The sequence below is a fragment of the Amblyomma maculatum genome, chromosome 1, assembly GCF_055883805.1.
Source record: "Amblyomma maculatum isolate TAMU_Amacu chromosome 1, ASM5588380v1, whole genome shotgun sequence".
Taxonomy (NCBI): Eukaryota; Metazoa; Arthropoda; class Arachnida; order Ixodida; family Ixodidae; genus Amblyomma; species Amblyomma maculatum.
This window is the reverse complement of record NC_139344.1, coordinates 227,045,845-227,117,933: the sequence shown is the minus strand read 5'-3', so window position 1 is coordinate 227,117,933 and position 72,089 is coordinate 227,045,845. Positions and strand designations below refer to the sequence as shown.

General features: G+C 44.1%; 5 long non-coding RNA genes across 5 annotated transcripts in view; 3 read left to right on the top strand and 2 right to left on the bottom strand.

Moving 5' to 3' along the window:
* LOC146205785 (uncharacterized) overlaps nt 1-4,204 on the top strand; it is a 9,943-nt gene extending 5,739 nt beyond the window's left edge. Inside the window, exon 3 of the long non-coding RNA XR_014704259.1 lies at nt 2,327-4,204. This is a non-coding gene — a long non-coding RNA (uncharacterized LOC146205785). The remainder of the gene's footprint in view (nt 1-2,326) is intronic.
* Nucleotides 4,205-26,532: 22,328 nt separating this feature from the next.
* LOC146205784 (uncharacterized) lies at nt 26,533-27,051 on the bottom strand. The gene is made up of 3 exons (XR_014704256.1): nt 26,911-27,051; nt 26,721-26,794; nt 26,533-26,612 (listed from the first exon to the last, which is right to left on the bottom strand). It is a non-coding gene; the product is annotated as an uncharacterized LOC146205784 (long non-coding RNA).
* A 5,977-nt stretch (nt 27,052-33,028) lies between these two features.
* LOC146205783 (uncharacterized) lies at nt 33,029-38,919 on the top strand. The gene is made up of 3 exons (XR_014704260.1): nt 33,029-33,270; nt 33,701-33,765; nt 34,663-38,919. It is a non-coding gene; the product is annotated as an uncharacterized LOC146205783 (long non-coding RNA).
* Nucleotides 38,920-61,069: 22,150 nt separating this feature from the next.
* LOC146205782 (uncharacterized) lies at nt 61,070-63,693 on the bottom strand. Its single transcript, XR_014704255.1, has 2 exons — nt 63,471-63,693; nt 61,070-61,758 (listed from the first exon to the last, which is right to left on the bottom strand). It is a non-coding gene; the product is annotated as an uncharacterized LOC146205782 (long non-coding RNA).
* Nucleotides 63,694-63,865: 172 nt separating this feature from the next.
* On the top strand, nt 63,866-67,028 carry LOC146205781 (uncharacterized). The gene is made up of 3 exons (XR_014704254.1): nt 63,866-64,009; nt 64,922-65,025; nt 65,565-67,028. It is a non-coding gene; the product is annotated as an uncharacterized LOC146205781 (long non-coding RNA).
* Nucleotides 67,029-72,089: the final 5,061 nt, after the last annotated feature.

Below are 72,089 nucleotides of genomic sequence, written 5' to 3'. Positions count from 1 at the left end.
GCTGAACCCTGCGCACCCCTATGGCTGCATACAATTGGCGGCATGAATTTAGATATATCATTACTTAAGTTATGCAAAAGCCTAAAAATGTTTTTACAACCAAAGCACGGCGTCAGGTTTTGTGCCCTTTTACTGGATAGAGGAAGCGTATTTGAAGCAACACCGTCTCCAGCTTGATTTGCAGCTTTGGCATGAAAAATTTTGCTAACTCTTATCTACTGTTATCTAACTTACCACAGCAGTGAAACGCATACCAGTACACTCATTTTGGCCATTACAGCACTCCTGTGTGTTTGGAGGCAAACCTTGCTGCATACTATATTTGCAGTGTGAAAAAGCATGTCGGTGTAACTATAACCTGCCTTGTTTCTTTATGTACTTGTACTCATTTGCTTGCAATTGTACTCATTTGCTTAAATTGAGCTCGAACTGAATACGGGATGGGTTCAAGAAATTAAGTTGAAATTTTTTATTATTTTGTATGAATGAAGGTCACTAATGAAGCATAAACCAACTAGACGAACAATATACTGCATAAAGGATTCTATAAGTGCTATGAAAAAGGTCAGGTTATGGCATTTAGCAGTAATCACTTTTTTTTAATGTTTCTTTTTGTGATTTGTCAGTGCATGTGAAGCGTTAACATTGAGTGTTGCCCTATTTCCCACTCCTTTTCCCTTTAGCAGAGACTTTCGTCTCTGCTAAAGGGAAAAGGGCTGGTGTGCTTGTGTCTTAATTTGTCTTTTACCCCTGCCGTCTCAATAGCTGTAGTTGGAATAATCAGGCAATATATACGCGCTGCTTGTTCACTGCCAGAATCACACACATAGTGTTGAGTATCCTAGTGTAGGCTATTTCTTGGTCTTTTCTATTAATTATTACGAGTATCACATCATAACACCAGTGTTAACAATCTAGTTGCTGACAATTATATGAAACACAAAAAATGAGCATGCCAAAATGCACAAAAACTCAATGTGCGCACATGACATTTTGCGTCATGAACTGAGTTAATGTTGTCAGTGAACTGTTTAGGGATATGCAGCATGTGACTGTAGCATAGATGCGCACTCACCTGCATAGTTCAGCATCAAAGAGTGTCTTTGCCAGCTGTGACACACTCTTCAGCGTGAATGCTAGTGCAATCACAGACATGCGCCTGCCGTCTTGAGCTACCGGTGTTCCATCTGGTAGCCGAAGGTCCATTAGTTGCTTCCCTGCAACCTCCATCACCTCTCCTTGATACTGGAGTGTTGACGGCCGCAGTGGTGCCTTGAACCCTTTGGCTGTTGGGTTGCAGGAGTTTAAGTGGTCAAATGTCCTGAAAGATAATGCTAAATGGTTAGCTTTCTGCATATTCTTGTACACCAGTGCAAGCTGAATGAATTATTCATGTTCGTAAAGCATAATATGATATATGAATTTTTATTTTCATATGCTATGATAGGCATCTCATTTTCTAAGAATTTATGTATAAGCAAGACCTAAGTTCTGCTTAAATATTTGCACATTACTGCCATTAACCTTATACAGGCATATTCTCAATGTCTCAGTGACACAAGGTTTGTGGAGTGCTGTCACCAAAGGTGCATCACCCAGAAACTGGTGCCTTTGTAGATGACGGCACCTGCGGCATCATGTCATAGGCATTCAGTCCTTGTGCAGGCGGCCCAAAAGAGGGTTTTCTGAAGTGAGCATAGTTGAGATATGTCTAGTTTCAGGCACATATCCTTTAATGATACCTGTGCAAATGTAAACTGTGCACATGCATGTATTTTATACATTGTTATATTACAAATATTACCCTTTACAGGCTTATACTATAGGCCCGAGCTCAATAGGATATTGCTTGTACATGTAAATAGGTCATTAAGAGATACCCCAAAGCTAGCCATAGGGGTTTTGAACAACAGAAAGCTATTTACAGGGTATCTGCCAGTCGCCTGGCTGTGTAAGCATTTTCGTCTGAACGTTTCGTCTGCACAATTTGTTAGCCAAAAAACGAGCGCTTACTATAAATAGACAAGGTGGGCTAAAGGCAAGGTGTTCACTATGTTGAGACATCGGAGCTGTAATAGCGCACTGTCATGCCAATAGTGCCTTGCCCACTTTGTGTGATATAACACAAATACAAATGAAGGCCTTGTGCAGAGAACAGGCTTCATCTCTGACTGTAACTGGAGTTAGTTGCTGCTTACTACTTCTTAAGGTTGCCATTTAGTGTGAAATCATTACACCATAAAATTTTGTTGGTCGTTTTCTTATTTTACTGTGCCTTGTTTTCCCTTGAATTGCTATTTTTAGATCCTGATTATTTTCATTTCAGCCGCTTCCTTAATCATCACAATCTGTGGATACAGGCAGAGAAATTTAAACATGTTCAGCATTGCTAGACCTGTCCGAGTTGTGACCCTTGTAGCATTAAGAATTAGCCTTAAGGTAAATAAAACATTGTCTTATTGATTTATGTCTCCTTGTTTAAAGTGGGACAGTTAGAGGTTTTGCATACCTTATGTCCTGAAAATTGTTTTTGCGTTAACCTAACCATATGCCATTGTTTACAGTACCTTACAAAATACATGCAAAGCAACCTATCGTAGGTCTTACCGATCAACCATGGCAATAAACTTGGCTGTTCCACTGCAGTCTTCAAAGTCTGGGAGTTGCAGCCGTGAGGCAAACTCTAGGGCCTTGCTGACAGAGCTGCTGAATACCTGTGCGGCTAGCTTAACTTTCATCACCTATTAAAGGAAGAAAAAAGCAGGATATTAAACTTCTGCTGGCGACCTTACAGAGGTTACCTCACCTGTCGATAGTACTCAATGTGGGCTCTTGAAAGTTTGTTGGCTGCACGTAGCCCTTCCTTATCCTGCAGCTCATGGAGGCGCACAATGTGTTCCCACTGGATAGTCTGTGAAGTAAAGGGCCACAGGATTTTGGGTTAATTGCAAAGCCATCTTAACTGCCTTGGCATTTACAGTTTCTTGAACACTAAACAGCTTGTTTGCCTTTCTTTAGTTTCTGCAGTGTTAAAATGACATCCATGTCGTTTTACTTCTGCAGTATCCTAAGGTAATATTCACCGCAAAGCACAGTTGAAATCTTGACTAATCTTCTACCACCGTATAATTTTTCATTACTGAGTTAAGCATATCATGCTGCAGTGGCTCGGGGGTTTCAGTGCTTAATCACTGAGTTGGGCGGCCAGTGACTGACCCCAGTTATTGTGGTCATGTTTTGGTGGAGGTGAAATGCAAGACAGCCTTGTGCTGTGCATTGTTGGTGCATAATAAATAAATCTATCTGGTCGAAATTATCTGGAACTCTGCTACAGTGGCTTCACTTTGGGACATTAAGCACCATAAAGCATGAGTTAAGCGGCAGAGTGAAGGATATCCTTAAACAGGGAGAGTTGAGTAGAAAAACATTGCATGAATGATTTCGTTAAAGGAGCACAGCAGTATAATTGCACTTGCCTTATGCTATTGCTTTCCGCATAGTTATGTTGAGGAGGTTACTTTCACTGCAGACCAGGTTATAAGCTAGATGGGAGCAAATTTTCAAATGCTAGTACATTTGCTGAAGGCCATCTTTTTTTCTGTAAACGTCTTGTCGTGGTAGCTCAGTGGTTAGGGTGCACGACTACCCAATGATGTGAGATTGACTCCTGGTGGTGGTGGCAGCTTTTCGATGGGGGCGAAAAGAAAGGCGCCGGTGTGCGATTACAGTCTGTGCATGTTAAAGAACCCAAATGGTCAATATTTCTGGAGCCCCCTTATTTCATCTTTCATAGCTTCATTTGCTTTGGGATGTTAAACCCTATAAACCAACAAATCATTTTTAAACAAGATGCAATACTACGATTAACTACAACTTTTGGATCCAAATATAATTTTGTTACAGATGAATGCCTGTCGGCAAAACAGTTGTACCTATCTTCCCTTAGGCCGTTCATTATTATGAAAAGTGATTGCAGTGAGCACAGCCTCTTTAATGGTTTGTTTTATATTATTTTCCATAATGTCACTCAAGATTTAAATTCAAGCAAAAGGAAATTTTTGCTTGACATAAAAGCAAAATGTTCGTCAGCTACATACTTTTATTTTAAACGCAGCCACTGTATTTATGCTATTTGCTTCGGTAGCCTAGTCATGCTATATGAACAAAGCTTTGGCACTGGCAAGGGCATTGTCTTTCAGACATACAAGCCTGATGTGAATGTTATTCCTTATAGCTTAGTCATTTACAGTCATTTAAACTTCTTTTCACTTCCCTTAGTCTTCACATTTGTAAGTGCAGCTGTGTTAGTGGCTTTAGCTTGTGTGGGAAACTATGAACAGCAGGCTATTTAATATATTTTATAGAGGCAGTGCATAAGCTGTTTTAACACAACACCATTAAAGGTCCCATTCTGCAGCAAATATTTCTAGCATTGCTGCTGCCAGCATTGCGAGCTGAAAAGTCATGGCCACAACTATGCGAGTTCGTAGGTGAAACAATGGGCCACCGATAGGGTTATGTGACATCACAAGACCTTATGTTGGGAGGAGATGAAAATCTAACCCACCGCCCTTGGATTCCCAATCAAATGTGCTGTCCTTAGGCCACACAGGCACATCATATGGCTTTGTTGAATTGGTGCTTTATATTTTTGTCCCTTGGTCACCCGTACAGTATGGTAACTTACAACTATATGCTAATGAGTGTATGTGATATTATAGAGGCATAAATTACAGAATTAGTGATTGAGCGAGTAACAAAATGTGTGCATCCACAAGAGCAGCTGCAGACAAGAGTCATTAATGCTGTCGCAGCATACTCTTAAAGACGTAGCTTAAGTGCCCTTCAAATTTCTCTTTTTGTTGACAGCTGAATACACTTATCAGTTCTCATTGCTAAAATATAGCATTTCTTACCCCATAGAAGCTGCTGACTAGGACACCTTTGTCGCCAAGGAGATTCCTGAGCAGCTTTATGCCATGGCAGGCATCAAATAGCATGAAGGTTTTTTGATGCTGATTTTCTGGGTGGGGAAAGAAGGTCTTCAGGTCTTTGTATGAATGCTCGTGAACCTGGCATCCAAGCAGCTTTGCCATTGACACATTCGCGCTGAGGCAGTCACATACGACAGCCACTACTGTCAGTCCACACTCAGTTATGCAGTGGATGCCATCAAGGAGCAAGTTCTTGAGCACTTCCCCGGAGAGGCCAGCATTGAGAAAATAACCAAATGGCATCTTCCACGGTGCTGCTATGCCAACGACCATGAACACTAGTGCCTCTGTTGCTAGTGGTGCATCATTGAAATCTTCATTTTCTGGCGAGTGCCCCAGGTCTACATAACCGATGAGACGGCCACTGGAAGCATCAAGCTCACATGCCTTCCTTATGCTCATCCCGTCAAGTAGTATAGAGCACAGTTGCTCCCGTGGTGAATCTTGCCCATGTTTGACCTTTAGATCATTGAGTGCTTCAGCAGTGAAGCCTGGCCAGCCACTTACAACTTGTAGCCATTTCCTGATCGCCTGTGCACTAGGCATAGGAAACAGCCTGCCCAAGTATTCATAAGCCCGTGGCGAATAGTAGTAAAGTGTGGAAGAAAATTTTTTCATCTCGTCATTATACCTCCTGCGACAGGAATGCTCAGCAGCTGCATTTTCTCCCCATCCTTTTAGAATTTCTTGTGGGAGGTTCTGAAACTCTTCAAACTTTTTTTCAGCTTCTTGGGAAATCAAATTTTTCACCTTCATCTCCTCAATGACATTCAGTAATGTTCCACTTTTTTTCTCATATCTTGTTGTTTTTTCGTGCAGCACTTTCAATTTCTTTCGGGCAGACGTAAGACCTTCTTCCAGCAGCTTCACCCTGTCCTCGGTTATTTCGCGGCTGTATGTGTGGTCATGTTTTACTGCTGAGTTTTGGTGACTGGTTGATGGCTGTTGAACTGTTAGCAGGGAGATTGCAGCACATGGTATGTCTCCTGAGCCTGGTGGTGGTGTTGGTTGTTCCTGTGAAGCCGTGTCAGCACATCCACTGTGCTGTGGTACTTCCTGGGAGCAAAAGGCGTCCATGTTAAACTTACTTGTCTGCAATTGCCATACGTCTTTAAAATCTGTGGTGTAAGACCATTGCCACTTGTAATAAATCAGGCCAAGAGGTTGTCTCAAGTTGTAGTGTCACATTATCCCACACAACTTTATAGGTACCTGCTGAATGTGCTCAATGTTTTTAAATATTAATGGTAATATTAATGGTACCATCCTTCATGGCAACTACAGTAAGTTGCATCACTTCCTGATTAGTGCTGTGCCTGCACTGCATCATCTAGGCAAAGAAGATAAATTTCATTTTTTCTGTGCCGAGCCAAGAAACTGTATATTGACATTTGGCCTCTACAAGCTATTCTTTTTTAAGATATGTGCTTGTTAATTGTTGAAACCCCCCAAAAGTACATGCATGTGTGCATAACTACCTGTGTGCATCCAGTGTTGTGTTGAAACTGCGATGGCACTGCTCCTTCATGAAGCACACATTGTTGACGCCCTGCTTTAAAATCGCTTGCTAAGAAATGAGCCGAGCAAAGTGTTTGGTATCTGCTGGGCCTGAAGTCTGGTTGCCCCATCGCTTGCAGCCATTTCGAAAGTAAGTCGGAGTTGTCCAGTGGGAACCTGTGCATTGAACACATTTGCTACAGGTGAGAAACCGAAAAAAAAAGCTTTTTTTTTTTTTTTTTTTGTATTTTAGAGTTAACTTGCTAGCTGCAATGAACAGGTGAGAAAATGAAAGAACGCTTTTTTGTTGTGAATTTTAAACTTCAGAACCTGCTACTGTCAAACTCTGCACATTTCTCGTGCCGACACTTGCCTTTTAGAAGCGCCAATTACTTCGACAAGCTACAGTTACCTTACCCGCAGTTGAAATTTTCCCACCCATTTCGAAGCCGGGCAGTCACCGCGCGCATTGCAGACGCGACTTCACGAATTCACGGAAATACCAACGTGATAAGCAGTGGTAAATATATACGCCAGGTACTTACTTGTGATAGGACAGGCTTCCGCTTCGTACTTTGTGGTTCTCTTTGCAGAGTCCGTACGCACAACGCCAAGACGTGGTGAGAGCCGTCAAATAGCGCGCGCCGCGAGCAGACGAGCAGTAGCAGACTACAAACGTAGTGCGCAAAAGCCACAGTAGTGCAAACGCAACAGAAGACTGCGCCAATAAACAGTTTCGGTTTTCTAAAATGCCATCAAAATCTTCTTGAAGTAAATAAGCAACCGTATATATTTTCAAAAACTTTTTTCTTTTTATGGTATGCTCAACAGGTGCGAAATTTTGGTTTCCGCGCAGCTTAATACTCAGCCAATAGGAGAGCGAGCGATCGCTTATATTGGATAAATTTCGCACTGACATGCTGTTTCTCTCTCTTTTTGCAATTTATAGTCACAAAATTGAATGTTAGAACATTATTTACTGTAGAACAACTTTTATCTTTGCATTAGTTTTGGCCAAAAGTTGTAGTTCTGCACTCGGTAGCTCTCCGGCCCATGATGCTTTGAGCGCCCATGGTGGCTGAACCGGTCGTCTGGATACTCCATGTAAACTCCCATAGATGGCAGCCCAGCTTTCCCTCTAGGTAAGAGTAGGAAACTCTATGTTGCAGAGAGCCGGCTCCGTGAACTGCGCATGCGCGCCCAGGACCAAAGTGGAAAGGAGGATATGTTGCTGCCCTGGACGGGAGCGGCTAAAACCCGCCATGAATAATGCCAGTGTTGCCTGGATTTTTGCTGGACAGCCGCCCTGAATCCCTAGCAATCCCTAGGTCGGATTGTCCCTAGTTGGGGGCACGGCGTGCCGGCGGGCCACCGCTCATCGCCCGCCAACCGCCCTGCCTGAGGTTGCCGCCGGTGCCGCGGCGGCGGTTTGGTGCCGTGGCTTTTGTTGTAGTAAACGAGGCACGGACGGGTGCGATCGAACTGACTGGTGTGCGCGCCATGAACAACCCTGGCACATCTGCTGCGGCTTCGGTACAGAAAGGTTAGTGCCCGGTCTGTGAAAAGATTTGTTTAGTTGTAGACAAAGCATGCCAATGAAGGTGCCGCCATGTTCAAATTTTAGCTGCCCCATTTGCGTACAATGTTCGTGATTATATGCTGTCCGCTTACCGCTCTTATTTGTCACATACTGCAGGGATTTGTGCCAAGGTATGCACTTACAGCACGCGCCAATTTAGCACGGTTGAAGGCGAGCACTGCACTGTCTTATGATGCTGCTAACTGGCGCTTGATGCTTTGTCTTCTATCAACCAGATACTCACGGCACTTGTCAGTGATTAGCTGCTTAGGGCGACGAAGCTAATTTTATGCTTTTTTCGTTCTTGGCCCAGCTTCTCCATACGCTGTTCGTTTTGATCACATCCGGGTGAAATACTTGCCTATGATATCGCTCGAGCATCACTAGCTTGAAACTAGTGATACATATTGAGCACCAAAAGCTCGAAACTAGCACTGAACCTTTTACAGCCAAAAGCGGCAGCTATATGTATGATGTTCTGCGTACCCTTGATGAAATTTTACCTAGTTTGCGTCGGGTACGACAAAAGGATAAGCTCTGTTGAGACAACAGAAATGATAACGTAAATACCGTTTAGACAACTCCATTGTAGCACGGAGACCACGTAGCGGTGCTGCAAAGTAATGAACTCGCTACTGAACTCCCCTTATGTGTGTGTGATTTTTTTTTTTCCTGTACCTTTAGTTTCTTACACTCCTTACTAGAGCCCTGCACGGGTTGGATTTTCCAGCCCCTTCCCTGGCCCACGTTTGAAGACCATCCCGGGCCCATGGTTCCAAGCCCATCGGCAATGATTACATGTCCCGGACCCGGCCTGCGCTTCCACGACGGCCCGTGCCAAAACTGCAAAGTAAGTCTGAGCAGATGCCTTAAAAATTGCTTAACTAGCACATAACAATAAATCAAGATGAGAGACAAACCTTGCAAAATATTCTTGGTAGAGAAGGGCACAGTTAAAGCACCGACAGAAGCAAAGGCTTGGTGAAGAATATTTTGATAAGACATTTGATGTAAAGCTATCTAGCACAATGTACATTTAAAAGGTATGGACTACGGGCATTTTAACTATGACTCCTTATAAGCAATTGGCTCTTGGTGCAAGTTCTGTGCTTAATCGCCTACAAAAGGCTGCCCCTGGCAACTTTGCCCCAGGAACATGTGTGGGCAAGGGCAGAAAAAAAACGAAATTTACATATTCATTGAAGAAATCACTGCCACATTACCACATCTCTGTGGAGACGAAAAGCGGTAGTGTCTGTTCATTGTGCATGTATATGTTATTGGATACGTAAAGATTCCTAACGCAATGAGCTCTTATCCTACAGCATTTACTGTAGCGTAGAGACATTCTTTTGGGGGGGAAGGGGGGGGGGGCAAAGCAGACAGTCAGAATTTTTATGAACAGATGGCTGCCTGCCGAGCAGTCAATTGAAGGTCCTTGTCCAGGGGCTGTTATGAGGCTTCAAATGTCCAGCCGTTAGCGGTAACACAAAGGTTAGAAGCTACCCTCTTGCTCACTGATTGCTGAGAAATCCTAAGTTGATGGTGTTGAGTACTTCAGTAGGCACGTGCTCAGGGGTGTGAAACTCCCTATACCTCCCAGCGGCCACGAATTACAGACGCTAGCGCCAAACTCCCCATTATAGGATTATAGCGGGAGGGGGCGCGTAAAAAATGGACTTGACGGGGGAGGCCGTATAGCGGACTGGTCCAAAAAAACGGTGCGCTGAAGGGGGTGTGGATAGGTTGCTTCAAGCAGCGCGGGTCACGTGCGCCCGGGAAAACGCTCTGCCCGTGGATTTTCTACCGCATCATCGTTCTGCCACGGCGCGACCGGCTCGCGGCAGGAACAGTGTGATGGAAAGAAAAACCACAAGCATAGCGCTCTCGAGGGCGCAGGCGCTCGCGAGCAAGCGTACCCGACCGCAGCAAGAAATAGCACAGAGAACAGCAGGTATCGTTTCTCTTTTTTATTAACTGCACGTGAAACAGAAAATTAAAAGATGCGACAAGGTATCCCTCAGACACACGCACTTTACATAGCTAACAGTTTACAGTAGTGTTCTGTGTTCTACGCTAACATTGTAATCTTGCAAGCTTGCTTTATCACTACAAAAGAACCCAGTTTGCCGGCACTGCTTCTGTCAGCATGTGTACAGTTGATATGAAATTAAATAAATGATGCACATATTCATTCTACGCATTCCATACCATCAAAGCAATGTAGAAACATGAGCAAATACCTGCGTTCTAGTTACCTAGTTTGGTATTTGATGCAAGTAATCACATGTCACTGTGCTATACATAACCAAAATGCATGATTAAAAATTTACACTACCCTTCCTGGAAGAACAGTCTTCTTCGAAACGCACGTCTCTCCACAGTACATGAAGGTAACAAGTTCAACACGAAACACAGCGGATATCGCCGACTGTAATGGCCAGCACAATCAGCAGACGAGATGGGTCCACGGAACTGGAGGTGCACGCAGACAAGTCTCTCGTCTCACGAAGGGGCGAAGAGCCAGCAGGAATGAGATGCACAGAGTAAAAGAACCGCGACGAAAAATCGCAACTCGCTCGCATTCAAAACGAGCGGAGTCGTAACGGCTGCAGCGGTTCACGCGAGGACGAAGCAAGCCACGCAGCGCAGTCGGCGGCTGCAGTGCGAGGGGAAAATTTAGGCGCGAGGGAGAAGTCCTCCTCCCAGCTTTTTCTTTCCTCCTTTCGCCCCCGCTTGCGAGAATTAGACGGGACGGAAGTGCCGCTGACTTTCCGCGGCCTGACGTGCTTATGCAAACGGGCTGTGTCATGCATGACAGGTCACAGCACTTCATAACACCTCCATTGTAGTACAGTTCGCTATCGAGTTTTGAGCCTTTTCTTTTTAACTTTTTTCACTTGTGTCATTGAATGCAGCTCGGCATGTTCGTACTAAATTACTTGGACAAAACACAGATGGGCACTGATTAAACTCTGTTTACAAATTAGCTTTCTCTCATTCTCTGTCAACATATGTACTAGTAGTGGTTTATTCATAAACCACTGGAATGATTTTAGTGCTGGAATTCCATCATCTCCAAAAGAAGCCATACACAGCTTTACCCAGCCTGGCCTGGTTCCGCCACTGCAAGCTGCAAGCCCAGGCCTGCATGTCAAGCCCGAGCCAGGTCCAGGCCCATAAAAACGGCAATTTTCCAGCCCGGCCCAGGTTTTCGGGCTGCCTGAATTCATGCTGTGCTCCATATACTGTTGAAATTATTTGCCGAGAATAAGTTCTCAGCAGGCAGTACTTTGGTAATCTTTGTTAGGAAGAAATTACATGCCATAATTTTTTTGCCCTGGAAACTTGCTTACACGACTACCTCAAAAATATCACCCAGACGTGTCCCTTGCCTGCAGTTGCTTGCTGTACAAACAGCATTGCAATTTATTTGCTGACACTATGGCGCATGTAGTGCGAAACAAAAGGAGGTCATTATTTGCTAAAAGATGATTGTGAAAGTATGAAAAATTTCAGTCACTGCTATTTTCATGGGAAAATGTCGCATGGCCTTGTATAGCCAATTAGGGCCAATTGATGAGAAATTTTTGCTCAAGATTTCTGCCAGCAGAGTAGGCACTGCTGTCATTTCTAATAGCTATTTCGTTGTTCATTCATTTGCAGCGGCACCAACATGTTCTGTTGTCTGTGTTTTGTGCACCCATATTCTGTTCGTTGCTTTAAAACATTTCTGGGTAAGTGCAGTCGAGACCGCGAGCATAGTGTTGGGCAAATTCACCAGGCGGCATGACAAAAGGAGGCAGTGTGGTGTAGAGGAATCCACTTGTGCTTGTGACAGAGACTGCAACCATGCCAGACAGGTTGCCAAGACATCGAACGAGAAGCCAGACTAGCCTATTGCTGAGCTTACCAAATGCGGAATCAAGCCAAGACTGAAGCGGCAGCTACAAATGCGGCACCGGCCGATGGCTAATGCTCTTGACTTGGTTCAAAGAGAGCTGAACCTCCACAATTTTTAATATTTCATAACAAAGGCTTTCAAGGATTTGCCTCAAGTGATTCCAGGTAGCCCTGCATGCACAAACCTTTGTCACGGATACACCTGCAAGAGACAAATAGTGGTGCGTAATTGCTCCAAGCGATGTTCTCTTTGTTTTCCTTTTTAACTTGATACCATGAAAAGCACCCTGTGTAGCAGCACCTGCTGACTTGGTCATATCATGTGGCCTTGTGTTGTCACACAACCTGACGGACAGTCATTGCAGTGCTGCGTCACCTTCCTGCCACTTGCCAGATACATGCCCATAATTTTTCATGGATGCCAGATTTTCTGCAGTATGGGACCCATCAGAATATTTTTTTGTTGCCAGAATCCAATAGTGCAGTGTTTCATGACTTTTTTGTCACTTGTCCGGCAGCAAGAAACATTTATTGCCCAGATATTTCGATTTGAAGTTGAAGAGGTCTTTTTTCCTTCCAAGGGATTTAGACTTGGGAAAAATACCTTATGTGGTGTACTCTAGTGTCGCTGCCCTGCAGATGGCAAACTGATGTGCCAGTAAGGTCTGTGCATGCACGCTGGGACAGCAGAAAATAGAGAAATAGAAATATTACGAGATAGTTTGGCAGACTCCTATGCTTATCATAGATATGAGACATCGGTGACACTATCAACAGCCAGCAAAAGCATTCAGCACACTTGGGATGCAATTGTTTAGCGGTGAGTGAAAAATATGTGTAAAAAATGCAATTGCACTACACAAGTAATGTAATGCGAGAGGTCTCAGCTGTTCGTGTGGTGCAATGGCTAAGACATTCAGTTAACAAGGTGCGAACAGAACTGATGTGCTGTGACGGTGACGTGGCATCTGTGGCGAAAAGGAAAAAGCACACTCAGCGGTCAGACGTCGTCAGAACACCTGATTTTCTTCAGAGGCTGCAAGTCATCGTGAGTGACAACCCAGAGAAGTCAATGCGGGCCATTGCAAAGGAGCTCGATGTCGCAGAGTCAGCTGTCAGGCTTGCTGTGCACAAGGACGTGAGGTACCATTTCTGTTTCATGAGGAGGGCGCAATTCTTTTCTGGTAAAGCTCGGAAGAATAGTCTGCTCTGGTCCAAGCGCTTGCTAGGCAAGCTGAAGAGCCTGGAATGCTTTTTTTTCTTTCAGATAAAAAGAACTTCGATCAAGACCAAAAAGCTAATTGCCATAATGAAAGATGGCTTTACTGAAGCGCTAATGAGGTGCTGACAGCATTGCACACAAAAATTCTGTCTGTGATGGTGTCAGCAGCCGTCAGCAACAAGGGTGATGTCATGCTGCCGCAGGACTCCGCGTTAATGCTGCCGAGTACGCAGAGGTGCTTGCCACCGTTGTGAAGGCCTGGACTGATACTGTTTCGAAAGGAAAATGTGTCTTTCAGCAACATTCGGCTCTCGCCCACACCGCCTGCGTCACCCACGAGTGGCTGGCCAACAACTTCCAATAACCACATCACTTCCAACTTGTGGCCTCCTAGTTGTCCAGATTTGAATCCACTCGGCATCGTTGAGAGAGAAGCGGACAAAAGGCCACATAATACAAAAATCTCTGAAGGTCGCCACTGCGAACTCAATGGGCAGTACCTCTAAGAACCACCTGATCCGTGCATGCAGCCATTTCCGAAGCTGAATTGAATTGGTTATTGCTGCAAGTGGCACATTCATTGAGTAATGTGAAAATAAACAGTTTGGTGAAAATATATATATATCTGCTGGAGATATTCTCTGCCTGAAGCCAACATTGCATCCTCAAATGCCTCGCGCACCCGGTATATTGCAAGATATGTGGCTCGAAAGTTCTGGCACAAATCAAAATGCAGTACTTATTCTGTATCTAATTTTGAGCAAATTATGTGTGTGAAAAAAAAAGAAAACGAATTCATCTCAAATTTTGACCACCGAGGTCTTCTTTATACGTCTGCAGAGCTTGCAAAGCTCGTAAACACGCTGGAAAATTCGATTTTTTAAAATTATTTCATTTCAATAATTGAGATTAAGACAAGCAGCATTCATAATTTTGCTATGTTTTTGAAAAGCCCAGAGGTTCCCGAGCCTGGACATTCTGCCCATGACAAAAAAATTACTCTTCGCATAGAGAAGTTCTACGTCCAGATGAGGCTCTGTTTTTATGTGACGTCACTAAACTAAGAGCAGAGCTCTAAACCAGAGCAGATAATGCACCTGAAGGTGAGGAGATGGAAAAAATTATGTTCTAAAGACAGCCAAAGATGGTATGAAAATCTAATAAACTACATTTGATGACACTCGCCGCATATCCGGCAGCAAAAAATCAAATAATTGCTGAGATATTGCAATAAGAAGTTGAGGTTTTTTCTTGTTCCCGCCGGTGGAATTCAAACTGTGGCCTCCAACTACGTAGTTGGAGTTGAGTGACGCACGCTATGACGTAAGCGGAGACTCCGTGATAGCTAGCGAGCCGGCGCGGCCCGCGGCGTCGCATCCCTCAAGGGCCAACTTGGCAACAGCGTACTCGCAATGACGACCTCAGCCGAAATAAATAAAACGATAAAGAGAGTAATTTACCGAGCGATGGGCTCATAAAGGAAGAAAAAAAAAACATAGAGCGCTTGTAATGCACAATACTTTACATGTTTCTCAAGCTTTTGCGCTCCTTCTTGCACTGTGTATAAACAAACCGAGCCCTCGGTCATCGCAACGCTTCCTGACATGTTTACATACAAATAAGATTTAGTTACCAGCAAAATAGTGTCCTCGCTGCTGCGCTTGTCAGTTTTGAAGCTTCGTCGCACTTTTTTCCTTCAAGGTTTGTGCTACAGCTCCGTGTTCAGCGAAAATTACGTCCACGGTAGCAGAACATGACCGAAGTGCCGGCGCCACTACATTTGCCAGCGCTGTGAAATTCCACATGTTAAAATGGATCCAGTGCACAATATAGTGCGCATAGGCATCCAGAACATTAGTTGCAAGACGTGAGAGCAGGCAGCATGCGCCGATGATCAAGAAGTTGTAATTTTTAGACCGGCAGCAGAAACACTTTATTGTAAATGGGGCCATGACATAAAAACTAGAAATATTTCGAAGGTTCTTGTGGCGCGGCGTAGCCGAGCGGTTAGCGCCGAATGTTACGGAGCAAGCAGTGCCGAGTTCGAGTCTTACCGCTTCTGCCGGTTTTTTTTTTTTTAACCTTTTGTAATGTATTTCTGGTGCTTCGTTATTTTTAGTTTTTACATTTTACCCGAGGCCCTTTTTTTCGCCGGGCGATGAGCGCATTATATCGACGCTCTCCTTGGTATGAGCAGCAAGTATGCCCCTTTTGTTTATGACGCCTGCAAATAGCACGTTGAAGGTCTTGTTGACGCAGTATATGTTGGTCAGATGTGCCATGATTTAGTGAACAATTGAATGATAATGCGTTTTTCCTTCGGTACTTAGCATATGTATGCTTTTCGTGGCGTACGTAGCTGCAGTCAAGCGGTCAGGTCGCAGTCGAAGCGGCAACGGCGGCGATTTGTTGGCGCAGAAGTGTGAACGAAGGAGTGTGTCGGCGGTAGCGGATTTCGCTCGCTCGTGCCTCCGAATGCTCAAATGGGAACCATCAAGGCGCATCTGCTGCTCCAAGCTCGTAATTGAGGCGCTGCAGGTTCAAACAAACTATCCGAGTGCGCACGAAATGCCTGAGCCGAAACATAACCAAAACTGAAGTGGGCGCCTGTGGCGCCTCCAAGTATATTTTTGTATTTGCCTTGCAACGTTTACGTTGTCTTTTCGCCGTCGCTTACGTATGATAAAAGCGTGTTATCATGTTTGAGAAAAAACGTACTACCGCATTCAAACATGCAACGTAATTCGCATTTGTCAGCCTCCGGGATCCCTAGCGCGTCACGTGATTTGTTGTTGCGAGCCTCGGCCGTTTGGCTGTGGTGGCGATACCTGTATTTCTGTTATTCTTCTTTACTACCTTATAACAGCTCTGTTTTCAGTAAGAGTGGTCTTTTTGTAATCAGGAACTGGCATTCTATCGATGCAAACCCACTTCCTTTCTCTCTTTAGTGTCCCTTCAATGACTCTGCCCGCATCTTGTGTATTTTCAAATTTGGCAGCTTAATTCATTCACGTGCTCGTAGTTAATTGTATTTCAGTGACATTTTCATATAATTCTGTAGTGTTTCTTATGTTGGTACCATATGCTTGAACTATATTCACTTAAAGGGCATGACAGCTAAAATTTGAGCATAAACTGATTATTGCATTTCACTCCGTTCACGTTAATTATAAATCCTCGAAATTTGAGATTTCAGTGCAGTAGATAGTTTAAAATGAATTTTTATTATTAATAGCGAAAGCAGCTTTATGGTTTGGCAACCTTGGGCGCTGACGTCACACGATATCATCCCCATGTTTTCTGCTATTCATAGTGACTGCGGCACTCTTGCATGCATGCCGTGGATTGTGGTCACTGAGAGCCTTTTTCTTTCTTCAGCAAAAATATTTCATTCGCATATTATTTTTACTTTGGCAAGCCTTCACTATAGTGTGCAACCTTAGCGATCCTTGGACTTGTTTTGGGCTTCGTCTAGAGCATCCGCCTCGCATTCGGGAGGTACGGGGTTCGATCCCCAGTACCGCCGGGTACCCACCGGTTTCCAATGGGTACAAGATTTCCTCCGGCCTGGTGCTCGGCTCTTCTGGGGTGAAATGCTTGGGAAAAGGGGCCATGAACCAAACATGTTGGTTCAAGAAAAAAAAAAAAAAAGGGCCACATAATGGGCTGTTGCCGCGCAAGGCGGACTTATTGTTGTCCGATGGCGGAACGAATCACTGCCACATCGGCGCAACTATTTTTGTTTTTTTAATTTGCTGTATTGTTAATCAGGACATTTCCCTTTGTATGCGTCGTAACGTGTTGCCTGTTGCGAGCTGCACATGGGAGACGAGGCCTTGTCAGGTTACACACCTTTTGCCTCGTCTTCCACTTTCACTTGAAAGGAAATAAAGTGAACTGAACTGAACTGAAGATTGTCGAGAAAGCCAAAATAGATGTGCTCATGCTGTATTATTTAAGCATACAATCTGAAGCACATTATTTTTACGTTTTGAGAGTTAGTTTGTTAGCAACAAGCGCTCCCATATATAAAAAGGCACATGTCCAACGTTTCCTTCCTGGTCTTAAATCGGCAACCAATCAGCAACACAGTTGATATGAATCGAAGTTCGGTTTACATCCGGCTTCTGTTTTGGTGAGCAGTCAAGGTCGACAAGTCTCGTTCTGAACGAGGCCAATTTGGGAAAGCGACCCACGGGTTGCCTTTGCAAGTGTGAACATCGGTCAATCTGAGCGGTTCCTTAATCGCACACCCTTTGCAATCCTTAATCGTGAATGGGCCTTTAAACTGCACGCTGGTGACATGTTGTTTACAGTCAGTCCGCAGTAAAACATCTTCAGAACGCAGCGGGCCTGTTTGTAAGCAGCACAATTTCTGCTGCCAAGAAGGGTAGAAAGGCCTTTATGACTTATTGGAGATTTAATTCACCACATGCTCTGAAGTTTCTTCAAAAAGTCGATATTTCTGCTATAAAACATTAACATTTCTGCTCCATAGCTGTTTCAGAACGTCTGTCCTGCTTTGTGCTCCATTTAGCTGCTCCAAAAAGCATATTTGCTTGCTCCAAGAGCTGCTCTAAACATCTATTTTGGCCACGCACACATGGTACTGCTTTTCACGAGCCCCTGTCCAAAAGTGCTGGAAGAAGACAATAATGATGCTATTTTGGGGCCTACTTCATGCAACTTCAGCACTCAGACTTCGACTACTTTGAAGGAAAGTCATCCTTGCCGCTTAGAGTGTTCAAACGTGGACTAGCCTCCCTTGCGCTTTATAATGGCGTTCGCACCCTGACCGCCTACTTACTTGTCCCTGTGGGCCTTCTCGATGAAATCCTACAGGCCCCTCACGATGAGCCCACAGCTGGGCGTCTAAACTTTATTTTACTCTGAGTCGCATTCAGGTTAAATAACATGGGCCCATATTGGTCTCGTCTATCTGCTAATGTCACGCACTATGTCAGGAGTTGCTGCGACTGCTAACGACACCGAACACTGCTAACAAGACTAGGATATACAACCAAACCAATCACTTGCGAGGCCATTCCAACAGATCGGCATGGACTTACTAGGTCATTTCCCGACATTGAAATCTAGCAACAAGTGGATAATAGTAGCAACTGACTACCTGACTCGCACCGCCGAAGCAAAGGGCCAAAGGCTTCTCCAGACTAATTATCGTTGTAGAAAGCGAGAAGCACATCATAATATCCGTCGTGTAAAAAACCCACTTCTCGTTGTCCGTGGCATTGTCCTCCTTGCATGCATTAGCAGTCAGTCGGCCTGAAAGTTAAGCCGATGTAACTAGTTTCTCGCTTTAATGTCAGCACAGTAGCCCGCCGCGCTGTTGCTGCCGCCTAGAAGCGGAGAAGCAGGTCAACTCCATTCCACCTTGTGTATGGCAGGGAGCCCGAAAATTCCGAGAGCACTGTGGAATCTACACTGCAGAAGTGCGAAAGGCTGAGCGTTGCTGGTGCACACGGTGCATCACGTTTGCTCTCATTATCATTATCAACTAAATGCACCGTTATCATTGCTAATGCCGTCATTGTCATTATCACTACTTGCAGCGTCATTCTCAGCGCTACTATCGTCGCATGTGAGACAACCTCTGTAGTGATGTCGGCACCTTGGCAATGGGAGATTCTCCTCCACCGGGCGGGCCCCTATGCGCCCACTTGAAGCCCATATACAACAGCAGTGTTTCTCCGGAGACAGAGCACCGGGACGGTAGGAATGCATCGCTCGCCGGTTTCGCATGTGTCTGCAAAGAGCGGAACTTCTCGGAAGAAACCGCCAGACTAAACATTGTTAACGGCGGGCAATGCCCCCGCGGGGAGAGGCGATGATCTCGGCTGTCTGCCGCGTGAAAGTAAAGCGTACGCGAGTGACACTGCTCGTAAAACAGAGAGAGGGAGCGCTGCACGTCGGGGGGCTACGCTCTGGCGGGGAGGCAACTCGAGTTAGAACGGAGCCGCGTCTGTGAGCAGTCGCGTGGTTTGAAGCTCCCGCGGTCGCCCGAGGGCTCCGCATATTTTACGGACAGTCGTGCGCGCCTGGCCCGATCTTTAACGGCTTGCGAGCCGTGAGTGTACCGTGCGCGGTACTACTCGTACGTTGCGGCGTACTGCGTAACAGTTAGTCTTTTGTGTGTGTGTTGTATTATGTCCAAGGCAACCAAATACATGCCTGTTGTGCTATCTTGAACGGCACCGTCTGCTGAGTACCTTCTTGGAAGCCGCTCTCATCCACGAGCGGACACCCAAGCACAGAAGAGAACATTACTACCGCCAAGCTTGCCTTGCAGTGCCGGCTGAGCACTTTGCCATAGATGGTCCAGCGAGGCATACAAGTACATCGTACTCAAGTGCTCCAACACCAGATGGATGCTTTGAACGCGAAGGTTGGCAGAGAAATACGGAATTCCACAAGCCGGCCTGTTGGAGATATTCCAGCTTGCGTGGAGAGAGCAGATCCATAACCAGGTTTGAGAAGCAGGAATGAAGAGATGGCACAGCGAAGCACGGGCAATGTCATCCCTGTCGGTGGACTCCAGCACAAAACACACGATCGATAATGAGAACATCTATGACAACACACGAGACAGCGGACGGCAGCGGGTTACTCTGCGAGGCACGGAGTGGTTTTCTGCGCACAAGTGCTCCAAGTGCGACGCAGCCGATAAAACCATACAGCATGTTGTGATCGAGTGCCCGAAACTGTGGCCCTCCCCCCCTACAACTGCGACATCAGCACTGATGGAGACTCCTTCGACAGCACTTGGTCTGCAGTCGATGTCACCACCCAAAGCACACCCTGGGTAGGGCAGTAGAGGTGACAAAGCACCGCCTTGACTGGTGGCGTAAACAAGAAGATTGTTGAAGGACTCCCCCCTTTTCCTTCCTCATTTCTTTCTTCTGGACTTTTGGCCAATGCACAGCAGTTGGTATAGTTTTTGTTCTTTCTCTACTCCTTTATTTATTGGCCTAATGAAGAACTCTGTGATCCCTCACTACAAAGGGGAGTGGCCGCATCAGCATCATGCAGACAAGGAGAATTATGATGTGTGTTTTAACTCATCCTCACGATAGACAAGGGCCCGCCGGGGTGGCGCAGTGGTTACGGCGCTCGACTACTGTTCCCAAGAATGCGGGATCGTAACCGGGCTTCGGCGGCCGCTTTTCGATGGAGACGAAAGCAAGGCGCCTGTGTTCTATGCGATGTCAGTGCACGTTAAAGACCCCCGGTGGTCGAAATTTCCAGAGTCCTCCACTATGGCACCTATCATAGCCTGAGTCGGTTTGGGATGTTAAACCCCGCAAACCAAACCAAACCAAATCACTGTAGACAAGATTTATGTGCAGTTCACGATCCCGGGCGTGGCACAGTTGGTTAAAGCTTAGGCTGGCGATGCGAGGGATGCAGGTTCGATTCCCGGTGGATGCAGGATTTTTATCTTTCCGATGACATTAGTTTCGGTTTCAGGTGATGTCATTTGATTGAAAGCTATATTGTGACCGAACGAACGCAGACAGTATGAGCCATTAAAGTGCAGCTGCATCACTTTTTGAGAATTCTGCGACATTAAAGAATTTGACTCTCCATAAGCTGTCGGTAATGCTTGCAAAGTGTTTGTGTGCTATCTTTAAAACTGATGAAGTAATCAACAATTACAATTCGAGCTTCTCCTCACAGCACTGAAGGACTGCGTAGAAGCTTGATGATATCACGGACGGTAATATTTTTTCTTTTCGTTACCTTCGCCCACATCGTGCGGTGCCTTTTTTAATGCCATCAAACAATGTTTCTGGGCCTTCAATTTTGGTAGCCTTGTTTTTACTTCTTCCAACCAAGCCATTCTATGCGGGAAACATACCGGTGCCGTCAATGTCATCATGTGCACCCCACGCGTCGCTGTGTGGTGAGGAGAAGCTTGATAGCTGAAGCGGTTTAAATTGCTATTTGCGCAATTGTTTGAAATGCTAGCACGAAGATATCTTGCATGCTTAACCTGGAACCTGTAATCATTTGATTGCTTGAAACTCATCAAAATCTACAACTACAAAATCTAGCAGCTTCCCTTTAAAGGCTTTCTTAATACAGCGCTCGATGTCATGCTGATGCCACATGTAACGGAAAAGGACAGCCTCAGTGTCACTGCCTACCTTCAGCGTGCAGAAGCAGCCTGACGACTTGCCCAGCTGCGCATAAAAAGCCAGCAAGGCACCAATGCCTAACGTAACCTACAATGACAATGAAAATTACAAGCCAGCAGACCGACTCTAGGTTTGGATGCTGAATCACCATCGTGGATTTAATGAAAACCATAAATTTTATGCTGCTGTTTCCGCAAATCAAGTTCACTCATCTAGATGAAATGGGCTATGGAATTGTCCCCAGATGCTGCTGACAGCACCCCAGGGGTGATACATGTCCAGAAATTGTATGTTGTGTGCCTAAAGCCCTATTATAACTGATGGGCACTGTGTTTATATTTTGCTTATTTTTGCCTACCTTTCTATTCAATGTAGAGCATTGGGCCGATGCTTCTTTGAGGGGGAAGTCATACCGCAAAGCTTTGTTTTTTGTTTTTCACGCTTTATGCCACCTGGACGCAGCTTTTACTCTTTTTTGTTGTACAATGATGATGCACAGAGATTTACCTCGAATAATTGCCACAACACAACACTGCTTCTACATTGTTCTTGATCATTGTACTCGGCAGGTTTACCTCTGTTTCCTTGTTGCCTTTAAACTCAGCACTGGGCATTCTGTTGTTCGATGACCGGTGCCTTTGTCGTGATTGGCACATTGTTGCAACAAAATAAACTCTGAAAGTGAATCCAGTGTGCAGATAATGCTGTCAAGTACTGAGTTCTTTTTGGCTGATAGTAAATGATGGAATAAGAACACATGGTTGCAAAGAGCATATGTAGGCTCTTGAAGAAGTTACCTGTGCTCCTTCTGCCATTAGCTTGTTAATCGGTGTGATGAACCACTAGTTTAAGAAACACTATCACCAACCAAATTATTTATTAAAACCCAACGTTTCGCGACCAACTCGGTCCCTTCCTCAGGGGCGACTAAAGTTTGAGGCCTGCAGTAGTAGGCAGCGGCCTATGCATAGCCGATCTGAAGAAGAATGGCTATACACGCGCCTTTATTCCAATGTGCTTCCCGCCGTCGAGCTAGCAGGACAAGAGGGTCGGTCAGCACGGAAACGACGAAGCGCCCTCGCATTGTGCTCCCATACGTGGCGGGCACCAGTGAGGCGCTTACACGCATCCTGCGCAAACACGTCTGTGTGTCGCACAAACCTACCTCAACAGTCTGCCGTTTTCTGCCGCAACCAAAAGACCATATTCCCAGAGAAAAATAACCAGGCGTTACTTATAAAATCTCGTGCTCTGCCTCGTATATCGGCGAAACAAAAAATCTCTGTCAGCGCATATTGCAGCACAAAAACGACGCCCAGCAATTGAACTCGAAAAGCAACCCCCCTCGCCGAGCACTGCGAATGCGCCAACCACAAAATCGCCTTTGACAAGGTGAACATACTTGATGTGGAGACCAACCCTTTCAAAAGACGTCACGTCTTTTTTCGGTTCATCCGGCTGACAGCTGCAGCAGTGAACAAGAATCCGGGGACGCTACCCTGGCTCTGCTACACAATTGGACATCGCCACGTGTGCCTGCTACTGCGGGCCTCGAACTTTAGTCGCCCCTGAGGAAGGGACTGAGTTGGACCCGAAACGTCGGGTTCTAATAAAAAATTTGGTTGGTGATGGTGTTTCTTAAACTTTTGTTTCAAGTACCCAACCAGGCGGAGTTACACCAAAGATGTTCTCGTTCAAGTCAATGAACCAATAGGAAAAGCTTTAGGCCTTTCCAGTGACAGGCATTGTAAAGAACCAATGAGTGCGTAGGACAAGTCTATTTGCCATGTTTGAGCCCTGTCAGAGCCTCTATGAAGGCACACAAAGGACCACTTGATAAGAAGTTATCTAGCTCATTTTGGATATGTTGACATTCATCCAGCAGTAGTTATGGCTGATGGCTGACAGGGCCATGTTTGAGCCCTGTCAGAGCCTCTATGAAGGCACACAAAGGACCACTTGATAAGAAGTTATCTAGCTCATTTTGGATATGTTGACATTCATCCAGCAGTAGTTATGGCTGATGGCTGAAATCTGCTTCCAAAAATTGATGTCAACATGCGCAGTTTACTTGTGCAATCCGCTGGTGTTGGCAATACCTGTATTTCTTTTTGTATTTTGTATTTTCCAGTCTACAAGAGTTCTGTTTCTTGCTGTCTTTTTTTGAGACTCACTTTTGACAACTTGGAAAATCTTTCTTTTTGCAGAGTTCAAAGCCTGGAAGGACCATATGGAAATCTGTGAAGTGGCTCATTTTGTTAGTGGCAGGAATGGCTCATCTGCATACCATGCAGGGTTTTGCAAATGCACATCTGTTTGTTAGCAGACTTTGAAAAATATGAGGGCTAAGGAACCTGTTCCACATCATGTTCAAAATAGGCTGTGCTTATATGCCTAAGCTGCTTCTGACATTGCCATGGTGCTTTTGATTTTGTATACAAATGCTATCTGAATAAAAGGTGCCTACGTATTTTGTATGTTTAATGACATTGTTAATGATAGTCCCCAAGATACACAGCATTTAATTGATGCTAATTATATGAAGTTAGCTGCACGTTAACCCTGTAACCACCAAATTAACTCTCGAAAAACATACTAACATCGCCAGGTTTAGTTGTAATGTTTTTCATACCATTCTAATTCTAAAAAGTTTCCTTCATTAGTAAAGCATGCTGTCACTTCGCCATCTTTTCTTTTTTTTTCTTTTTTTTACCACTTTATGCACATCGCAAACGGGGTCAGAGTAACTGTCAGGTACAAATTCTAGATTGTCAGCGAAGCTGCTGCCTGAACTACTTTACGAAAGAGCTCTTTTTTTGTTGAGGCATCACCGCCACCGGCACTCTTTGTGTGTGGCACTATCATGAAATGACTTTTGTCATGCCAAAAATGTGTGCTAAAGACTGAAATGCGCATTTTTTTTCCATGGATAACTATGGCTCTGTAGAGTTGAAAATGCAATCAATGTATTTACCAAATCTATTCCTTTTTCACTGGCAGTGCAAGCAATGTAAGAGCAGGTTGGACAAGTGCCACTTGTCACTGGCAATACTGCCACAATTGCCTATGACAAATGAAGCTCTGAGATAAAGGACTAAGCCAGCATATGGTTTTGTGGATGCGGAAAGTTATGTGTAGTTAGTCAAGTTTGTACACAGTCGTCTGAAAGATTCTCAACATTTTTACAATGATTATTGCAGACCTGCAATGAGACACTAGAATATTCACTTTTACATAGAAAAGTGATGCTGCTTCAATAGAGGCAATATGCGAAAATGCCCGTATGATATGCAGCAGTATTAGTAGTGCACAATAAAGGTTCTCAAGAGGCTAAAATTGTGGCCCTCCTACAGCCTGGAAATAAAACCCCATATACTTTGCTGATATGCACAGAAATACTGCCTGTTGATAACTAGACATACGCTGCACCTACCTCCACCATCTGTGCTTGCCTTGGATTGCAATGCCTTATGTAACGTGCACAAAGGGATTGTACTTTATTTTGCAATTAATTTCGCATGTACATTTCAGTGAACTGTCTGCAGCCACAGGGCCTGCTTTTGAGCTGCATAGATTGTTTTCTCCTCATGGAAGTTTACAGTTGACAAGTGTTCTGTTCGGTTTATGGGGTTTAATGTCTATTGGCTATGAGGGATGCTGTAGTGGACAGCTCCAGAAAATTCTGACCACCTGGGGCTTTTATGTGCACTGACATCGCAAAGTACAAAGCCGCCTTGCATTTCGCCTCCATCAGCTGCCACCGCAGCTGAGAGTAAACCTGTATCCTTGGGATCAGCAATCAAGCTCTCTTATCACCGCAGCAGGGTACAAGTGAACATGGCTGAAAACAGATCCACGGCATGAAAAGTTTTCCCAGCTGGTGTACCTGTAGGCTTAAGTTCAGGTGTAGAAACATTTTCTACAAGATTTTGCCTTGCAAACAAGCAACATTTGTGCACAACCTGCGCTGTGTGCAAGGAGGCTGCAGTGACAAAGCCGGCACCCGTTTCCAAAGCTAAGGTTAAGCTTGCCAACAAAGCTGCACATGCAAAAAATGAAATGATGCATTTTGAAAACCCCAATGCTCAGCTTCATTCAAAGATGTGTACAAAGCCAAAATTCCTTTCGCCAAACATGAAATCCATGTTTCCTGCATAGCTGTTGTGCATAAGATGCCCATCTGAAAACCGATAATCAAAAGTTTCGCACCTTGCTTAACTGTGAAGAATCCATTTTTATTGCATGCTTCAAGCTTACTCAAGCTGTTGGGCTGTTCCTAATTCGTTAGCATTGTGCAAATTATTGCAGTGCAAGTTTGCCAGCTGGCTAATGTGCATCATTTAAAATGATGCACTCTAGCCCACAGCCAAGCTTGAACAAAACTAGCCAGGGTTCTTCAATAAATTTGCATTTCGGAAACACCCTGGAGCCTGAAAGTTGCAAGGAATGGCGATTGTTAAATGGCTTTTTTCAGCTGCACAGTGCCTTCAATAAGCTCAAGCTTATGACACTATTTGGCAGTAAAGTCTTCTACTGGCCTGATTGGTGCACTATCCACAAAAAAGCATTGGCACTCGTGCTGAGCAGGTCTAGAATACGAGATGTTAAATGGTTCACAGGGCAAAGCACAAGCTGCTTTATTCTAGGTGTAGGAAATTACCAACATTACAAAATAGTGAGAGGGTACGTACACAGGACAGGAAAGGAAATGGCCGACTAAATATTCTCAGCCTGTGGAGTCATCTGCCTGACTGTTGGGTCAAACGCTATGCAACCACTAGATAATTCCATTCTTAAAAGCTTGGGCTCGCCTCATGACAAAGGCATTAATATTTCTCTATTTTGCTGCATTAAATAGCCGTATTGCTGACACAAACTGCAAGTCTGCGAAGTGTTCACTAGATAAAACTGCTTTCAAGCAATGTAAACCGTGAACGCCACACTACTTCTACCGTTCCATTAGCACAAGCAGCAAGCATCGGTGCCGGAGAGCTTCTAGCAAAGAACACTCAGAAGCAAACATTCAGAAGCCGCACAAAAAAAGTGCCTCGGTAGTAGTTAAACCGCTTGCGTTTTTCATTCCATAAGGTAAATGAAAATGCGGTGCCGTTTCGAATGTTATCAACAAAGCGAGGGGTGAAGACAAGAGCAGTAGCCAAAGGAGAAATCTTCCCTACCATGGTGGCATTCTATGCCATCAAGAGCAGTTCCCTCGAATACCGTGCGATGGGCCCTACGTAGCCGCCGTGCTCATCAATGTGCTGGGCGAGGAAAAAAGGTTAATAAAGTATATTAAAAGCGACGGAATTCGGGCAAAAACAGCGGTAAGCAGATCAGAATAGAGTTTGGACAGCCAGAGAAAAGCCTACATTTTTTGTCCTGATTCAACCTCCTTAATCCCGGCGTCACCCATTCCTTGGCACTTAGGTGCACACTTCTGAACCTAAGCACAAAGATATAATTTTCATAAAGCACAAACAACCGGCGCAACAAAACGCAACATAACAATCGCGCCGTCGCGAGGACGTGCGGCGGCCCTTTGACGTCTTATGTCCTTACCTGCAAGAAAAAGCAGCACCTTGGATGCGGGACGTGTTATTTATTAGCGAGGACCGTGAAACTTTGTTATGGGTAAACATTCAGGACAAGAAATCTTCAAAAAAGACTGTCACTTATGCGTCTCAGCGCAAAACATGAAGGCAGCCATCTTGAATGTTTTTTTTTTCTTTTTTTTTTTGGTGTACATACACAACAGATGGCGCGAGACGCTACAAAAACGATAATGATGATAATGGCCGCGAATTTTGAAAATTTAATTTGGGCAGAAGGGTGGCGCTTTTCGCTTAAATTAGGCGCAAATCGACGAGTTTATAGGCAGACGCCAGGCATGAAAGGGAGATTCAATTTGTCTACGAAAAAAAATTTACGCCATGCATAGCATAAAAACAAATCCCACTAATAGTCCTTTTCGACTTCAATTACACTCGGAGACAACTTATGGCAGTGTGGCCAAGGCTAGGCAGAAAAGGTAAGATAGGCTACTGTTCCCTAGCCTTGGAAAAGGAGCCAACTCACCCCTAGTGACCTTACACTTTCTCTTCAATTTATCCCTTTCACCCGTCCCCTCGCCTTCCACAAGGCAAGAGGACCATGGCTGTCCTCTTTCCTTTCCTGTCTGGCCTTGGCCACAGTGAGAAAAAAAAAAAGGGTATCCCTTAGTATATACATAAAATATACTGACAATGAAACATGAACTGATCGCACAGCGCCTAGCTTGTCCGTGCGACCCTCCATAGCAGTTGCAGATCCTGTATGGCCAGAGAACTTGTGTTCCGTCCAAAAAGCAAGGTAAGGCACAAGCTTTCTAAACTGGTTTATTTTATTTCATACATACTGCTAGCCTCCTTTTGGAGGCTGTTGCAGGTTTGGGGCATAATATAGAAACAGCAAATGACAGGAATACTGACAATCCACAGTTGTCTAATTTTTATATAATTCTATATGGCAGTGTGGAACAAGAAATGGAAAAGAAGGATATGATACAATATAATCACACTGAAGACACATGTTTCACTATATTTGTACAGAGGTCAGGCTACACATATATAGGGTACTCAAGGAACAATTGCCAGCCGTGAACTGAACCCATCTAGTGATGAGCAATTAACCACTTCATCGGCTAAACCATTCCATTCGCGGACCGCCAGGGGAAAGAAGGAGAACGTATCACAGTGTGCTCGATACTCGACTAAATGCTTGGAATGACGCATTCTTTCGTTTCTATGTGGTGACAGTTTAATAAATTTGGAAGCTGTATGCAATCAAGAACATCCACACCGTGCGTGCTGCATAGCAAACAGCCTTCGATACTTGCCGTTGAATCAAGCTATAATTGGAGTCTCTATAAAAGTCTTGACCATGAACTGCAGTACTTTATGTTGCTTTTCACCTCATCTTGGTTTGCAACTTCAGGTTTAGGTTCATTGCACAGGCAAGTTCTGAGTGCACCTGAGTGTAACTATAGGCAGGGGTGTTGGAAGAGGAGGAAAGGCAGGGAGGTTAACCGAAGAAGAAACCGGTTTGCTACTCTGCACTGGGGGAAGGGGGTAAGTGGATATAAAAGTGATGGGTAAAAGAAAGTTACAGAAATATGAAGTCAGTACTGTCACATCACAGCCATATCACGTCGCATCGCAGCAAAATCACAGTCTACCGATCAGGCCCGTGGTTTTCATGAAGCAGAGCAGTGCCTGGGAGGTCTTCACCGCAGCCAATGGCATATAATCTTGGCATATAATCGCCGCAGCCAATGGCATATAATCTTGATTTCTGTCAGAGGGTGTCCATATAGACACTCTAGTGCAGGGCAAGAGACATTGTATGTAGTCCACTCGCAAAGAATGTGGCCTATAGTCTCGTCAGACCCACAGGTTGCACATGCAGGGCTATTAGCCATACCTATCACAAACGAATTAGAATTTGTGAACGCTACACCAACCCACAGGCAGCACAGCAAAGTTGCTTCACGGGGTAGGCCGTGTAGAATCCGAAGCTTCAGGTCAGGAGCAGGGGTGCCGAGAAGCCTGTTCTGCTTATGATATAATGACAGCACCACATTTAAGCTGCAGTGAATATGTTTTGTTACGAATGTTGCAATAAGTGGGTACCGCACGGTTGCTGATTTATCTATACATAGGAGAGTGTCCCCCTTATATGATACAGGGAAAGAAATAACCACATAGCGATCAAAAGGATGGAGGAAGGAGAGACTGATGACAGCATGCTTTCTTGCCACTGAAAAACTGTGGAATAAAAGAAATCAGGCTAGTGCCAAGAGACGGTTGGTTGGTAACTCGTTTATGGGGTTTAATGCCCCAAGCATCTCGAGTCGCATGACATCAAGAGAAGTGGTTATGGAAAAACCAAGCCCATATAACAGTGCTCTGCACATATAACAGTAGGACAAAAAAAAAAAAGACATAACAGAACTTGCCCAGACATAACAGATAAACAAATAAACAGACAAGTGTAGCAGTATAACACCAAAGCATTGTGCCTTACAACATATTTACAAATTGCCTTTTCAAGGTCATGGAATCAAGCATGTTGCATGCAAGGGCAAAAGTGGCTGTAAGCGTGGGAAGAAGGTGACACAAGCCGCTGACAAGGAGAAAGCTTTGAAACAGTTCACAGGAATAGGGAACGTAAGGCACAATGAGCAGGTCAGGCCTGCCATAGTATCAAGGAAGTGACAGTGGCTGCGCACGATTGCGTCGCATGAATGTGAAATGTGTAGCCTCTCAAATGACGTCAATTTATCCATATGCATTTGCATTTTAGCGTGCAGTTGCTGTTTGTTTGCTTTTCTTTTTTTAGCGAAGTGGGGGCTTGACTATGGCAGGCCTGAACTGTTTGAGATCAAGTTAAATATTTATCTAAAGCTTTCCAGAGGCCTAAAACTCCATTCGTGTTGTATCTGCGGAAATACGATTTCCCATCATCATTCTGTTGTTCTGTATACTGATGTCCATTTAAAGCAAGAATAACATCAGGAGAATGTGGCTGCTAATATTTAATTTCGCAACAGATGCTTAAGCTAGGGCAGCGCAAAATGCTGAAGCCAGTCTAGTGCTCAATAATACTGGGTGAGGTTAGAGCATTGAAGGATACTGGTTCATATCTACGGCACTCACACGCCATGCACGACTATCCTACGAGGGTGTGGAGGAGCAAGCAGTCGGAGGTTGCAAGCCCAAGCCACGGATGACAACAAGGACAAGTGAGCGGATGTCTATACCATGAGGTATTGCTAATTTAGGCATCTAGATCATCATCATCATCCTCAGCCTGACTATACCCACTGCAGGGCGAAGGCCTCTCCCATATTCCTCCAATTAACGCGGTCCTGTGCGAGCTGCATCCACTTGACCCCTGCAATCTCGTCCGCCCCCTGCTACGCTTTCCTCCGCTTGGAATCCAGTTTGTTGCCCAAAGCGACCATCACTTATCCTTTCCTCGCGCTACATGTCCTACCCATGCCCATTTCTTCTTCTTGATTTCCATTAGAATGTCAGTGACGAGTTATTTCTCTGACCCACTCTGCACGCTTCCTATCTCTTAACATTACCCCTACCATTTTTCTTTCCATAGCCCTCTGCGTTGTCCTCAACTTTAGTAGAACCCTCTTTGTTAGCTTCCACGTTTCAGTCCCATAGGTAAGTACAGGTAAGATGCAACTGTTGTATGCTTTCCTCTTGAGCGATACCGATAAACTACTAGTCATAATCTGGGAGTACTTGCCAAATGTGCTCAATCCCAGTCTTATTCTCCTTGTTATTTCCCTTTCATGGTCCGGATCTGCTGTTACTACCTGCCCTAAATAGATATATTCGCCTACTACTTCAGTGCTTCGCTACCTAACGTAAACTGTTTTTCCTTCCCAAGGCTATTAAACATTACCTTAGTCTTCTGCATATTGATTTTCAAGCCTACTTTTTTACTTTTCCTGTCTAGGTCATCATTTTTTGCAATTCATCCCCTGAGTTACTTAGCAAGGCAATGTCATCAGCAAATCGCAGATTACTGAGGTATTCTCCATCTACTCTTATCCCTAACTGCTCGCATTCTAGATGTCTTCTTTCTTAGATTCTAGCATCTAGATGTCACTGCATAAATTGTTCATGGTTTTTTGTGCACCTATTTCTGCTTACAGCTTTTTCTTTGCTTGTATTGTAAGTTATTTGTGTTTATTTGATAAATCCCCCCTCCCTATGTAATGCCCGCAAAGGCCCTTAGGGTATTTGAAATAAATAAATAAATAAAAAATATATATGGGTGTGTAGTGCTAACAGTAAGTGCTGGAGTAGCTCGGTGCAGTAAGCAGCCAACAAGTGTGGCAGTTACGAGACGTAGTGTTGGGTTGAGCGCTGGGGTATTATAGCGTATAAGTGTGTATTGCAACCCAGATTCAATTTCAGTTTGGTGGAATGACTATGCAGGTAATTCATTGGGTATAGGGTGTGGCATGTCCAGACGATACCAACGACAATGGCAACAATGTGGCCTCACAGATTGACACTCATATGTTTTAATTGTTGCTATAAATGTTTTTCAGTCACTTAACAAATTGCTATCCATAGCAGAAACGATACTCATGCACTGAAAAATAAAATGAAAATACTGAATATAATGCACATATATATACCTTGGTACATGTACTGTACATGTAGGGAGCCAAGGATGCGAAAGTTGTCCAGAATAAACGAGCGGCTGCGTCTCCAAGACTGCTGAAAGTAAAAACAAAAAATGGCATAGACACATGTAAACACTGAAATGAAGTGAGTGCTCTACAAAGCAGCGTTGCATATGAGATATCAGCCCAAGTTTAAAGTCTACTAACACGTATACAGTAACAAGGCAGCTGCAAGTGACCTGAAGGAAGTTAAGCAAGCTACCTTCCTGGCCGCATTTTGGCAGCTCGCTGCATTCGTTACTCTGGGCCTCAAGCGAACTACTGTATATTGTGTCATAGTGTATATATATACTTTTTATTTTTACCTACCCTGTCCTTTCTCCCTATCATTCACCTCTCTGATTTCCTCTACCCCTTCCTCGCTATCCCTTTAATTCCACCGCCCCTGTTCAGGTGCTTCAGATATCAGATACCGGGGCTGGCAAACATCTTTTCTTTCCTTTTGTATATGTAATAAAATAACCACTAAAACAACAAATGCTGCTAATGCTAATCATCTTAAATTAGAATCAGATAAGCAGCAAGCTGACACAGTATAGTGCCTACGTTGTCGTGTAGCATTGTCGCAAGTTCCTGACAGAAAAATAAAATGTATTTGCGCAAAGCTTTGTTGGAAACAATTTCATTCCTTCCAAAGTCATTTTTGCTATACTGCTTATATATCGATACATGTTCTGATAAAACACGCGAGTTTTGCACCGTCTCCAGATTGCTTTCCAAAGCTAGAAGGTGGCATCCATGCCACAGAGATATAAGTAATTGACAAATTGCACGCTAATTTCGATCTGTCATATCTGCAAGCTCAAAAACAATTAAGTACCGGGTTGCTGTTTACCTTAATTCACTGCTGAATGACACCTCTCGCATTGATTTCGCGGACAAAAATGGACACGACACCCACCTACCGCTGCACTCAGCGCACTATGTCAAAAAACAACAGCAATGACAATGGCTTACGTGAGAAGCGACGGCCGATGTCAGATCGTTGACGCAGACATCGCAAATTTGCTCGGTACCCATGAATCGAACGTCCGACTTTTGCAGTTGAATGGTTTAATGCACTGCCTGCAATGGTTTAATGAGGGTGCGTTGCACTACCTCCGCTGCAGCAAAACCACGCCAATAAACTGAGAGACTTTACAAACACTATAGTGTTCAATTCTAGAACACTATACAAACACTGCCCGAATGCGCCGACGACGGCCGAAAAAAAAAGAAAAGCCCGCCAGCCCGCCTCAAATCTGGGGACAAATTCAGACTCAACTAGGCACATAATAGTCAACATTTAGGTACTTTGTAAAAACATGGCGTTCAATGCGTTTGGGGAAATCTAGGGACAAACTTTTAGCCGAAAAAACCCTATTCATGGCGGGTTTTAGTCTCGCCCTTCTGGACGGGCCTCAAACCCAGATGCTCACTGAGTCGCCCAAAGTATGGCGGTATGGCCCAAAGAAGGAAGACTGGCGCGCTTTTCAGACAACGAGCATTTGCGCTTTGCGAGCCCTAGGCACCCTAGGTTGTCTTTCATGCGTCGGTCTGCTGCAGTTGGCGGGCCATCATCCCGGTAGATGCAAACTCGGTGATATGCGAATTCAGTTCGTGAATTATAGCCTTAAATTCAAGGGCGCAGCCTTCGGTGCAGTCCTATTTGCGGCCTTCTGACTGCGGTGAGTCGTACATACATGCCCGCGAACTCTAAGTAAAGCATTTGTAGTCTTTCCGCCATCGCCTTCCTTGCAGCTTCTTTAACGAGTTTTTGCTCGGCAGCGCAAGCATGCGTTAGCCTCAATTATTGACGCGGCGTAATCGCGCGACGGTCTCCGGGCGAAGGCGTGAGGAGACTGCGTAATGGCGTCCACGATCTCGTTTCATTGCGCTTGGAACAACTTCCATAACTGCTGCTGTGTACCGATCGGTCGCCGGTTGCTGTTGTCTTCCGGATGCACTGGAGTATTGGGACATATGAGGCGACTGAAAGATAACGTAAAACTATTTCTGAGTTCGCTTATATTTGTTTGGGCAGTATAAGGCATTTTTGCGTGCGCCAGCGTGAACTCGCTGGTTTACAATCAGGAGGTTTTATTGCCTTCCTCGCAGCTTCAACCGATGGAGCGGCTCAGCCCACAGAAAATGTCGGGCTTCTTTCGGAAAACTGTTGGAAGGTAAGTGGCACTCATCTGTACAGACCATACGTGGTAGTGCTGCAATACATGAGTATATCTGCGGACTGATAAAGGGGGGTTGCTGGCCAGCTGAGAGATGGTTTAAACGTGAGTTGGCCCTGTGCGGAATGAGCCTCGAAGTGCAACAAGCCTACTGCACAGCATGAAATGGCTACAAAAGTATGGTTATATACATGACCGAATTCCTGTGCTTATTTGCTCAGACCTTCCACTGTCAAGTACTCACTTTTTTCGGTGTATGCAGCAATGAGGGTGACCTCAATACTCCTCAGCTAGCATAGGTTCATGCCTGTGACAATATCTCTCTTTTTACTGCCGAAATAACTGCATTGGTGGAACTCACTGAGCTTGTTTATATAGATTTAACACTTTGGATGCATGTTGCTACCGCAGAGTTCCCTAATATATATATCTTTTGCCTGCTCCAACATGAATAGTTGGCAGTGCTTGGCTTCAAGCTGCTGCCAAGGCCATTGACAGCTTATTTGAAAACAGAGCAATAATTAATCTGAGCTAGCATGTTTTGTGGGAGAGTGAGGCACCATTGCGAGTACCTCGTAATCCTGTCAAAGAGCTTGGCAGTTGCTGCTATAAGCACTCTCCATTGCAGTTCCATGCAAGCCGCAGCATATTGGGCACTTACTGCACAAGTGATTTAACTTAGATTCTCTTTGTTGCTATTTCAGTGTTTTGTAAGTGTTCTAAATATTTGTATTTGTGCTAGCATTGACAGCCAGTCTCATTACTACCTTTTTCCTTCTGCAGCAGGCACTCTCACTTGCTTTGCTCAAACCAAATTCTATTGTGAGTGAGTTTGCTGAATTTATGCAAACTAAATGTAATTGCAGTATTACTCTCATTTATTTACATTTGCAGAGGCAACGAATTCTTGGTGCCGACGAACGAGTTCCCTCCGCCAGTTCGATTACACCGCCACCTCAGTAGTGCAGTGAGCTGCGACTGGCGTGACCAAATGGATACTCTCCACTGCTTCCACAGGTTTAGAGCGTGCTCCCAGTTAAGTTTAAAACACCTTGCTTGCAATGTATTTAATCTTGTGTAATCCCTTGAATTTGCTGATATTCTATTATTTGAAAATCATTCTGGGTGGTTTGGAACACATGATTTGCAGTGGGGGGAGGTGGGAAGCACAAATGTGTGACTGCAATTTTTTGCCAGTCTAGCTTCTAGCCTTGCGAATTAAAGTAACAGATTAATACCTGAACAGGCCTGACATTTATTGGAGAGATGTCATATAGAAGAAAACTTGATCCCTTGTGGAGGTAACACAGCTGTGGTTCTCCGAGAAAAAGTTATCCGTGTGTTATGGTGTCTAGAACATGGCATTGTCTTAGGTAACTTGGCATGGAATCAGCCACTTGTACTCTCTTGACAGCATCTATTGTACTATGTGCTAGGTGACATGCCTTCAGGGATGAGGGTAGATACAGAATACCTCAGTAATCTGCAATTTGCTGATGACATTGCCCTGAAGCAGTCACAGCAGCAGCTGAAGCAGTCAGGATGACGGGCAGTAATGTGAGCAGGTTGTACGTCATGCTGGTCATGGAGGAAGTAAAAAAGCCTTAGAAGTAATGCAAAGGGGTAAATCGGCTGGTATGGATAGGCAACTGCAGATCTTTGAAGAGTGGTAGGGAGATTGTGCTAGAAAAACTGCTTGCTTTGTGTGTGTAGTGCCTCACGACCTCAAGTGTATTGAAATCTTGGAAGGATCCTAACAGTACCATAATCTATAAGAAAGGGGCAGTCAAGCACTTGCAAACTTAAACTGATCGGGTTATTGTCCATTGCCTACAAGATAATAGAATTGGGAAAATCTTGGACTTTCTATCAGCTGAAGGAGCAGCTGGCTTTCGTAAGGGCTGCCATGTTTTTTAATGTGTCTGCCCTGCTGCTGTTGTGTGCTGGATTGTAGCCTACATCCACATCGGATAGGAGGCTGTGCAAACAAACTGCTCTTTACAGAAGGGACATAATTTGCCATATCATACAATGCAGCAGCAGTAGTGAAAAGTGCTCCACAAGAAGTGACTTATTTTAGAATAGTTGCTTTATTGCGGTAGCGTAAAAGGCGTCACCCTTGAGAAAAATCACAACCATGCCTTTGGCAGGTGACATGGCCATGCACTGATTGGTTGTCTGGTTCTGCGATGTCATGAGGCCACATGATATGGCCGAACTGGCTGGAGCTCATATTGTGTAAAAGCGCAAAAGAGACAAAGGATCGAGAAAAGAGAGGACGACGCTATCTGGAGCTGCTAACTCAGGCAGCTCCTTTGAGGTGAGAGGTTGAGGTGGAATAGAACCATCCGAGACCCTTGGATCTAGTATCAGACATGCTACTCCATGTTCATACAGCTTTGTTAAAACAGAGCTTTATACCCATGTTGGGTGGTCTTAGGCACAATGTGGTAGATTATGGTTGTATGCTGATGATTGTGTGTGAGATAATACCGGCACAAATTAAGGGATTAGGGCTTATACCTTTCAGGACTGCTTTATGCCAATCGTTCATATATGATTGATCGTTCTCACACACTGGCAGACGTAAATTTATGTATTTGAAACATGTAGCCCCATTTAGGCAGATAGTATGACAAAAGTAATTATAGTAATTAGTTCACAGGAATGGAAAAGGCACAGAATCTGTCACTTGTTTCTGTGGGCACCTGAACTGTGCCGTAAGGGAAGGGAGGAGGGAGTCAAAGTGGAAAGACAGAAATGGGTGCTGTAGTGGAGGTCTATGGAGTAATTTTGACCACCTAGGGATCTTTAACGCGCGCTGACATCACAAAGCACATGGGTGCCACTTCGTTTGCATCGAAAGCAGCCGCCAGCGATCGGGTTTGGACATGGGTACTCCGGCACAGTAATCTAGCATCTTAACCACTGCACTACCGCAGTGGGGCTATTGTGGCAACCATAGTTTCTGTTTGTGTGCAGCTTGTTTATTTTTTATTTATTTTTTTTTGTTCTTTCTGGCACAGTGTGACATTTAAAAAATTATTTGAAATAAAGAGGTCTTTGGCGCCATTCACACGATTCTGCTGCTTCTACTATAGTTTTCTGTTTATGAGAGTAGTAGCGAAGTCTCTTGAAGACAATTTTACTAGCTCTCAGTTCAACTCAGATGATGAATCAGTCAAATGTCAGCCTCGGACTTCAGCTAGTGGCCAAGAAAAGCTTAGTTTCAATCTCTGATCACACTTGGTCAGTTACACATGCTCATTTTGTGTTCCCAATGTTCTGTTTCCATTCGCTGGGTTTCAGCAGTAATGAAAGCTTGGTACTACTTGATATGGCTTCTCCAGAACTTCAAGTGTGGAACTTCTTCAAGCAAATTCAGTGGAGTTTGAACACCAAGCTTCTATTGCAGATTTTCAAATTTTATGGCAAACTCTCCCACCTTCTGGAAAACATGTCACCAAATAATTCAGTCATAAATCCTGAAAGGTTTGGAAATGCCAATACTATAAACTGTAAAATGAGTAGAACAAGGCCGAGCATAAAAATGGGTGTTTTCAGCAACTTAGCTATATTTCTGAGAGAACAGCACACCTTCAAAATGAACTTCAGAACCTAAACTAGTAATAAAAGAGGCAGTGTAGCATATTTTTAGTATTCTGAATTATTTTTCTTGCTGTCTTATTTTGATATTCATGCCCCCTTTTCTTTCACTGTTTGGATTTTTTCTGCAAATTTCGGAGAAAAAGTTTTTTATGCTATGTATAAAGCCAAAACAAAAACATGGGCATTTATTTAATTGAGCATCTAAATACCTGCATTTTAGTATTATCTAATAGCAAGATTGTGTAAATATTTCATTTAATAAACAAATTACATGGTGCTGAAGGAGTTGAGGCAAAAAAAAAAAGCTTCATTTGCAAGCTGTAGTTTAAGAAATGACCATTTTTCTGCCTTTTGCATATCCTCAAGATTTTATTACAATTTCTTGATTTTATATTCATGTTTCACAATACTTTGTGAATATTTTACCCAGTGCTGAGAATTTATCTTATGTATTATGCTTATATTCATAATATTCACGTGTCTAGAGGGCATTTAAATAGCTGTATTTTAATTGGCTCATGTGCGTCATGTACAGAAAGTGTGATCAGAAATTGTCATCAAGAAACGTCCTTCATACTGGAACTTGCGTGTGAAGAGCTCTGGCAGGTGCGTGCTCTGTTGCCGCGTTGCAGAGAGGAGGAAAGGAGGCATCCTGGCTGTGCAAACCGCTGCAGAGAGGTGACAAAGAGGGTACTGGCAACCCCATGCATACGCGGGCCACTTATGCGCTTATTCACAGGACCTCGGAGGATGGGCGTGTGGTATTCGATCTGTCATTTGACGTGCGTAACTATAAGGCTGCATTCCCTGCACCATACTTATTAGTCACATATTCTAATTCTGGTGCCGGGTTGTGTTCGCCTTAGCGATCTTAGAGCTCTTAAGCACTTCCTACATTTTTTTTTTTTTTTTTTTTTTTTTGTAGGTTGCAGCAAAGTTCTTTAAAGACTTCATTTATAAAATAGCAAGGTGCATGTATGCGATCAAGGATCTTTGAGGGAAGCTGCAGATGGGAGCTGTTGACGCTACCATGCTATACTAAGACAGATCTCAAGTGTCTCCTAAATTTTTATAACAAAACGAACATCCGCACAGTGTTTGCTGGAGATGCTTACAACCCTGCTGTCCTGTCCGAAGACAGGGGTACATGCATTACTGCCCGCCATATGCAAGGCCAGCCACAATTAAACATTCGTTACCAGAGTAACATGATTGCCTGGCTTTTTTTGTGTGTTCACTTCCTTAGCATACTGTAGCATAGTCATAGTAGTGTGCACCTTTCCAATAAGTGGTCACGGGGTGTCACCATATTACCTGCTGGACTGCTTTGTGCATTTGGCGCTAGCACAGTGGAAGCAGAGCCGGTTTGCAGCAGTCCAGAGAGGAGGAGCGAACAATATGGTGGCACCGAGTAACTTATTGGAAAGGTGTATATAGATTGCTTGTTCCTGCAAGATGCGAGTTAAACTGCTCTCATACGAACAGTTTCGATCCTCATTGAACTGGATCTACATTCAACTCATTGTAGATCGAGGTTGTCACACGGCAACTGTCAAGTGCAGTTGAGCTCGAGCCTGCTTGACTCAAGGTTGCTTCCTCAATCGCTCTCGAGATTTCAAGCACACTCAAAAGCGGTCATTGACACCCTCGTCATCAACGAGCTCTAAAACTTGAAAAACGAATAAATGCAATAGAACTGCACATAATAACACATAAATGTATTAAAAGGCATGATAGAACATTCGTAGAACGGCTAATTTTATAATATTGACACCGTAGTCCACCGCCAGTGGAAGCTAAGGTGGCGTTCTCTTCGACTGCGTCAGTGTGGAAACTGTGGAGTGGAAGAGAAACTGCACTGTAGCACTTGACCGCTGGGAAGATAGGTTAGATGACCTGAGGCGCCAAAAGCGGAATGCTGCTGTGTACACTGAAATCGTGCAATCATTACCCCAATCTTAAATTTCCTTTTGAGACTCATTGCGACTGACAGCAGACGACTGACCACGTAGGAAATTTCTCAATGCTGACTGAAAACGCTCGTGTAGCACCGGATGCTTCAATCCTTCTTGAAAGCCTGAATGCAGATTGAGTTCAATGAGGATCGGAAGTGTTTGTGTGACAGAGGGATTAGTGTAGCACAGCTAAAGCTTTGTGTTAGCTGGTGTGCACAAGTTGGGTGGCCAAGCTGTGTTATATGGTATTACAATGCATATTTAGAAAACAAAACAGGGCACCCCAAACGGTTTATTCAACTTCTCAGATTATTTGGCATTACACACATTGTCTTGAAAGCAGTCCACAATATGGCCAGCACAACTTATGTCCTTGCTTATTTCAGATTGTTCATTTAAGAGAGCTAACATATTCAAGGGCTACTGACCAGGCTGACATTTTAACCAAGCCCGATAAGGCGTTGGACATGGTCTCTGCGAAATACTGCAGCGATGCACACACTGGAAAGCAACAAAATGCAAACCAAAGCTAATGGTCCTTTTAAAACAGCCAAACCTTCTCATCCTTTGCGCTGGCCATCGAACTTTGTCGATGAGGTACCCACAGATACTGCATCCATTGGTTTCTCTCTGACTGATGGGCGAGGGGTGTCACTTGGTCTGCTGATGTCACGCACTTTTTTGTCTTGCATTTCGTTTTCACTCATGCATACACTCACACAAGAAAGAAGGCTTTTAGTTTCTTGCCCTTGTCTATGCATGCTTCAGCGTGTTCTGTGCACTGTGCTATTCATACACCAACGGCTGGACTCAAGTGGCAGCGGCGCGCACTTTCATACAGCCTGCGCATTCGCCGCAGATATAATGGCAGCTCTTCTAAGCAAGCAGTGCTCTCTTCCCCGTGAGGTTAGTGCAGGATTTACCCAACCCTGGCCACTCGCTTCTGTGGCGGCGCCCGGTGCGCACCTGCGTTCGCGCCTTCAAGCGTTCAAGTGTTCAGTTTACGGAGTGAGCGAAATACTTAGAGAAATTATGTAGTCTCAATTTTGTGTGCGCAAAAGCGGTGCAGTGTAGGCTCAGGCAACAGTATTATTTTGATCGTAGTAATACTTACTTTGTCTTATTTCTTACAGTGCGCAACATGTGCTAATTACCGTCTGAATACAACAGTGATTTGGGTTATCAGTCTGCAGTAAGGCAAGTAGCAGCATATTATTGTAAGGTCAGTCCCATTATGCTGCACAAAAGCTGATTTTTTTCTTCCTGCTGTAACTTTGTTTCCTTCGTGATATGAGGGGAACTGTCAAAAATGCATTGACATGGCTACAGAAGCACAGAATTTATCACATGAACATTTTCGGCCTCTCGGGCCTGTTCTGCCAGGCCTGTTACAATTAGTGGCCGAGCAAGGAGGAGTACCTGTTTTGCCTACATGCATTATTTCAAATGATATGCCAGTGTGACGGCATCTTTTCGCTTTTGGGCACATTTCTGTCTGCTTCTGCACATGTACCAAAATTTCGGGCACCTTCACGTGTCTGCAAGTCAGGCTGGTCGTTGACCTGTTTTAAGTTGTTAGTGCAAATTTAAAAAAAAGGTAACCTGCTCTTATTGCACTTTTTGTGCACTTTGAACAGCGCATTCACTGTAACTGCTTTTCCTGTTCTGAGGCGTGCGCAGCATCACCTCGAAATAACAGGAGACATTCATCACCATCCTCATATAAGGATAGGATAGTAGGAAAGCCTTCCGACCCTTGTCTTTGCCTGCCACCTATGTTGCTAAACTCTGCGGCTAGTTTGTAACGAAGCTAACTTCATGACAATAGTTGAGCTTCTCGGCCACAGTGTGCTTTTGGTATTTCCTTCGGTCCGGACCCATACGTATGTTTTCTGCCACGCATTTGAACTTTATTTCCTCTGAACGACGTGCCCACGCCTGCAAGTTTGAAAAACTTGCAGTGTTTCCTTTCATCAATTTCCGAGTGATGGAGAACTCTGTTCCAATAATTTAGCTATATTTTATGCGAGTTTTTTCCTGGTTTTGGCTCTTCGGCAAGATGCTGATACACAGCCAGAGCCTGTAAGGATGGCTCACGGCCGGCACACCTATCATATATAACTCTCAGTACAGCGGCAAAAATCACTGCAGGTCGCTCTGAACGCTCAAGTTCATGACATCTCGTTGGCAAGAATCACAACCGGGTGAAAGTGCAGGCTTGGCCAGCCTCCGCTTTTTTTTTTTTTTTCCAGCTTGTTGCACACCAAATGACGGCATCACTGAGTAGACGCGTCAATGCCACACAGTGCCACGATTTCGCAGCTGTAGCAGACAGGAAGCACCCTCCATGCATAGGTCGTAAAGAGCGCACCGTCGCCACTCGAATCCAGCCATGGTACACCGTGCATAACCATGAATACAGAAAACACGGAACATCCATACATGCACGGGCTTGGTTTCCTAAGAAAGGCCAGAGGCCTCGCACCTATGCTTCGGCCACCCATTGAGCTCAGCCTCTCCCCCTCCTCCTCCTTATTCGCATTGTAGCTGGATGAGCCAAAGCTCACTTCTCAACCTTCAAACAAAGGTCACTGGTGGTGCTTGGGTAGCAGAAAGCTAGAAAAAAAAAAAGCTGAGGCGGTAGCGTTTTGATGGAAGGCAGAAAGCAAGGCACCCGTGTTTGTGCAATGTCAGTGCACCTTAAAGAAAGAACTCCAGGTGGTCGGAATTATCGGGGCCCTTCACTATGGCGTCTCTCATACCTGAGTCTCTTTTGGACGTTAAACCTCGCAAACCAACCAGCAAGAAAAAAAAGAATGCCTGTAAAAGTCGGGGCCATAATGACTGCATTTGATGCATTCTTGTAGCTGTTTTTACCCAGCACAGGGCAGCGTTTTCATTTTGTTGATCGAACCAACATGGCGGGCATAGTTTCTCAAAGCACTAAGAGATGGCGCTCCACATTTCGCGTATTTAGGGAGCCTACATGTACCAGCCCTATGCGTATTGTCTCTTGTGGAGGCTAGTCAACCAGGGAGGAGGGAGAGACTCTTTGGTGATGGAAGGGAAGGAGAGAAACATACCGGTTTTGATGGTTGTAGCTCTGTTATTTACGAGTCTGCTGCAAAAGTATTTTTGGCCACCGCGCATTCTGAAGGCGCTGCCTCATAGACAGCAGGTTTGAACACATTTTCGAATCTAGGGTGATTCATAAACAAGTTCAGTTTATGGAATCGCACCTGAAAACGAAAGGAATGATTGAAGCAGGAGAAATGATAGCACCTTAAAATAGAAACAAAAGGTGGATGGGCCCGCAGGGGGCATCTGCTAAAGCAGATGTTTGGTGTACCGTGCGACACCACGGACCCCAGCACCCAAGCTTAGCCGTGCGTGGCATCGCCGTGTCCGGGGAAAAGGGGATCCTGGTGGTTGAGCCGATGCCGAGTGTTCGGACCTTTAAGGCTCCTCGGCGGAGGCAACACACCACTTTGGCCCCAGCTTCACGTAGACGGCACCTCCGGGCTGACCCACCCGGGGGAAATCGGCAGTCGCCTTTTCCTGTTCTCCCCTCCATCTTTCACTTTCCTATTTTCTTTCTTAGAACTGTCCAGTCCTCTCTTACCTTCTTCATTTCTTCCTACTTCCAGGCGGCGAGGGTTAACCTTGTGTGGCTAGCTACCCTGAGTTACGCCATATTGGGTTATAGTTACGGTGTACAGCTGGCGTGGGCAGGAATTGACAATTTCTGTCCCGTCCCCTCGTTGGGCTCCATGGTGGATGGCTGGCACTGCAGCCGAACAATACACTTTTTTATGGCATCTAAACTCCTTAACCCCGATCGTCCTCCTTCTAAAAGGGGGCGCACCGAGACCACCATGTTCTTCTCAAAGAACATAAACAACTTTCCTCGTTTCCACATGGTCCACAGTGACCACGAGGAAATCACTGCACGACTTGTGTCCCCATTTGTTGTTTCCCGAACGTTGACTGAGGCCATTGGCCAGGGCTATAAGATAAAGAAACTTGGAAACGGTGACCTGCTACTAGAATTAATATACAACCATCAGTATCAGAAGCTAAGTGCAGTCGAATCATTTGGAGAAATACCGGTACAGATTAGCCCGCACCGATCACTAAACACTGCCCGAGGAGTCATCTCTGATGATGACCTTAGGTACGTGAGTGAACAAGAACTTCTTGAAGGCCTGAAGGAACAAAATGTAACAGATGTTTACCGGATAAAAATCAGACGAGATAACAAAGAGATAGAAACAAAGCACATTGTACTCACCTTTGCTGCAAGCACTCTCCCAGAATCTGTCGAAGTAGGCTACACAAAGATAAAACTGAGGCCCTACATCCCTAACCCACGCCGTTGCTTCAAATGTCAGAAATATGGCCATGGCTCTCAGAGTTGCCGTGGCCAACTCACATGTGCAAAATGTGCCTCGCACGAACACTCTACAGACAACTGCGAAGAACAGCCGCTTCTCTGCTCAAACTGTGAAGGTAACCACCCAGCTTATTCACGCTCATGCCCGTACTGGAAAAAAGAAAAAGAAATAATTACACTGAAAGTCACCGAAAACATATCTTACGGAGAGGCACGAAAGCGGCTTTCTCTTCCTCAAAAGCCACACTACTCCGTTGTGACGCAGCAGGGCGCGGCATCACAGCGGTCGTCGGCACCTGCCTAGGAAGCACACAGTTCTTCCAGGGCAGCGCCACCTGCGCCCTTGGTGGAGTCAGCTAGCGCTACTCCACCACCACCCGCAAAGCTGGCTGCGCGGACCCCCAGGTCAGCCGGCCCAAAGGCCTCGACCCATGAATCGAGGCCTAAAACTGACAATCCTGTGCTTTCTGCACAGTCGTCCACCGCATCTGAAGATGCGATGGACACAACTTCTTCACCCCAGCTGCCTAGGCGGCAAAGCTCACTGGAGCGAAAAAGAAGGGGAAAAATCCCAATAACAGGTCCCAAGGACCTACAAACCTAAGTTTAAACTTGTCCCCTAAATAACTTTTAATTATGGCGCTCCTCATTTATTGGAACTGTCGAGGACTCTTTAAAAATTTAGATGATATATATGAAATTCTTGCGGACTATCAACCAAACATACTTTGTCTGCAAGAAACCCATTTAAAACCAGCAGACTCAAATTTCCTTAAGCAATATAATATATTCAGGAACGACAGGCAAGGCAGCTCTCACTCCTCTGGTGGCGTTGCCATTGTAACACAAAAATCAATCCCCTCTCGAAACATCTCACTCAACACAGACTTAGAGGCAGTGGCAATCAGAAGCTTAGTTTATGGTAAAATAACAACGGTATGTTCCCTGTATATTGCTCCAACTTATAAGCTAAGTAGCGAAAGTTTTGAAAAATTGATTGATCAATTTCCGGAACCTTGGTTGCTGGTCGGAGACTTTAATGCTCACCACCCATTATGGGGATGTACAAGAACGGACTCCCGAGGTGTTCTAATCGAAAAATTCTTATTGTCCTCGGGATCATGCTTACTAAACACGAAACGGCCAACTTACTACAATATAGCACATAACTCTTACACATCCATAGATCTAGCCATTGGCTCCTCGATGTTCCTGGCAGCTACAGAGTGCACTGTCATTAACAACCTATACGGAAGTGACCATTTTCCGATCTTAATAAAATATACTGGGAACGGAAATGAAAATTTGTCGAATCCCAGAAAATTCAAAGAAAATGCAGCCAACTGGAAGATGTTCAGGGAACACTCATCACTGCCTTGTTCATCCATTAGTGGTCTATATGTAGATGAAACTCAGCGCTTGATAACACTGCACATTATAGAAGCTGCAGAAAAATGCATCCCACAAACGTCAAGTAAGCCACGAAACAAACGAAGACCCTGGTGGAATGCAGAATGTAAGACTGCTCGTGAAGCTCAGAACAAGGCATGGTCGAACTTGCGACGACACCCCACTGCCGAAAACCTAATAGCCTTTAAGCGAGCAAAGGCAAATGGCAGGCGTGTTCGACGCATCTCCAAGCGAGAAAGCTGGGCCTCGTTCCTTTCGTCTGTGAACTCTTATACTGACACACACAAAGTCTACAACAGAATAAGAGCACTCAAAGGATATAACACTCTCACACCTCTTGTCAGCACTAGTGGCGACACACTAGAACATCAAGCAGACACACTAGGGAAACACTTTGAATACATATTTAGCTCGGCACACTATACAGATTCCTTTCTGCGGCACAAGGTGACCGAAGAGAGTAAACCTATACATGATAAGAGACCATGCACAGGAGGGTACAATAGCCCGTTCACACTACAGGAGCTGAAGAGTGCACTAGAGACATGCAAGAACACAGCAGCTGGTGCTGACAGGATCACATATGCAATGTTCAGGCACCTCCATGTGGACAGCCTCGAAACCCTACTCTGCCTGTATAATAAAATATGGGCCACAGGACGCTTTCCTCAAGCATGGAAGGAAGAATCATTGTCCCGATATTAAAATCTGGCAAAGAACCCACACTTGCAGCTAGCTATCGGCCCATCGCCCTAACCAGTTGCTTATGCAAGCTTTTCGAAAAAATGGTAAACCGTCGTCTTGTTCACTTCCTAGAATACAATGGCCTTCTTGACACAAACCAAGCTGGTTTTAGGGCTGGGCGATCAACAGACGATCAGCTCATTGCATTTGAGTCCTATGCAAGGGATGCTTTTGTACACAAACAACACTGTCTATCTGTCTTTTTCGATCTTGAAAAAGCATATGATACCACATGGCGCTATGGTATTATCCGCGACCTCTTCTCTCTCGGTATCACAGGGAACATGTTGAACACGTTAAAAAGCTACTTGTCTGAACGGACCTTCAAAGTTCGTGTTGGCCATACATACTCGAAGCTGTTTATACAGGAAAATGGTGTCCCTCAAGGTGGTGTCCTCAGCTGCACGCTTTTTATTGTTAAAATGAACTCTCTAAAGGGCGTGCTGCCAAGAACCATCTCTTATTCTTTATATGTCGATGACGTCCAGATAAGTTTCAAATCTTGCAACCTGGCCATCTGTGAACGCCAGATTCAACTAGGCGTCAACAAACTGTCTAGATGGGCTAACGACAATGGGTTTAAGTTTAACTCTGCAAAGACCGTCTGCGTGCTTTTCACTAAGCAGCGTGGCATTAGACCTGAGCCCAACATTACACTGAGTGGTCAGAGCCTTGCAGTTCAAAAAGAACATAAATTTCTCGGTGTAGTTTTTGATGAAAAGCTTTCCTTCATATCACACATAAAACAGCTGAGATTAAAATGTCTGAAGGCAATGAACCTGCTAAAAATTCTGTCCCACCAGTCCTGGGGCACAGATCGTGACTGCCTCTTGAGCCTTCTGAATAGCGTAGTTTTGTCTCGTATTGACTATGGCTCAATGGTTTACGGGTCAGCATCACCTTCTGCCCTAAAAATGCTCGATCCAGTGCACCACCTTGGCCTTCGCCTTGCCACAGGTGCTTTTCGAACTAGCCCAATTGCTAGCCTCTATGTTGAGGCTAACCGATGGTCATTACAGCGAAGAAGACAATTTACTGCTGTAAGATATGCTACCAAAATATTGTCTCAACTGGACCATCCTTGTCGCCGGCTCCTGCTTGACACAGCTAACACAGAACTTTTCACAAGAAAACCGTCACTAACAACACCATACCCAATAAGATTAGCCACTCATATTGAATATCTGGACATCCCGGTTGGCAGCCTCCATACAACTTCCATAAAAGACTTCATCGCTCCGTGGGAAATGCACACTGTTAATTGCGACCTAACATTCCTTCAAGTCGGAAAACATGCCCTTCCTATAGCCATACAACAGCACTTCATGTCTCTGCAGGCAAAATACATTTGTAATGAGTATTACACTGATGCTTCAAAGTCGACTCAAGTCTCATGTGCCGCACATGGACCACAATTTTCACTAACAAAAACACTGAACAGACATACAAGTATATTTACTGCAGAATCCCACGGTATCCTGTTAGCTGTGAGACACATTATAGAAAACAAAATACAGTCATCGGTCATCTACACAGACTCCCTTAGTGTTTTAACCTCCCTAACTTCTTGGAAATGGCACAATAAGAACCCAGTCCTGAATACTCTATTTAACAACCTTATCACTGCCCATAAATTACAACTTAAAATTACACTTTGCTGGGTGCCAGGCCACCGTAGCATACCGGGTAACGAGGCGGCTGATAGGCTTGCTGTGTCAGCTGCCTGTCGAAATACTACAGACATCGACAAAATAATATACCAGGACCTCAAGCCACACATTAAAAACAAAATTCGACAACAGTGGCAAGAGGAATGGGACACAGCGACTGAAAATAAACTACACACTATAAAACCTATCATAGGCAGGTACACTACAGACAAAAGAGACAGATTCAAAGAAGTAGCCTTGTGCAGGCTGAGAATAGGTCATACACATACTACACACTCATACCTTTTAACGAACTCTCCTGCACCACACTGCTCGAGATGTGGTGATCGACTCACTGTCATTCATGTTTTAATCATATGTGCACAACTGGAACCAGAAAGAAGACGTCATTTTCCCTCCTTGTTCACTCATCAAATACCTGCACACCCATCCATTTTTATTGGCGACAACCCAATGTTTCCTTTAAAACAGGTGCTTAAATTTTTATTACAAGTAGGCTTTTTACATGAAATTTCTTATCGACGTGGGTCTCAGCCCGCTCCTCCTTGAGAGGACGGATGAGATCTTTTAATACATCTACTTATACATTGTGCATCCATTATATATCGCAAATGAATTTTAGGCCCTATACACCATTGTTTTTAGCGATATTACAGAGCGAATACATTTTTAGGCCCTATACACCACTGTTCTTTATCCCTTCATGAAAAATCAACTATTCCATTATATCAACTTGAGTACACCGTTAACCTTGAGTTTGGCACTCTTTGGCCTGAGTCGCCCTTGCGCCATTAAAATCCATCATCATCATCATCATCAAAAGGTGGATGGGTTTTAAGATTCTTTGCAGCTGTTTTCCACTTGCCCAAAGGCAGTGCAGAGTTTTGGCCGGTGTGCAATGAGCAGTTGGGCGCATGGTTTTGCTGATGGCATGGCAGCTACGTGCTGGTTGGTGACATTTTATACACAAGGTCTTGTAGACTTTGTGTCTAGTTAGAAAAAAAGAGGATTGTAGCAAATGAGCATTATGCTGAAATAATCTTGTGAGTAGCTTCAAAGAGCAGCCTTTTTTAAAAAATGGCTGCTTTCCATGAAAACATGGCATTAGATTTTTGCTTTTCTAGATGGGGTTTTAAATTTTGTTTTGATGGTTTCTTGCAATCTTTTGCTTGTTCTTCACGACAAATGTATTTACTTCATAGCTTGCAATAAAATGCTTTCATTGCAAATAAGCATTCCTTGTGTGTCGTGCTCTTTGGTCTCATTATTTTGAACTGTAGTAGCCATGACAATCGGAAAACATTTGGGTGAACAGCATTGCATCATGTCTACATTATATTCCTGTAGAAAAAGAGGACGGGCATTGCAGTTGATGTCGATGAGACTGAAATCGACATTTGTTTCAGCTAAACTGTTTCCTCGATTTCGAATCTGGTTTGGGCTACTGCATGTCTAAGGCCCCAGCCAAATATTGCCCACTGCCTCAATAACAGCACATGCTCAAGGACATAAAGAAACTACAAGATGAAAGTTTATTTTTCAACCCTTTGTGATGAGAGCAACTTTACAACAGGTAGAGGTATTGACATAGCACACAGGGATCGGGAATGCCAAAACCTAATGCGGTCTATGAAAGACGGCAAGCATGGGAAAGAGCTAATGAATTTTGACTGCTTGGTGTCCTTTTTATATGCACTGACATTGTGTAGCCCACAGGTGTCTTTACATCTTGCCTCTGCCAAAATGTAGCCATGTATTTAATCTTAAAACCTTAGGATTAGCAGTCGAATGCATAGCCACAAAGTCACTGCTGCACATAGGTAGGAAGGTTTCGGACGTAGGAAGGGAGTAATGTTTTTAAGCCAGGTTGAATCTGAACCATGAGAAACATTTCCCCAAGAGCAAAAAGAGGTGAATGTAAATTTGGAAGGTGCTGTATATATAATGTAATAAAAGGCAGTTTGCTATCATGTGATCATTTGAAAGGCTGAAAAGTGGATATTAAAGCATTAGTTTAAAATACCTAAGCAAAGGACAGTGCAGCAGGTTATAGAAAGTAAAATAATTTGGAAAACCTTCACAAACACAGATGTGGATTAAAGTACAGTTTCAAGGTAATCATAACAAGGAAGTAGTAATCAGCTATTATTGAAATGAGCAGGCCCTATTTGCCCTGGGCAGGTGGCGTCCTTGGTCCAAAAAGGTGAGGGCATAAGCAGGTCCTCATCTGATGGTTTGTGTGGGTGGTACTTCTATGCTGCCGCAACACCATACCATATGACACAGAGTGCTGGGCATCTTGCAGTCGAGTACCTGCAGTTGAGATTGCAGCACATGGTGCACATCTTTTAGTATGAAGATGCAGAAAACTGAAAAGAAGCATTAGAGAGGGACATGTGATCCAGGAAATAGGGCTTTTCAGCTAATCGATTAGGTTTCCAGGGAGTGAAACAAGTAAGGGATACCAGACACTGGGATGAAGAGATAATGTCAGCAAATGAGCCAAGGTTGGTGGCTGCAGCTAACGCATGAAGCAGCGATGATTGCAGACCATTAATTCCCTTCAGCATACCTAGTGCAGGCAGTGATGATGTTGAATCAAAACTCTGTTGCCAATTTATGAAATAACTATAGATATGTAACTGCACTGTGGGAAGCCCATTTAGCCTCTTGATTTTTCTTCCAAGTTTTTGTTATGAATGGACAGAGTGAAAATGCGCAAAGGAAATAAATGCCAGACTAGGGATAAGTGTAGTCCTTCATTGAATGGCTCTAGTGTCGCATTGCTGAACTGTGGTTTAAAAGTTACTTGTGGCGAGATAAATGAGTCATATAGCCTCTGGGAGGCTTGCAGAGAGAGCTGAACTGAGAAGAGAGAACTCGACAGAACAGCAGAGACTTGTGCGAGCACCGTACAACCAGCCGGTTCAAATGGCGCGCCGTTGCAACGGTTGAGTGACAGCGCTGCAGGTGGCGAAAACGTCCAATACCAACAAAAATTAATTCAGTAAAAGGAAACCTTTAGATAATTAAAATTGGCACTTGTAGTTTATGCGTTAGCACCTCCTTTGTTTAACCGAAACTGTATAGTTTCATTTGCAACAATTTTAGATACGATGGTGCGTGCGCCATTATCATCATCATCACCCCCTCCGCTAAATTATTTTGAGTTGCGGCGCGTTGCATGAAACGTTTTAAAAAAAATGTTTGACGCGTTATTGACTCTAGTTATTCTCCTTCCAGTGCTTTGCGGACCCTGTGTTGCGCTTTATCTATTTGTTGTTAATGCTAACGAACCATAAAATGGCTGTGTTCTGTGTTTATACAGCACAGGCGACGCACTTCGCACGGTGAGCATCACTTTGGTAAGTCGAATAGAAAGCCAGCTGATTGCTTTTTGGAAGGAAATGAGTTAATATATTTGAGTGCCATGTTGGTAAGCACGGTGCCTGCGCTAGAACCGCGATTCTTCCGCGAATCGCTGTGTGAAATTAGCTGGGAACTATTTGTTTCGGGACGTTTAACTGTGAACATTGCAGCAAGGTTACTTTCTTGCTGCACTTGAGGTTGTCTGAGAGAAGTTTTGAGCTTGCCTGCGCAGAACTAAATAAAGCGCTCCGTTGAAAGTGTTTAGGCATTGTGACTACAGAGACATCGAAGGCTTACGTTTGTGTCAGAAGTGCTTAGAATTAATTTTTAGTGTGAATGTGAGGCATGTAGCTTTCCCTAGCAGTCGTAAGATCACCGAGGCAAACGTCAGTTTAGCACTTGCATCGGACGCGCCTTTTCAGCACATGCTGCATGTATGCGCCTGTTGTTGCTTTTATGCACGAAGACTGTGGTAATAGTTTGCAGACTGCAAACTATAACTGAATATAGAACTGTTTCAAGTGTGTTGACCGCTTCTTAATAGTGTGTAATGTTGATTTACTAGAAATTAAGCTTCGCTTTTTTTTTTTTTTGGGGGGGGGGGGGGGGGGCAAATAATAAGGGCCTAACACGCTGTCCGTCAGTCCCGAGACGAGTGGTACGCTGTACAGCAAAGTAAATGTACTGCATTACCGAACGGGGTCACGTACTCGTTAGCTATGATTTTTTATTTTTATAACTGTAGTGCACAACGTAGATGTAATGTGCGATCGCTTGGTTCTTTCCTAGTGTATTCTTGTAAAACAAATAAACTGGTCAGAACAGCATAGAGATGTGGCTTTAGGGAATGCATCGAAACAGGCTTGCCAAATGGCTTGCCTCTGTTCTCATTCTTGCTCAGATCCAAAGGCAGTACATTTCATTTATCAACTTAATTTTTTTGTAATTTCAGTGTTTGACTTTACAGTAGTTGTCTGCATGGTAGGTAATCTGCCCAAGTATAGATGACTTGCAGCACTGTCACATTGTTGGTGGACCAGAGCCATGGACGAACCCTGTTTGCCTGCCTAGCCTGCTACTAACTAGCTACCTGCCCCATGGAAGATACCTATACCTGATTTACTATCATGGAGTATGTGTGACAGCCACCTGATAGCTCGCAGCTGCAGCCATGTTGTTTTTATGTTCTACACCTGTGCACTGCAGTGTAACGCTCTATCACGCATTTTAAAAAGGACAGTATTTAATGGCTACATTTTCATCTACAATAATCTGTCACGGTTCCATCCACCAAGGCTGCACGACATTCATAGGTGCCCTAGTGAGGCTCAGAGGAGTTTTGAAAATTCTTGTGCAGTATTGTTGAATTATTACTTACAAAATATTGTCCAGTGAACCAGTTTTAACTGTGAATGTATTTATTTTTTCTAAATTACTACCCACGCAATGTTGTTATTACGGCATTGTGAATGCACAAGATTGTTAGTCTGCTAGAGTTTCCAGTTTGTACAACCCATAGCCATTTAAACAAGAATTGCAATGGTGGCGCTGAAGGGCAGCACTTATCTGCGAGATGGCTGATGCATTGTGAGGGCACCAGACATTCCCCTCATCATCTGCGGCGACTGTCATCGATACTACGAAATCACAGTGGTTGCCAGTGTTCACGTGCGAACTGCTCGGGGTCGCAGTCAACAATTTCAAGCCACTACAAAAAGTGTTAATTGCATTGATTACATCTTTGCATGACAGCCGATGTATCCATCATGAACTATGTCTTACTACAGGTACCATATGCCATTACTTGCTGTACTGTACGACAGCACAGAGTACATGTGTGATTAGTGGGGTAAATAAAATAAATAAATACTGTCTCCACTGGGAATCAAACCTCCATCCCTTGTGTTCCTCACATACTGTACTTTGTTTATGGCAATAGAACATGAGTCAGCACAGATGCATTCTTGCAGTGGAATTATCTAGGCATAGCACTGCTAATTTTTGTTCTATTGTGGCACCTTTTATGGAGTTCACCGATTTTTTTTTTTTTTGCATCGTTCATATAATAAACACATAAAATCCCTGCAGCACTATGAAAATTTGCCCGGAGCATTCAACTCGTGCTACAGTATGTGCAGTAAAGCTACCTTTGTCTTTGTGTGCAAAATGAAATTTTTTACGAAAGATTTACATTTTGCATGTTGATTTGATCAGAATATATTGGTTTTGAACATGATTGGAAGAGGCTTTTCAATACCCGAGCTGTTTCATGTGCATGGTTGTTAACTACCATGCTGAACTTTGTAGTCAAGTACAATATGTGCATAGTGCCTATATGCATACAATATATGCATAGAGGCAGGTAGAGTGATTGTTTAGGTGTACTGTAATTATCAGGCTGTGCTAGTATCGTTACAGCTATGATATAAAAATTCGCATCAGGTTTGTAGAACTTGTATTGTGAACAGTGGTTATATGGTGTCTGTGTATTTTATTTTAGCATAGCAGTGATATTGGTGCAAGTTCTGTCAAGTTTGGTTTTGTTTTGATTTTAACTTTGCTTATTGCCACTTATGGACAGCCTTATCACACAGCGCTATTCAGGTTCTACTAGTGTCGAAGATTATTGATTTCACTTTCTTTAATAGACACTGAGGGTTCACTGACACATACGCCACCAAATTTTTTTGTTTCAACTGCTTCAATTGTTTTCCTTCCCAGTGGTGTTGTACATTTTCACAAAAATTTGCTTTCAAAGTGAAGTTGTCGACTTTCTTCCAAGTTGTGTGATATGCTGTGAAAAATGGCATGCGTGTCATGAAACTTGTTCCAGATTTTTTGATCGCATTCTGCATGTACGAGTTTTTTCAACCTTCTATGAATGCTTTGTCTCAAAAATATTAAGTATTCAGGCTAACGTAGGATTAGGTTGCATTCTGGGTTCTGTTGTGCCGGGTAGCAGCTCAGCAGTCAGATTCTTTTACTGGACTTGCCTGAGAGTACGAGTTGTGTGAAGCCTGCACACAGACCCATATCATGCCATTTGATGCAATTTTTACGCTCGACCGCCGTCAGTTTAGAAAAGGACTGTATTGGGTTACTACGACAAACATTACCCCAGCTTGTTTTAGGCGGAAAAAAAAAAAGTTTGTGCCATGGTCGCCATCTTGCATGTTCTCATACACTTTAATTTCAAATTTGTAAAATTTGCTGTTCTCATCGTAGTTGTTCCAACAATACCCCAAGTTTTCCAGAAGTATAGGAACCCAAGAAAATTGTTTTGGAGATTAGAGAATATAAGCCATGCCAGAATAAAATTCTCAAGTTTAGAAAATTTGCTTTTTGCAGCATTTACAGCTGTAAAATACAGAGTAAGGTGGTTCTAGTAAATATATGACGTGTATTAAGAAAAAAGTACCACTCGGTGGCATTTATTTTGGGAAGTTAAATCACAGCACTCAGTTCCTTGCTCGCATACAGCCGTCCAAACCTTCAACTAGACTGCACAACGCCCACTTTCAACAGTGATGCTGTTTAAGCTGGAGGTTGTTTCATCTATTGTGCGCAGCCTAATGTGTTCACAGTAATGTCACCATGACCGGATGTGACATCATGACGTCACATCCAGTCATGTCTAATAACCAGAACTGAGGTCACCACATGACATCATGTCCGGTCATGACCGATGACTTCACCGTGCGATTCACGCATATATGAAGCTAACCTTGCCAGGCATCCAATCCAGGCATCCGTGCTGCGCCTTTCATTTGTCGCTTCCTCAAACGCCGTACCACACAGGAATCAGCAGTGTTTTAAATTGGTTTACAGGAAAGAAAAGGCATAATATCTGTTGCACTTGTCCGCTGGCAACAGATAGCCACGATGAGTCTCGAAGTATAATCACGGATAACTTGAGGCAAACAGAAACAGCATCATTGTGTCATCAGTCTTGTACATGACTGCAATCTGCCTTAATTTTTTTCTGTACCCCTGTGCCTTGGCAGGGATCGAACTTGCAGAGAGGTAAAAATAAGGCAAGGCCTTATTTTAGCTTGTATCCTAAGGTCAACATGAATTCCTAGAGGATCACAACTTGTTGAGAAGTGAGGACTGCAGCTTGCCTTTACTACTTTGCACAGATTTACAGTTTCAGAAGTGGTACGAATTATCTGCTACTTGGCTGAAAAGCGGAGCACGCAGCCTGGCTATTTTTGGCAATGGTGGTACTTCCATTATCTTATACATACTCTTTAGCATAGAGTCATGAACTACCACATTATGTGAAAGACTTCCTGACACAAATATAAAGCCTCCATTATCTTATACATACTCTTTAGCATAGAGTCATGAACTACCACATTATGTGAAAGACTGCCTGACACAAATATAAAGCCTCCCTTAACCTAGCCGTATGAAGTGCCTTTGTGGTCTACGGGTAGCATGTCTGACTTGAAATGCAAGAGTCCTGGAGGGTTCGATTCATTTCACCTACCCATCTGATTCGAGAAGCTTGAGTTGGCAGCTCCTGCCAAATCTGCCATATCATATGATCAAGTGACTTTGCACAACCCTGCCACCAATCAATTCCCGGCTATCACCCACAATTTTTCTTTCACAACCCTGATACCAAATTTTATGGTGAATGGCAGCCTTTAACGCTGTCATATCAACATGTAACCAAAATTTGGTTTCCTTCTAGTGGTGGCTTTAGACAGCTTGTGTTGTTCGTCCCTTTGAGACCTTGATTAGCAGGTGGCAAAGTAGAGACAAGAGGAATGATGAAGAGAAGGTAGGAGGCAGAGGGTGGAGAATGGGTACAATGTGTCGCACTGTGATTTGTAGATTAGGTGGCACAACCCGCTTGCATGGTCGTAACCCATCAGCTGCATTGAGAACAGCAATGCTAACTCCTAGCTCTTACTCCCCTGCACAGATCGTATTGATTGTCTATACTTTTTCTTGGACAAGTTCTTCTGAATATCTCGTAGGATTTTTGCACGGCCCCTGAAGGCTAGGTATTGCTGCAAAGCACCTTCTCCAGAAAACGGAAACATAGAATGACCAGCTTGTTCAGCTTGTTTCTACAATGAGCACAAAACTGGACTCCATTCCACTCGTGAAATATGGAGGAGTCTCTATGACCGGTTATCATTGTACAGTAGAACCCTGCTATAGTAAAGTGAAACTGAAGTCCCATCATAGTAGTGCTTTTGGTAAAACTAGGTTATACTAAACGTCTGGCCGTGGCGTCGACTTCTCACGAAATGGCATTGCTGCACACGCATTACATGGAATCGCGAGGAAAGTTTTTCTTAAAAAAAAAAATAAGTAGTGCTTTTTTTTTTTATGGTTTTACCGCTAGGCTCATCAGCACTGAGAAGAAGCCAACTTTAAGGCCTTGGAGCCGTGAGGGAAAGCATGCAGCGCGTAGCGGGAAAAATGTAAAGCTGACCAAACACAAAAAGAAGACGGCCGGTCACTAGAGTAAAAGTGCAGCAAGAAAAAGGGAAGCGAAGAAACGGCCGAACATTCACACAACACTATTCAGCACGAAGGAGTAGTGGCAAGAATTAGAGGCGTGGCTTGTGTGGTTTTGCAGTGCTGGACTGTCGCGCATTTTTCATCTATTGCCTCTTAAAAGATGGAAACAGCGGAAGATGATGCTGCGCTCACGCAATGCTTTGGTTCTCAGCTGGAATCAAGCTCGGCTGTATTCGTATCCATGTTGCATTCATGCTAAACAGGTACTTCTACAAGCTGTAAAAGAAAAAAAAAATGAAAAAGGAAATGGCACAGAGATGATAAGAGAGAGATGGAAGGCATTTTAGAGCGTTCTTTTCATAAAGCAACAAGATGTGCTTAGTAAGCAGACTTTAATTACAAGATAGTATCTTCAGGACCGTGTCATCACTAACAACTGATATAGTAAGATTTTGGCCGGTCCCGGTGACTTTACTGTGATGGGGTTCTACTGTACTTATCAGTTCGCAAAGAGCACTTCCTGGCAGAAGGGCAGCTCAACACTGTTAATGTGGAAAAGCACTCACTACTCTGCTCGTGCTCAAACTGAAACCCACATCTGAATTTGATTATGCTTCCTGCAGGAACGACCTTTAGTCTGCATCTCAAGTGAGCATGCGGGGTATCTTGATGCTTATTTTTATTTTTTGTAACCGCAACCTCGAGCAGACTAATTCGCCAAAGCTGGCAGCGCTGGTTATGTATACGTTTGCCGCTGGCTCAAGCCTGCACTGCAGTGAAGTACAGGCACAGAGCAACGCTAGAGAAGAGCACGGGCGTTCAAATTACGAAACTTTTCTGCCCCAGTCAAAAAGAATTCCATTTAAGCTTCCGGGAAAAAAAAAAAAAAATGCTAGAGTGGCCCTGCGCAATATAATACCAGCTAGTACCACATCACTACTCTCTACAGCGACTTTCTGTTAGCTAGTGCCAAGTTACTGTATATCTGGCAGAACCACATGGAATGGTTTGTGGGGTTTAATGTCCCAAAGCGACTCGGGCTATGAGAGACGCTGTAGTGGAGGACTCCGGAAATTTCGACCACCTGGGGTTCTTTAACGTACACTGACATTCCACAGCACACGGTCGCCTTGCCTTTCGCCTCCATTCGAAAAGCGGTCGCCAAGGCCAGGATTCGATCCCGCATCCTTAGGAAGCGCCCTAACCACTGCGCCACCCCGGCGGGGTAACACATTAATGTGTCACGACAAACACAAAATAACAAAAGGAACAGCCAAGGTCGTAATGAGCGACTGCAGGTGACAAATGCATTGGTCCCTGGTACTCGTGCTTTTTTAACATCACACTATGCAGCACTGAACTGAATGCTCATACGAGTAAAAAGTAAAAACTCTAGGGGCACTTTGAACCACTAAAGAGCAATGAGGTGAAAGCCTTTATTGCATGGTGGTCTGATGCCCTCCACTATGGCACCTCCTTCCTCGTTTTCCTTATGGCTCGATTCAGGTGTTCGCGGAGAAGTGTGAGATACGCCTTTTCTTTCCTGTAAACCAATTTGAAATGCTGCTGATGCTTGCTGTACTGCGTCTGCTTTTGTATGCTGTGTCATGTGGCGTTAGAGCAAACGCCAAATGAAAGGCGCTGCACTGACGACTGGATCAGGTTAACTTTCACATGTGCTCGAGTCGCCTGGTAACGTCATGACATCATAGTAATCTCTGTCATTATCATCACTGTCACTATCATTATCAATCAGTATCTATCACTAAGTTCTTCACTGACAGATTTAAAGGTAAACAGCACAACCATGCAACTGCTCGCAAGATTCCAATGACAGCTCTCGCATGTTGGAATGGGGACGGAGGAAAGCAGTGGCAATGTGAGTGGCAAGTATGTATTTCCTGGGGCGGCTGTGCTGGGCAGATATCGTGCTAGAAAAACTGGCTACCCTGTATACGCAGTGCCTGGTGTCATCGATAGTACCGGAACTATGGAAGAACGCAAACATTATCCTCATTCATAAGAAAGGGGATGCTATGAACCTTAAAAATTAGACCAATCAGCTTACTGTCTGTTACGTATAAGGTGTTTACAAAGGTAATCGCTAATAGAATCAGGGCAACCTTAGACTGCAATCAAGCAAAGGATCAAGCAGGGCTTCAGAAACGGTACTCTACTATCGATCATATCCATACCATCAATCAGGTGATAGAAAAATGCTCGGAATATAACCGGCCCTTATACATAGCATTCATTGATTACGAAAAAGCATTTGACTCAGTTGAAACCTCGGCGGTGATGCAGGCATTGCGAAATCGGGGGGTAGACGAGCCGTACGTTGAAGTGCTGGAAGATATATATAGTGGCTGCACAGCAACCATAGTTCTGCATAAAGAAAGTAACAAAATTCCGATAAAGAAAGGTGTTAGGCAAGGAGACACAATCTCCCCAGTACTATTCACAGCTTGCTTAGAGGAAGTATTCAGAGACTTTGAATGGGAGCAGTGAGGGATAAGGGTAGATGGAGAATACCTCAGTAATCTGCGATTTGCTGATGACATTGCCTTGCTAAGCAACTCGGGGGATGAACTGCAAATAATGATTGATGACCTAGACAGGAAAAGTAGAAAGGTAGGCTTGAAAATCAATATGCAGAAAACTAAGGTAATGTTCAACAGCCTCAGAAAGGAACAGCAGTCTACATTAGGTAGCGAAGTACTGGAATTAGTAGGCGAATATGTCTACTTTGGACAGGCAGTACCCGCAGATCCGGACCATGAAAAGGAAATAACAAGAAGAACAGGATTGGGATGGAGCGCATTTCGCAAGCACTCGCAGGTTATGACTGGCAGCTTACAGATATCGCTCAAGAGGAAAGTATATAACAGTCGCATATTACCTGTATTCCCCTATGGGGCTGAAATGTGGAGGCTAACGAAAAAGGTTCTACTTAAGTTGAGGACAACCCAGAGGGCTATGGAACGAAAAATGGTAGAGGTAACATTAAGAGAGAGGAAGCGTGCACAGTGGGTCAGAGAAATAACTCAGGTTACCGACATTCTAGTGGAAATTAAGAAATGGACATGGGCCGGACATGTAGTGCGAAGAGAGGATAACCGATGGTCGCTGAGGGTAACAAACTGGATTCCAAGGGAAGGAAAGCGTAGCAGGGGGCGGCAGAAAGTTAGATGGGCGGATTAAGAAGTTCGCAGGGGTGAAGCGGATGCAACTAGCACAGAACCGGGTTAAGTGGAGAAATATGGGAGAGTGCAATGGGTATAGTCAGGCTGATGATGAATCCCACAGACTTTCGGTAGAAGCAATGTTAGGTAACCCAAGGGCCGCCTTATACGCCAGCCTAATCGTAGCGTCCACCTTGTTTTCCTCCGTCACTTCCATATTCATACAAGGCGTCGCATAAACTGTTCTACTGATCACGAATGCCTGTACCAAATGACTTGACTCCTTTTCCTGCAATCCTCTCTTTAGATTGGCGATTCTTTCAGTGAGCCTCATGGCGGCGTTTACCGTATTCTTTAGCTTTCCTAAGGCCTCCTTATTTTTCCTGTTAGTCTGCAAGTACATGTCCTGTTGTAGCGTATCCTCCTCCTCCAATTGTCTGTCTCTACCCCTGGTGACACAGAGTAACATCGCACCAAGTGGTGACACACAAGCGATCTGTATCTGAAGAATGGTGGCAGCTTAGATGAAGAAATGTTCATGTCAGGCCGCACAACAAAAAACACTGAAATTGTGTGATTCAGCAACTTCAGCTACAGATTTTTTTTATCGCACTAGCAGCAAAAAAGCCAGAAGAGTCTGTCAGAAGAAGCTCTGATTTCAGCTTTTAGCAATTCAGGTACTACAATTACAGTGGCCAAAGGTGCACACAGTTTCCGTACCCACTTGCTTTTGAGTATGTACACATGATCGCTGCATGTTCTCAGTTTTATCTCTGTTTAGGAGAGTGTCCACAATCGTTAGCAACGATCTGATGACACTGAAACACAAGCGTGTAGTTTTCACGTGGATAGGAACCTAGTGTATACTTGAGTGAAGGCTCTCCAGCTTATGATACAAACTATTTGTAAAAATAAAAATAAATATGATTGTACAGGGATTTTGGGGAAACCCAACAGGTTGCTTGTTTTGACGGATGTTTGTAAGAAATGACTAAGTGAAATGCTCAAGTTCATAGGCCTCTTGTTCGTCCAACACGGGAATTATGCAAATTCACTGGCTGAAGCTGCATTGGAATGAGGGCAACATCTACAGTGGTTTGCTTCCACCAGGAACAATGCTGTGAATCTGCTTCATAGCAGTGCTGGTGCTCCTCAAAGTGGCAGTCCTGTACAATGTAGGCCAGCTGCTACAAGTAAAGCGCCGGTACATCAATCAAGTGCGAAGCCCTCACAGCCACATTAGGCAGCATTTGCATGTAGCTTCCCGAGAAGAGTTCAATAAACAGATATTTAACCTTCGTGGCACACCAGCTCAAATTTTGTCACCCTCTGCAAAATGTGCCAACTATAAACCACAAAAAGTTGACAAATGCACGAAATGAGTTGTGCTATGAGCAAAAGAAGACCAGGCTTAAAAATAATGTTTCTAGCAATTTGGCAAAGTTACGAGAATGGCAAGCCTTCACAATGAACCACATAACACATTGGTTCCTGGTATTTGGCTTCACTGCATTTTATTGCTGTAGTCGGGAGAATAGAAATTTCCAACTCGCAACAACCACCCCATCTTGATACATCAAGGCAACTGCTGCAGACATACAACAGATCCGAAGGCATGTCGCCTAGCACACATTACAATAGATGCTGTCAAGAGAGTGCAAGAAGTGGCCGATTCCATGCCAAGTTACTTAAGACAATGCCATGTTTCGGACACCATCACATACAGAGAACTTTTGCTCAGATAACCACAGCTGTGTTATCCCCGCAAGGGTCAAGTGTTGTTGTATATGACAAACTCTTTAATCCATGGCAGGCCTGTTCACATATCAATCTGTTGCTTTAATTCTAAAGGCTGAAAACTAGAGAGGCAAAAAATTGCAGTCACACATTTGTGCTTCTCCACCTCCCGCCATGGCAAATCATGCGTCCAAAATCACTCTGAATGCTTTCCAAATAATAACATATCAGCAAATGCAAGGGTGACAATATTCCACAACAAGATTAAATACATTGCAAGCAAGGTATTTTAAACTTAACTAGGAGCACGCTCTAAACCAGTAAAAGCAGTGAGAGTATCCATTTGGTCACACCAGTTACAGCGCACTGCACTACTGAGGTAGCAGAGGAATCCAACTGATGGAGGAAACTCGTACGTCGGCCCCGAGTATTCCTTGCCTCTGTAAATGTAAATAAATGAGAGTAATACAGCAATTACATTTAGTTTGCATAAATTCAGCAAACTCACTCACAGTAGAATTTGATTTGAGTAAAGCAAGTGAGAGTGCCTGCCGCAGAAGGAAAAAGGCAGTAACGAGACTAGCAGTCAATGCTAGCACAAATACAAATATTTAGCACACTTGCAAAACACTGAAATAGCAACAAAGAGACTAAGTTAAATTACGTGTGCAGTAAGTGCGGAATATGCTGCGGCTTGCATGGAATTGTAATCAAGAGTGCTTATAGCAGCAACTGCCAAGCTCTTTGACAGGATTACGAGGTACAGTCTTTGTCAAAAGTGTAGAGTCCAGGGGTTCTGCTTCTGGGCCAGTTCCTGCGGCTTGTAATGAATTTCCGGTATTCCAACTTTGTTGATGGCAAGAAGATTTTTTGTCCTACCCCCTTCAGTGGCCTCAACTAATTCTACATCAGTGCCACAATTCGGCTCAGAAGCGGACCCCCCGGGCTCTACACTTTTGACAAAGGCTGTACATGCAACGGTGCCTCACTCCCCTCAACAAAACGTACCACCTCAGGTTAATTATTGCTTTGTTTTCAAATAAGCTGTCCATGGCCTTGACAGCAGCTTGAAGCCAAGCACTGCCCACTATTTATGGAGGCATTGTTTCTGCTATCATTCCCAGTTTTCTCAAAGTGATGACGCTGTTGGAGCAAGCAAAAGATATATATTAGGGAACTCTGCGGTAGCGACATGCATCTGAAGTGTTAAATCTATATAAATAAGCTCAGCGAGTTCTACCAATGCAGTTATTTTCGTAGTAAAAGGGCAGATACTCTCATGGGCAAGAACCTATGATAGCCGAAGAGTCACCCTCATTGCTGCATGCACAGATGTGAGTACTCGACAGTGGAACGTGTGAGCATATAAGCACAATAAATTCGTGCGGGTATACGCCCGTATCTTGTAGCAATTTTATGCTGAGCAGTAGGCTCGTTTCACTCCGGGGCTCATTTCGCACTGGGCCAGTTTACATTTATACTATCTCTCAGCTAGCCAGCAACTCCCCTTCTTTAGCACTTCGTCGACACTGTAAAGAAGCTGACCTCTTGCACTGCAGCACCACGTATGGGCCGCATAGATAAATACCTTACGACAGTTTTTTGACGGAAGCACGACCGTTTCTATGGGCCCAGCCACTCTATCTGCTGAAGCTGCGAGGAAGGCAATAAAACCTCCTGATCATAAACCAGCGCGTTCACGCTGGCGCACCATACCAAAATGCCTGCTACTGCCCAAACAAACTAGACCACAAACGAAGAATCTTAAAAAAAAAAAAAAAAAAAAAAGCAAATTACAAACTTCCGTGACTCTCGACTCACAAATAGTTTCACATCATCTGTAAGTCGCCGCGTACGTCCCAATACCCCAGTGCACCCCGAAGACAACAGCAACCGGCGACTGATCGGTGCTGTATGCAACGGTTGTTTCAAGCGCGAAGAAACGGGATCGACGCCATTATGCAGTCTCCACATGCCTTCGCCCGGTGACTGTCGCGTGATTACGCCGCGTCAGTAATTGTGACTACCGCATAGCTGCACTGCCGTGTAAAAACTCGTTAAAAAAGCTGCAAGACGGTAGCAGAACGCCGACAAATGCTTTACCTAGAGCTCGCGGGCATGTACGAAACACCATCATTCGCGTACGACTCACCGTAGTCGGAGGCTGCAGACAGGCCAGGGACAGGACCGAAGGCTACGCTGTTGAATTTAGGGCAACAATCCACAAACTGAATCAGATTTTCACCGAATTTGCATCTATCGGGATGATGCCCCGCAAACTAAAACAAGCCGACGCATGAAAAGCGACCTAGGGCTCGCAAGGCGCGAGCACCCGTTGACCGAAAAGCGCGCCAGCTTTTGCGGGTGCGGTGGTTCGAAACGGGTTAATTGGCATCTGGGTTTGAGGCTTATTTCCAGAAAAAAGCAAATACTAAAAGTTGTTTGACGTCACATCCGTCGAGAGAATCAACGCGTCCTCCTTTCCTTTTTGGTTCTGTGCGCGCATGCGCAGTTCACGGAGCCGGCTCTCTGCAAGTTCAGGTGAGATCGTCGATCTCCTTTGCTTCAAAACTCCATTTAACTTCCTTCCATAATGGACTGCCGTGTGACACGGCACGTATCTCCCTCGAGGTAATGGCTACCTTGGTTGAAGGGAGTTGAAAGGAGTTCAGCCGTGTCCGTGTGACAGAGGTAAGCGAGCAGCATTGTAATATTCGCTGATGGTGGCATGAAGAGAAAGTCTTGACCCGCCCTTCAAGGATCTTGACCAATATGAACGGTGCCATGTTACGAGTCCCTAGTAGCACAATATGTTTCTGTAACATTGCAGCAACATTGTCAATGTTGTACAATGTTGCGATAACATTATTTATCCAACATAATGCGAAAACGTTCAACATTCGATAACGTTGCTGCAATGTTAACAAGTAACATGCTGGCAATGTTGCTCTAAAGTTGTCTTTCCACATTGCAGCAATATTGTCAAATGATGTATAAATGTTGAACCACATACGATGACATTGCTATAACATTTACTTTATTGGCTAACTGTCGTTCTTTCAGACTATTTCTATTTCTGCAGCCCAAACAAAAAAGCCGGTATTAGGTCACTCCATTGAACTTGTCACTTCCCCGCATGACAATGTTTATTTATTTTTTAGTTTGAGTGCAGCCTTGCATGTAATGTGCATGCGATGAACAGTACAAGTGTACTGAACTTTGTTACACTGAAATAGAAATATATATATATATATATATATATATATATATATATATATATATATATATATATATATATATATATATATATATATATATATTTATATGCAATATATTTAGACTGCTGAGATTGCATTATCTTTCAATTAAACATGCGGACTAAAATTATAACTGCTGAAGAAATTTAGTTCTGTTTTCACTAATGCCTCGCAGCCTAATGGTCATAAAGATCGTCACGAATCAAAATCAAGTCGAAATCAGCCGCGCCGCGTCATTCCTGCCAAACCATGCCTAACCGCGTGTAAGCGGCGATCGCGGCAAATTCTTCACGTGCATGGAGCATTTTCCTTCTTCCATGGCTCACGTGTGTTTCCCTTATTCTAGCATAGTTTTCTTGTGGTCGCCGTGTTCTTGCTGCTGTGTTGCATTGCGGCTTCATAAGAATTCAGCTGAAATGACGGAGGCCTGCACAGAGGACAACATCAGTGGTGAGTGATTTCTAACCTACGTTGTTGAGCTGTGACACGTGTTGCCTGGCACAAAGCCAGTAGTGCATATATGCATGTGTTACCCATGCCCTTCGTGATAGTTTGGTAAAGTGCTACATTCATTGTATCATGAAGAGAGTGAAGTGTTCGCTAAGCAAAGTGTCGATCCGGCAACGACGCCGAAGAATAGCAGAGGCTGTTAACGACGACTAGAAAACTGTTCGGCAGATGCCAGTCCTGATAATGGTCGTGACAGCAGATCATGAAGAGAGTGAAGTGTTCGCTAAGGGAAGTGTCGATCCGGCAACGACGAAGAATAGCAGAGGCTGTTAACCACCAACTAGAAAACTGTTCGGCAGATGTCAGTCCTGATAATGGTCGTGACAGCAGATAATGGTCGCGACAGCTGTCCATGTCTGTGTTCATAGAGCAGCGTAAAAATTTTGTAATTAGAGATGTGCCCACCAAGATGCTTAGCTGAGCAATTCGATTCTTTTTTTTTTTTTTCTTTTTTTTTTTCTTTTTTTCTTTTTTTTCAGGGATGCAGCTTCACTTGTGACAACATCATGATTTGGAAGAGACCCTCATCGTGACCAGCTGGAGGCTACCAGGGCACAAGCATTTTTAGACATGCTAAATTGTTCAGTCAAATGCTGACAATACTTGTTTGTAGTTTTCCAGTGCAATGACGCATGTCCAAAGAAGGAAGGATTAAACTAGTCGTAATGACTCTACTGTTCATAATACGTCTGCTTGTTTCTGAATACCGAACTAGGTTCTACTCCTACTTTGTATATTTGTGTCAAGTTTCTGCACAAACTAGTGCTACACTGTGCTATAGTGTTTGCGTAAATAGTTTACTGAAGTGATTTATATTTGTAAATGCTAGTTGAGGGGTGGTGGGTGCATTTTCATGCTATGCTATTGTGCCCAGTAACTGTTCAAAACATCTCTGGTTCTTGTTCCTGAGTAGCCGGTGTGTTGTTTTGTAGCTTTGTTGCAAGTTACTTCATAAAGTAATTAAATAAAATAAATCTTGTCTGTGAAATGTAGGCCCATGTGGCACATTTCTCAATCTATGCCAATGTGCCTGTGTAAATGTTCAGTATGTTATACATCTGCTTCCGTTTTCTGAATAGGCAGTACTGCTGTTTTAAATTTTGTTGCAAGTTTCTGCAATTAATAATTTACTAAAGTGTCATGTTTGTAAAACTCAAGTTGAGGGACATGCACATTTTAAAGCTATGCTGCTGTGCTTAGTAACTGTCGACATTATTTGTGCTTCCTGTTCTTGAGTAGCCAAATCGGCTGTGTGCTATGTATGATTGTTGCAAGTTTCTGCATAAAACGATTGTCTTGAAGTAAATGTCTTACATTTGTGAAACTAGCTGCTGTATGTCAAGCTAATGAGTATACCGGAATCAAGCTTGCTGTTAGGCTAATTGAATAAATTCTTGACAAATAAAATAGCGCTAAAAAACAAATGATGGTTATTTGTAATGCACATGCATATATACAAATCATTCTAATTGCCAGAATAATCACTTTCAGTGCCATTTTCAGGTCACAGCAGCTTATAGCATCTAAATGAGCACTGGTACAGAGCTGATGAATATTACATTTAAGGTCTCATTCAGAGCAAGCGGCTTGAAAAGTGGGGAAAAGCTGTGTTGTCCAGTGCAGCCTTTTAGGTATTCGTACTCCTCTGCACCGCACTGCCGTGTGGCAACGAGTAATGTTTAGTTGCTCATTCTTGCGACCTTAAGCTACCATAACCATTGTGGTATGACGATTGCACATGGTTTAGCCTTTCACAAGATATATTTATTGAACAGCAAGCGTCGATAGCTAGTGGCCATCAATGCGGCGGAATATTTCAGTAGCTTGGAATGCTGCCTGAAAGTTTCTGAAACATTACAATAGCTTTGCAGCAATATTGCGCTAACGTTGTCATGGGAATGTTGCATGTGTGCAAATAAAAAGTTGTACCAATATTAAGAAAATGTTGCAGCTACGTTGCATTAATATCGTCTTTAGAAGTGGCTTAAACATTGACTAAAGGTTGTTGTAACATTGGTGCAATGTTGCTTCAATGTTGTCTTATGTATGTTGCATCAACGTGGCAAAAAGAGGACACTAGCCACGTTAAGGCAATTTGAAAGCAAACATTGCGGCCACATTGAGGCAACAAAGTGTGCTACTAGGAATTCACGGGCGAGCTGGTTCGCCAGCTCATTGCCGCCAATCCCCGAGTGTCAGGGATCCATCGGAGGAATTAAGATGGGGCAGGGCTGCAGCGCAACAAGTGCAACCGCGAGCTCCGTGGACAGATTAAGTACTTTTAGATTTAATGGCACGGACAGCAGCCTGGGAGTCGGTGTATATAATATACTGAGGCACAGCTGTGGGAGAGAATGGAAACTTTGAATGGCATGAATGATGGAGAGAACCTCAAGCGAGATAATATCCGGAGGGTGGAGAAAGGGGCCGCTAGTGTGTGTGACAGGGGTAGATAGACGAGGATGAAAGAGGACCTGGCTTCCGGACCCGCGAGGAGCCACATATGAGGCATCCGTGTAAGCGACTCTACAGGCATTGAAGGGCGGACTATGATGAGAGGCAACAGCATGTCGGCGGCCAGCATGCAGGACCGGCGACATATTGGCTGGAAGAGGAAGTGTACGGAGGTTTGTGGCTTCTGGAGGGGAAAGACCGCGTACACCACAGAAATACACAGTGTAAAGCAATCTGTCGTTTTCAACGACTGGAAAATAGCGCAGGACGAACAGACACAAGGCCGTCTGTCGCACGTACGAACTCTGATTTTCAACTCGTTTATTTCCCACTAGCGAAGTACGAGAAATGGGAAAATCTAGCTTGAGAGGCCTGTAGTCGACCGTAGGACAAACCAATGAAGGCAAAATAAGAAATTAAAGCGGGCATAAAAACAAAAACAAACGCTCTGTTGCGCAGTTTTACTGCTTCAGGTGTTTTTGACATACGTTTCAGCGACGCACCCTAACCAAGCCCTAACCTTCGACGATAGCAATGCAGTATTCAGTTCAGGCTGCTGTTTGCGGCTTCCCTTCTGTTGAGTGGTGCCACATGTGTGAAGGAATCCCTCCATGTTCTCGCCCCCATGCATATTCCTGACTATTTATTATTATTATTATTATTATTTTGCATCTCAACACGACTACCAGCCGAATTCGTCGCTTTTTTCCAGCGGCAGCGCTCGAACTCGCTCGCTCCGATTTAAGCAGACGGACAACTTTTCTCCTCCGATGATGATGATGATGTGGCTTGGATGGGTGGATGGAATATAGGAGCGTCCCCTTTGAAACGGGGTGGTAGCAGTAGCTATCATGCTCATTTTTCTCCCTATATCTTAATTATTGATTTAGAATGGTTAACTAAACCATCATTCTATTTATTAAATTTTGTTCCTACATTACTAACATTATGTCACTTCTCTGCTTTTAAGCCACCAACCTTCCAGTCGTTTTTTGCTAGTTTCCACCGCCGGTTTATTCACCCGGCCACTGTTATCTCTAAACCCCAGAGCTTCAGGAACAGTGATTGCGCCTGCACCAACTTCCGGATGGATACCATTACATTCGAGTATAATATGATAATATGGTCAATTGTTTCACTGGAGTTTCCACATACAGCACATGCGTCATCTCCATTGTTAAATTTCTTTTTGTAGCTGCGTGTTCTAAGGCACCCTGATCTAGCTTCAAAAAGTAGGGCACTGCCTCTTGAGTTATCAACTTCCTTCCTGATCTGCATTTTCCACTTTCGGTATAATTCCACACTCTGTTTCTTTTCCATCGAATTTGTCCAATTTTTACCTTTTGTGTTTTTCACCTGTTGCTTAATGCTCTTTATTTCTCCGTCCTTGTTACTAGCATACTTACTAGTTAGTTTCCTAGTTCTTTTCCTCCATTGTGAGTCAACGCTTTTTAGGTACAAGTATACTTTAGCTGCCCTTCTGTTACTGTCCAATTTCCTCAGGCGTTCCTCATATAATATTTCACTCTGAGCTTCCCGCACTCCGAAAGATGCCCAGCCCCGTATCTCCCTGTACCGCCTCATTTGTAGTTTTGCCGTGGGCACCTAGTGCTAATCGTCCAACGGATCTCTGATTTGTTTCTAATGTCGACTTTACCTCTGATTTTAGGCACAAAACCGCATTTCCGAAAGTAAGTCCGGGCACCATAATTCCTTTCCAAATATACCCCTCAAAACCATACCTATTGTATCCCCACAATGCCTTATGCGTCATTATCCCGGCATTCCTTCGCCCTTTAATTGGCCTTAAGTGATTGCTCATGTTTTCCAATGTATGCCAATCCTTCGTTTACCCATACCCCCAGATATTTATATTCTGCTACTCTAGGTATTTCAAGGCCTTGTATTTTAAGACCCTGATCAGTTGAGCCGTTGAAAATCATCAGACCCGACTTAACTGCGCTGAAACTGAAGCCTAGAGCGTCCCCTTCGTCTCCGCAATACTTAACTAGAATTTGCAATTCTTCCAGACTCTCAGCTAGCAGCACAATATCGTCTGCATATATCAAACCGGGGAGGCGCTGCTCTACCGCCTTTCCACCTAATCTAGGTTAAAACCTAGGTTACTGTCTTGTATCCTCCGTTCCAGGTTTATCATATAAAGCATGAACAGCGCGGTGATAGAGGACAGCCTTGTCTTAATCATTGCATACTTTGACATCCTCCGTACTTCTTATCCCTTCCCACGTAATTTCTACTTTGTTATTCCGGTATATTTCCTGTAGGAACTCTATTATCTCATAGCCGATACATTCTTCTTTTAATATGTTCCACAGGAGTTCCCTGTATACGTTGTCGTAAGCCCCGTTTATGTCCAGGAAGGCCAAATACAAAGGTCTATTTTCCACTCTAGATATTTCGATGCACTGGGTAAGCACGAACAGGCTATCATCTAAGCGCCTACCATTTCTACCGTTCTGAAGTTCTCCGAGTATCTTGTTACTTTCAACCCATGCTTGCACCTTTAATTTCACCGCCTGCATAGCTAGCCTGTTCATAACAGATGTTATGGTAATCGGCCTGTAGGATTTTATGTGCATCCTGTCTCCTTTCCCTTTATAAATAAAATTCATTTTACTCAGCCGCCAGCTATCCGGAATTTGCTTATTCGTTATGACTGTTTCCAGAGCTTTTAACAACGTTTCCTTACATTTTGGACCGAATGCATTAATCAGCTTGATCGGAATTCCATCTATTCCTGTAGATGTGTTTTTAGGAATATTTTTTTCTGCCTTTTTCCAGTTTAGATTGGTCAGCTCTAAGCTGCTTTGTATTCTGCTACTTTATGTTGCTTCCTGATTTGCGGAGATTACCCTATCGTCGCTCTTAAATGACTCGGCTATAACTGATATGTATAGTTCACTGCGTTATCTCCCTTTAAACAATTTCCTTCGTTATCTTGAATCCGATCCTGCTTTCTTTGATTCTTCTTCCCTAGCCAGCTTATATGGTTCCAAAATTTTCTTGCTCCGCCTAGCGATCGGTGGACTGTCTTATCTTACTTTGGACGATCGGGCCTGCACTTGAAGTTTCTTTTGTCGATATGATTCCCATTTTTGGTCGATTTCCTCCTGAGATACCTGTGCTTTCTTTGCCATTCGGTGTTCCCTTGAAGCAGCCCGTCGTTGTTCAATAGCTTCCCTGATTTCCTTATTCCACCAGCTCCGTGGCTTCCTCTTTCCATTCCAGCGGTTTGCTACTTTAACCTCCTGAATTTTCCTCCTTATGAGTAGTTCTACCTGTTCATAATCCCAGTCTTCCATGGGGCTTTTCTCTATTGCTTCCTCTATGTCTGCTGCTATCTGCGCTATTTGATCGTCGTTTAATTTTGCGTTTACGTTTTGTCTAAGGTCCATTTCTCTTTTCATCAAGGGCCCCACAAGGTCAATGTACAACTGGTCGCGCAACTTGGAAGAAAACGCGTGCAGCTGCCTACTGCCAGCGGCATCAACTCGATGATGAGGGCTCCTGCGAACTGTGAGGCAAATTACTAGCGCACAGAAAATAAGATCTGCCAGAACTCCAAAGAACTAGAAAGTAAACATAATATTCGCGCTCAGGAATGAATGCAGTTTTTGTTTCTTGCGTAAGAAAAAACGTGTCACATTTTTAATAATATTTTAACTTGTTTCTAACGGCCTCTCTCGGCCACTTATTATCCGCTGCGTAGTTGCCCAAAGCTCAGAGGCTCAAGCTCAAATATGGCTCAGACCAAAGCTTTTTTTCATCCGCGGAATGGGTGCGTCGTCGGCCCCGGTTCAACGTTCATCGTTGCGTGCTGCGTAGAGTGGGTTATCTGTAACAAACAGTCAGTATTTCATTCTGCTGGTTGTGGTAGAGCTTTACAGCAAGGCAAAGACTGTCTGTGCTCGATGAGAAATTGATTGCCGCTGCATGTGCGCATTTCCGGACGATGGGACAATGCTGCGTCACAGCTCGGCGGCTCGGCTCGGCCTCCCAGGCACGTCGCAAAAGTGGTGGCTTGTTTTACAGATACACGTCTGCATGAGCGGCGTATCGCTGCATGTTTTAATTGAGTGGTGAAGGTGAGATTTTATTGCCCCCAAGACGCGTGTCGCAGAGCCTTCCGTTCCGCTCCCTTTGCTGCGTGTTTTGCTTACTGCGTCGTATTACCGCACCAACGTTCGCTGAACGTGCTTTAGCTGTTATTACAGTGATGTTCCTATTGTCAATGGGATCTTTCTCATGAACATGCTAAATGCTTAAGTTGTAAATTTGTAACCTCGCATTGACTCCTTTCAGTGGCAAATGAAGCGCGAGTAAAATATGGGAATCATGAACAGGGCGATTTATTGGAGCGAAGCTATATCTTAGATATTTTCACTTGTCAGACGCATTAACTTCTAAATACTAGCAATCCCAATTTGAATTGCTTACCTAAGCTCTTACAGGTTGGCGTTCTAGCGCTAGCGTTAGTTATTCCGTTCGTTTGTTTTTGTTGTTCTTTGACGCTGATATGTACTTTGTTT